We start from the raw sequence: 72,089 nt of genomic DNA, 5'->3' as shown, positions 1-72,089 counted from the left end.
TGTATTTACTTGATTAATTATTTAAGTTCCCTTTATCTCTTTTACACTTAAGCTAACGTTAGGTGCATAATAATTAATTCTTTTATTAATTATTATGTGCAAACCTAGGTTTTCCCTTTTAGGGTTTCTTGACCTATTAAAGGTTAAGTTCATTAGTTTCTTTGTAAGAAGAAGGATTATTACATTACACATTTTGTGAATATTAAACTCTCTTTTTTTGAGCATATTTTCTGTGTATTTCTTTCTTCTGTGATTTGCTTACTTGCTTTTCCTTGTAACAGAATTTTCAGCTTACTGAGATCATTTGGGCTCCTGTGGTGTTGTATTTTCTCAACTCCAACATGAAGCTCCTATCGAATATTTTTCCATTGAAGTTCTTGAGTTGGCTCTGGTGGGAGAAGAGTGTAAAGAGAGGTCAGTAGTTGAGAAAGGTAGAGTTGATGTGGCAGCGGTGATTTTGATGTAGAGCAGTTTGAGAGGGATTTTGAAGAGAAATTAAAGCTTCCTCATCTTACATATCGGAGAAGACAGATTGCTTCTAACAATAATATTTAGGCAAAAGATGTAGTTCAGGATGAGGAGAACGTGTCTGTTGTGTCGTCAGTCAGCAACCTAACATTACAATCGATAATAGTGAGGCAGTGAATCTGTTGGGGGAAATGGTTGGTTTATTGAATCTTGAAGAGGAAGACTTTCGTAGGAAGGTTGTGGATACAACACATGTCAAATTGCAGGATGCTTGGATAGATGAAAATGACAAGTCTTTTTCCCTTATTGCACGATCTGGCCCAATGTGTTCAATGTCTTTACAGCATATCCACGATTTTCCTATCAATTGACACTTGTTTGTAATTCATCAGACGTATATGCCTTCCTCTGTCAAGTTTACAATTGATCAGACAAAAATGAAATATTTTTGTGTCTTGCTCGATCAGACACAAAAATGGCTTCCTCAGAGTCTTCCAGCGCTATGAAATATTTCTTACAGTAGCAACTCAGCTCTACGTGGAGGAAATTGCTTTGATCGTCTGTCAACTCTTGAATAAGTTGAGCCGTCGATTCAGCAAGTCAAATCGTTCACATCAAATATTTGGCTTCTGCTCAGCATTTCAATAAACGGAAGTTGAAAAACAAAGGAGGAATTTTTTCAGACATTGTAGCTGCAGCTGACCTGTTAGACAGCCTAGCACAAAAGCGTAAGAATAGAGACGGTACGTAAACTGTTCGGCAGAATGCCATAATTGTAGGATATCCAAAATGTGGAAACATAGATAAGGAAAGTGAACTGTTTGACAGAATGCCTAAAAAAAGGAATGTTCTAAGTACCCTGATTGCAAAATATTAACAAAATGTATATGTTGAAGAAGTTGTAGAAACTTGCAACCAAACGCTATTGGCAGGTCTAAAACCAGACTCTTACTACCTTTGCTAGCATCCTCCCAGCCTGTTCCGAATGGTATATGGGTAGGGTGAAATAGTTATTGTTTGCATGTATATTATGCGTGTGAGACTTGTAATGTTATTAAATTGTGGTAGTTAGTAGTTTTGATTTTATTTATTCATATTCATACAAGTATTTCTACTATTTCTTGCATCATTATTTTTTATTATCTTATGACAACTATACATTTATAGTGTGATTTTTCCTTTCATTACCATTCCATTCTATTCCCTCTTACCTCTTACCTCTTACCTCTTACCTCTATAAATAAACTTCCTCTATTCTGCCCATGCTTCTTATACCACTCCTACTTGTACCTCTAATGATCCTTTAATAGACTAGTGAAATAGTTTGATCAACTTAAGAAGAAAGTGGATACTATGCATGTAGCTTTGACTCTAATACATATAATCCTTCACATTTCACACCTTTTGCATCTAAGGTTGTTACACACCCATTGCCCATTGGCTTTATTGTAGCTATATTTGTATTATATTATGGAGAACTAGGTCACAAATTTCACCTAAGTTTTCAATGATACATGCTAGATATTACAAATGAAGATAAAGTAGTACCTAAATTATTTACATGAACTCTAAGGACTACACCCTTAAATACTTCTTATCCTTAGATCATGTGTTTCTACCATTATATTGACAAGATAGCTACCTCTCTCATACAACACTTATGTATCAATATGGGTGTACAAACAACTAACTAATTTAACTAAATGTTCATAGAGACACAATGATTTTGCTAATGACTATGGAATTAACTTCCAATATTCATGTGGTAGAATTTGTGTGTACATGTAAAAAAGATTGAACTTTAACTCTTTGAATCTAATGGTTGGAATTGTGGGGCCTCATCTAATTTCGCCAAGCCTTCAAAATGTCAATAATAATATATTTCAAATAAGGAGATGACAACAAAGAAGATAAATATAGTTCCAATAAAAAATCTACAACATCTAATTTAAGATCATTCAAACATTAAGGGCCTATGAAATTTGCAAATATTAGCAAACCATTAGATAATATTCTTCAAACATTCCTTATACTTTTGGTCAACCTTAATTCCATCAATCTATTGAATTCCTCCTAAGGATTATTTAAGAGTTATAATGAATAATCCCTTTGCAAATTTCATAGAGTTAGTTTACACCATGCATACACTTGTATGGTATTGAAGCATAAAATTGTAAATCTCATTGATAAAAATATAATTCATATTGATTTCATAAATCATGGGGGAAATTGTTAGGTTGCTCCACTGAAATGAAATTGTAATCTTTTTTGCTAATAGTATTTCAGTGTATGCACAATTTGCAAATATTGAACATTAAGAGGTACCCAAGCATCGTACTAATTCTATGATGTATACACATATGGATATAGATCCTATAGATACAACTTGTGTGTTTGTTCCTTTTCCCACACTTTACAAAAAATATTTATGACTATTACTCATAAAACTTCACCTCCTCATGTACCTTCATTTATTTCATTTTATGAGGAGATCCTAAACCACAATTATTATTGTCATTATTTTTTTCATAGTTAACAATATGAAGGTATTAACATTAATCTAAGCAAATAGTATAGAATATGCTTAGAATAATTTGATATAATTGAAAATTTAACACGAAAAAAATATACTACTATTTATGTGTTGGTCTAAACATAGCCCATGGCATTATGCAGATGGTAGCAATGATTACATCAAATTAGCACATTGCATCCTCCTGGAACCTATAAGGATTGTTTGGAAATTTTCCTCCAAGTGTTGTGCGAGAAATTTAATCAAAACATGATCCAATGTTGTGTGTACTCATGAGGATTCAAAAATAATATTGAAATACCATTTTTCTATTGGTTGATAGTGTTACATATCAACTATAATTGGTCTTTAAAAATAACAATACATGTAATAGTAGCAATGTGGTGAGCGGGAGAGGGAGGAAGTCTGCGGTTAGAGTTTCTCCTGGGGAGACAAAGGAGTCTGATGAAGGAAATGGTGATGGGGAGGATTTCTTGTTCTGGATCTCCTATCTGCTTCTGCTTTCCTTGGCTACTCCTTTTGGTGGGTGTTGGATTGGAGCGGGGTTTAGAGATGTTTTCTGTTATTGGAGCTATGTGTTGGCTTCGGAGGCTTTCTTGTTGGCAAATGCCCTTCTGCGAGTTGGGGAGGCAAGATTGCCGAGCTCGGCCGCTGGAGCGGAGAGGGTCTATGTGCTGGAGGGAGAAGGCGAGCTGCTAATTCTGTTGGCCTGCCCTTTCCCTCTGCAATCTCTTATCCCGGGTTGGTGAATGTGGGCTCAGTTGTCAGTGTTGCGTTGTGGTGGACTCAACTTTCGTAGGTTGTGACTTTGCTAGGTCTATCTTGTTCTTTCTTCTTTGTTTTTCTGGCCGCCGATGGGGAATCTGGTGAGCCCACCTCCCTCTTCTTATTGTCTTGGACCGGGGGGAGATCTGGGATCCAGGTGGAGATCTCGATGGATGGCTTTTCTTCGGGCCTGCTTTGACTCTAAAGATTTGGGTGGTCTTGGAGGGCATGGGTTTGTCCTGGTCTGGTTTTTTTTTGCCCCTTTTTCCAGAGGGCTCGGTGAAAACCATTCTTGTCCGGATTGGATGGTCTTTTCTTTGATCTATTTGAGGGAATTTTCTGACAACACCGCTCCTTCCTTTTATATGCAAAGATCTCTCGGTGATTCTCCTCTCCCCTTAGGCTGTGCTATGGAGGTTCATATTCAGCCCTCGATGTGGGTTATGCTACTGCAGGGATTTTTGATTCGGGGGTCTATTTGACCATGGCTTTTAGTTTTTCTCAGGATCTCTTTGTTCTGCTACTCTCAATATGTCCTTTTGAAGTGGGTCTTCCTTCTCCCAAGGGGAAAGTTTGTTGGCTGAGATTGGGGGGGGCATCCTGTTGGGGGCTTTAGGTGCCCTGTTTTCCAAGACCGGAAGGATGAATATTGCTCTCTCCTTGCTGCTAAGTCTATCCCTTTTTTCTCCTTTATAAGTGGAGACTCTGAAGGTGCTTGGGAGCCGAGACTCTTCTTGGTTCAGGCCTCTTCTCATGTGGAAGGTTTTTGGAGACCTTTCAAAACCCAGGTGTCCAGCTAAGATTGGTAGTTTCTTCTTTCGGTTGCTGGATTTGGATTTGTGGCTGGAAGTTTTGTCCTTTATGTTGTTGATGTCTATTTTCTCAGTCACTTTTGAGGTGGGTCTCTTTCCTATAGAGGTGGGAAGGTGCTTTGTTGTTTGTGATATGGTTTTCTTATACCTTGAGGTTCTTGGGTTCTTCCAGATGGTTTTGGGAGCAATTATAAAAACCAACTTGAAGTTTTCTATTGAGGTGGAGACGACGGGTGTGATTCTTGTTGACAAATGTTTGAGGGAGACCTTGGAGATTGAGACTCTGGTTTGGCTTGGATGTGAGTATGGGCTTATTTTTTACTTTAGCATTGTGCTCCTCATTGAGGTGGTGATCATGGGGGACAATGTTTTCTCAAATCCAAGTGAGTTCTCTTCAATTTTGGAGGATCTTTCTCTTGAGGCAGGTGAATTTCTGTATGCTATCTTGATTAGGCCTCTGTTTCAGCTCAAGGTGATTGAGGGTACCACTTCAAAACCTTTTGATGTGGCTTTGGGAGCCATTTCAAATCCTAGTATTAACGTTAGGGAACCCTTTCAAAATCCCTTTATTTCTAATCAGCTTGTTTTTATCACCTTGTCTTTTATTATCTGGCTGTCTGCTGAAAATTTTAAAGAGCCCAGTTCAGATTGTACTTGTTTTTGGTTATAGGGTAGTCTTTGTTGGTCGAAGTCTTTGTCTTAGGTCAAGGGAGTCAGAAACATCCTTGTTTTCTGTGAGGATTTACCCTTTCAAAATCCCTTTATTTCTAATCAGCTTGTTTTTATCACCTTGTCTTTTATTATCTGGTTGTCTGCTGAAAATTTTAAAGAGCCCAGTTCAGATTGTACTTGTTTTTGGTTATAGGGTAGTCTTTGTTGGTCGAAGTCTTTGTCTCAGGTCAAGGGAGTCAGAAACATCCTTGTTTTCTGTGAGGATTTACCCTTGCTGGTGAGGCCAACTAGTTTTGTATCGTTTATGTCTCAACTGTCCGGTTGTTTCTTTCTGCCTGTGGCAGTGCTGGTGTTCAATTGGCTTTTGTCAGCTCCACTGTCTTTTGGCTACTCGTTTTGATGGTCTTTTCTCTTTGGCAGCGTTGTTATATGGGATCTAGATCCTAGTAAAATCTGAGGGTTTCAAGTCCCTCTAAAACCTGCTGTTAGGGGTTTCAGGTCCCCTCAAAACCTATTTTCCCATAATCGAAAACTATACTTGGTCTTTTTCTTAATACAATGCTGATTTAGTATGCATAATGGATAATGGAATTGAAAAGAAACATTACAACCTTTTCAATTTTATATGTGTTCTTAAAGCTTCCAAGATCTTATAGAGTGACCAGTACCTAGTAAAGAGATTATGTGTTTATAGAATATGGTTTGCGAGAAGTTCATGATGACTTACTAAAAATTCAATTACTATTCAATGAATCCCTACTTTCCAAGGCATAGATAAATTATTTGGTATTAAGTAAATAAACAAAATGGGTCTATTTTTATAGTATCTTGGAAGGGATATGTCTCAAGTCATAAATTTAGAAGATCGTTCTTAGGAGTCTTACCTCTATTGAGTCTTCATCAACCTTGTCCTTATGTGTAGCGTGCGCCTCATCATCCCTCTATTCTACAACATTTTCTCTTTGTTAAGTGTTCTCCATTGCCTCCAATATCTCATTGAGGTCACAATAATTTTCATTTCTTTTTTATTCTAAGTGCTTATTTCCTTCCTCATTGATAATAAATCCTCTATTTTCTTATTTTCTTCTTCTTAAACACTCTTTTTGTTAAAAAATAACACCATAGCTTCTACTCAATAAACAATAGATTGGATCATATATACATGACCTTCTACTCTTTCTCAAATTTTCTAAAGGAAAGGAAACTCTTTTCAAAGACATATAACACTCTTACCTCTCCATAAACCAAACTTTAGTCTATGAAACTGGATCTAATCCAACTGCATTGTGAGGTCCCAAGTGAAGGTATGCACAATCATATAGAAAATAAAATCACAATGTAGAACACACTGACAACAAGCAACAAAGCACAAGGAGATTGTATGAGAACAATGCTTTTCAATAAATGAAATGATATAGATAAAATATTTAAGTATTCAACCATGGATATATATATATGTTTAGGTTCAATTCCTATTGTAAGGCCAAAAACACGTCCTTGACTATTTACACAAAACTAATACTTATTAAATTTTATAATGAGATATTGTAATTTCTTATGCTTGACAAGGTACTATTAAAATATTTGGTGACCAAAACCCTTTTTTCTTTATTAGTTTAGTATGCTCCAACATTAAAAGATATAAATTTTATCTAATGCATTAAAGTCATAAAATCCACTACTAATCTAAAAAATACAATAATTAATAATTATTAGATCATCTAGTGACACTCAAAAATTAACTCTTGGTCTTGTTTGATTGTCAGCTACCACTCATGCACAACTACTGTGTGGACATTGCATTGATTATCACCCTTTGTGCTCAATATTATTGCTATTATATGCATACAATATGGTTTTATCAATTATGGAGCACTCATAGCACAATGCATGTTATTGCATGATCTTCCTTCTTCCACACACAAGCTAAAGCGTACTCATACAACTTCATAAATTCTAGAATATTACTTTCCAAATGCATGCCCTTACACCACTAGGAAAATGAATATAACTATAATAAGTGCCTAATATTGCTAATGTAAGCCAATTGATGTTTTATACTAGAATGTACCTTGAAGTAAGAGATTGTATGATTGTATTATCCCTATAAGTTTGGCAACCTTTATCTTATGGTTTCTAGAATTAACTGACATGTTAATCCTTATATAAATTATTGATTTCAAGGTTGGTCACAACTTATATGTATGGGTATTACTTATAATAATCTCCTAGAAATTGCCCCTACTCTTGATTTTCATAGGCACATAGGGTACTAAGATAATGGACTAATAGGTCTTAGAGATTGTCATATAGTCATTTGATGGAGAATTTACAAATGCATTATCTTTATAATATTGTATTAAATTTGATACTATTTGGTTTGCAAGATAACAATATTAAGTTTAATAGCTAGATAATATTAACCTTAAGTCGACTTTAAATATATTGTGCTCACATGTAATCAAGTTATATTTTACCTTCAAAGGAATTCCTAGTATTTTTTATATGCATTCATGAATGGATAATGAGCATCCTACTTCATATACAATAACTAAACATTTGTTTAGGACTGTATCATTCCTTGAAGGGATTAACAACTTTTATAAAATTATTTTATTAAAAAATATATAATGCTAGTTGTATATTGATGTTTAGGAAATCCTTATCACTAGTGTCCCAAGATTCAAATGAAATTTCATTGTGTTCAAGTATAGTATATATTGTCTCAAAGTCAAAGAATTGACTTAGATCCTTCATATTGTTTCCTAATTTAGGACTAAGACAAGATATTAATCATTAATGCATAGAAATTTAAATTTTAAGGAACATACCAAAACTTCATTGTCAACAGACAAAGCTTAATTTATGTTTAGGTTTAGAGATCTTTTTCATGAGCTTAATGTTTAGAATAAATTAGACTATTTGAATATAAATCCCCTTGATAAAATTTTGTTTGACCTCATGTTTAAAGATATTAAGCCCCTATAATGACATTTTATCTTTTATAAATTCTTTTTGTTATAGACTCTGGCTTCACACCTGCCAATTATTTTTGGTTGCAAGTTTCCAAAGCCCTTTCAATAATTCCATTTTGTTAATGCCCTGCAATCAAAGCCTTTAGAATATATTTCTTTGATGCATTGACAATAAAATGGAACGATACATTGAATACACTCTATGATGTATAAATTGATCAGCTTGCATGGAGGAAATTGCTACCTGCCCACATAGACTGTTGTAGATAACACACTTCATTATTTATAATGCATTTGGATTGTCTTATCTAGATGAGACTATCTTCCCCCTCCCTTTCAATGGGAAAACCTCAAGCTGTATAAAATGTAACTTAGAAGTTAACCCTTGGCTTATATTATATTAGTTTGCGTGTTGTCTGTTTTCCTTTTTTGTGTGCATCTTTGTCTATCATCATTTATTTTTAATGTTCTATCCTCTCCTGAGATTTTAAAAACTAGAGATTCTAAGTTTGTGGTTTCATCCTCTTTAGTCTTTGTTCCCAATCGAAGCCACTTGTTGCCTAGATTTCACTCACTCCATTTATCCTGGGTCTTACCTTGTCATTTTACAAGCTATGTGAAATTGATTTAAGTCACCTTTCTATGTTTCTTAGGTTTTTGAGTCATTTATTGAAGCCTTTCCAAAGTCTAACAAGTCATTCTAAACTATTCCAAGTCCTTTTTCCTTAATGTTCTTTTGAATCTTATCGGTCTGGACTAAGTTCCACTTCTAACATCGCTCGCTAAAATTTACTTCAACCCTTTGTAATTCTACATAATTTATTATTCCAATTCTATTAGTTTTGTTGTAGTTACAAAATTTGTGCCATTTCCGGATACCCCATCTTGCACTTAGCTCTAAATCCCATCTCTTTTGTTGAAATTTGACACATAAGTTTAAATTTAACTTTTTCTCTATTTGTGACACTTTGTTTCAAAGTATTCATGTCTTGCAATTCAAAATGAAGTGTCAGACTCTGACAATGGTTCTTGAACCATTGTTGGAGCTTGATTGTTCAAGTGGCACAAAGCACAAAGGAAAGTAAAGTTTCAACACATTGAAAGCCAAGTTCAAAAAGAAAGGTTGGAACCCAATGGCACTTTTCATGATGGTTTATAGAATATTTTAGACACAAAGAAGAATTCAAGCATCATGGTCACTAACCCATAGAATACTATGAACTACTCTGTTCTAATGCACAAAGAGATTGAAAGATAAAAGACTTGTGTGAAGCACTGCCAAAGGTGAGTTCCTAAACTCATAGCAAAGCGTAATAATACATTTGAAAACCTTATAAAGTAATATTGTGGTAGGGATTTAAAACTAGGATATTTATTCCAAGGACTGTTTAGTAGGTGTCCATTGATTATTTTTTCAAGTTAAGTTATTTATTTCCATTTATCCCTAAAGGAAATCATTCAAAAGCACAATTATGGTTAGAAGATGAATTTAAAAAGGAGATCAAGATTTGAGTGCAAATTCAGCAGCTTTGTTGATCATTCCTAAAAAAGGTGAGTAGCTCGAAACTATCAAGGTGATTGCAAATTCTATTCAAAATTGTATATCAAGATTAAAGTGAAATAAGGTAGTTACAGTTTAGAGGTTTTTTAGTAAATTTTTGTAGAAATTTTGTAAAATGAAAAACAATCTAAACACATAGGTTACAAACATTTGGATGGGTTGTCTAGCTCATTACCAACAATAGGCGACATGAAGCTTGAGCACATCAATTTAGATGAATTTTGGCAAAGAATATGAAACTTTAACAGACATGAATTCACTTAGAGGTTAACAAAAATTGGGTTACTCAAAGGACCCACTTTCCTAGTTGCTACACAATGCACTGAACTAGTATTAAAATGCATAAATAGGTATAATACAAATACTAGAGAGGTAAGAATAGAAAACAACATAGTTCTTATAACCCTATACCACTCTAACATACACAATTATTTTTTATTCCCATATAGAGAAAAATACTCTCATTGGGACTTCACGTTAGGACTATGCGAGTTTAATGAAAATAAAGGTCATTAGAGAAATATAATTTCAAAGGAATGGTTTGTCATACTTAGGAAAGGGAAATCAAAGCTACCTAAAGCCATCCATAAGTCTTACCTTAAAGGAGAAATGTAATTTCAAGTTATCTAGTGCTAGAAAAATGTACCTCGATTGGGGAGGATTAATTAGCAATCATTCTTATACTATGTTCACCTAATTTAGGTTGAATAGGTCCTTTTACATATCACCATATTTGTTCTATGTCCTAGGATGCACTAGATATTGCCTAAAATTGGGTTAAATGGAGGAGTATGATGATAACATTCAAATATATGATTTTTACACTGATTTATAGCTAGAAAAGAGCTATGCCAACTTTAGAGAGGTCAATGATACTTTCACAATGGGTTTGGTGAGAGAGGTTAAAGGACATCTATAGTAAATAATCTCACCAAAATTTGTAAATATAATCAACACATATGGGAGCTTCGTCATATGATTTTGTACCATTACTTCCATCGAGCTAGGAGGGTTTTATGTTTGTCATCCGAAACTACTAAGGTGTGTGAGAAATAAATGGGTTCTTATTGAGCTTTGTAGACAAATTTCTAAAATAAAAAATAGTGTAGTGAAAATAGGAATATTGGGATTCAGTTCCCTATCACCCTAAGTTTATAATCCTATAAGACACAATCAGATGCACTTAACTATGTAAAAGGCCTAGATAAATATACTATGTATAATTATCATGTTATAAGGCTACATTGTAATAGTAAGAATTTTGTTAAGGAAAATTTCTATCTAGGCCCCATATATAACCATATAGCTCATCTTGGGGATTATAGTGAAGATTGTGCTAACAACTTAGAAGTGAGAAGAAGAGTGGTCAAGGATGACCTTAAAATAAATAACAAATAACCAATTAGGCTAGGATATTATAATAGGCATCATAGATGATGGGTCCAATCTCATTGACTTAAATATTTCTTTAATCTACAGACTCAACCATTGGACCCTATCAATTGGGATCATCCAAAGGAAGAAAATATTGATGGAAGGAGACTAGCTATCCTAAGGAGGACAATGATGTGGGTGCAAAAGAAGAAAGTAGAGACTACCAAGGCCACCCCATCTAAAAGCAAGAAGACATCAACATCAAGTGGTTGTGGTAGTGTCACAACTCCAACCTTGATCGATGTAGCCCAAACAACACCCTTACTTATACCAAGGGGTGATTCAGGTGGTGAATAACCTCCTAAAAAGAAAAAATATTCAAAGAAGACATACAGGAGAGGCTCTTACCCTAATATAGATGGGGAAAAGAAGAAAGAAACTAAAGGAAATATAGAGAAAGAATCTAGGATAAGGGAGGAGAAAAAGGCAAAGTTGTGGTGGGATATGCAGAGCAATGCGCCATCATAATAGAATTCAATCGTGTAGAAAGCCTTAACCAAGACAAACCTAGAATTCCCTTTCCTTTTAAATTATACAATATAGATACAATCCATTTTTTCAAAAGAACTATTTTCATGTCTTGAAGCTATGTAGGGTGTTGCCAAGGCCTTGTCATCCCTTCATGTTTGGAAGTGTCTTTCTCCGAAGAAAACATGAATCCCTTAGAAAATAATCAAGAGACACTATGTCTCAAATATTACAATCTACCCTTGCTCTTAAAAATAAGAAGCTCAAAATGTCCTCTTGTGTGATCAAGGATGAAATCTTTTATCACCTTTTTATTGATATTACTCACCCTTCTCCCCTGAAATATTTAATTTAGGCTACTATAGCTGACTTTAACCTTATCCACATAGTCTACATGGAATCCCCAAGAATGGATACAGACCTACACAATTTCTAGGTCACGACCACAAGGGTAATGAAAAGAGTTGAAAAGTATAAATTAGATAAAGAAGACCTAAAGGCATTGGTGGATACTTTATCCGAATGTCTAAATGGATTGTTGAGTTCATCACCTAAAGATTCAAGCCTTATAGAAGGGATACATAATCTTGAATGAAATTTCAACAAAGAGTTAGTTACAAACTACGGTCAAATAGTTATTTTGACATCTTTACTAAAGATTGGAGGAACATTCACACAGGCATGCTAGAAAAGAATTGTACGAAATCATAAATATGGGTATTGATGAGGCCATCACCAAAGGCATAATTCCTTATGATGACACCATATTCCACACATGGATCTAGAGTTTGGATTGGAAGTGTGAGTTCCTACTTTATAATATTAGAGAACATAACAAGTTGTTAAAGGAAGATAATAAGATGGTTACATAATTAATTCAAGAATTTGCTGACATAGGTTGCTAGTTGAGGAGGAAAGATAATCTAGGGTATGCCATGAATAATGAGTTAAAATTAGAATTTAATAATAACATTGACATGTTGACGATCCTGAAGACATTCAATAAAGAGAAAAATAAAAATTTGGTAAGGATTGGCACATCCTTAATTTGGTTGATTAATAATTATAAGGCATTCATTTTAAGGGTTAATGAAATTAGGGAAGAGAAATAATTGTGAGTCTTATGACTAAAAATATCATTATTCCAAATGAAGATGGAATTCTAGATGTCCTCAAGGCTCTGTAAGATTTCAAAAATCAGAAGGCAAATCAACAACCTACTTAGTCAGCAGATACAACTTCCATGAAGGAACACAAATGGACCACTAAAATAGGGGTGAATAAGTGGTAACATAAAAATCCTTGAACTTCCTAAAAAATTAAAGCTCAAATAATAGAGGTCTAGCAACTATGCGCGAAGATATTAAACTAATCTAAACACATACACATAGAAGGCAAACTCATAACACAAGATATACAAGGAAAATCCATGATGGGAAAAACCTTAGTGATAAATGCTACTAAAGTCTACTGCTCTAAGTCAACCTGACAATGGAAATAGTTTGATTACTCACTTATGGGCACCAGCCAAAAGGATCACCCACTTAGACAACATATAATGTGAAAATATTCAATTACAGTTATGCACATTGTTACAAATGAAATTATATAACTCTCAACTTGTACTCTACACTTGAGATTGACTTGACTCTTCTCTACTCTAAATATCTATTCTTTTCTCTCTGATCTCTTCTAATGGTTTTGCATGCAATTATTTTTGTGATGGTATGCCTGCACTAGCATCATGTTATACACACCTACAAAATTTGCTTCTCTGTGACCCCTCTTTCTTTCACCTCCATTTCCTTCATATTTGACACTTCTCCACTATTTAGCATGCCCATAACTCACACACATTCAATAACAATAATTAAATTTTTCTGATTCACCTTCTCTTCATATATTCTACATTCACCTCCATAAGGTTGGCCAAAACATAGTTCATCATAGACCAAACCAAAATAGTTTGCATCATTATCATGTACAACATGATCTATACAATTCTCTATGCTGCATTAGAAATCTCCATTGAGTCGGCTTGCACTTTGATCTTATCATCTTAGCATAGGGAATCTAACCCATTCTGTAACTGTCAAATTGTATTCAACAGTTAGAAATCCAAGTCGATTCGTGCAAGTTCTCAAAATACTCTGTTAGCACACCAAAACGTGTTCTTAAATGTCTTAGAATCTAAACTATCAATCTGCTAGATATGATAAAAAAGACTAGGTGAAAGTTGGCAGTGTGGCGATGTATTGAACTGGCATTTTCTACAATCTAATTAACATTGTGTGTTATATGTTTTCTATTGGAACACAGTGAATCCAAGAACACTTAGAGGGGGGGGGTGAACCAGTGTTTTGCCAGTAATATAAAATTTTACCTTATTACCACATACACATATAAACCGGTAAATGAAGAAATATATAACATGAAGTAAATAAACTAGCCACATGAATGAACACCATAACACACAAAATTTATATGTGGAAAACCTCAAAGAGGAAAACCAACGGTGGGATTTGTGACCCACAATATCAATTCACTAGCCATATGAAAGATATTACATAGTATGGGGGCCTACACATGCAAGAAGACACACTACCTAGAGGACACTGTTGAATACAAAAGAGTCTCACTGACTACAAGCTTCTGCTGAGATAAAACAATAATGGTGAACTCACAAAATGCATCTGCAATGCCAAAAGGAGTTTCGGTTATGTCTCTGTTCTGTATCAGTTCATAAACCCTAAACCCTTTTACTGGTATCCCCTTTCCTCCAAGAATGATTTACAAACCATCTACTAATCATAGCATGATATAACTTTTGCATACAAATGATCTACATGCATATCCTTCACATCACACTATTCTACTATCTTGTCATATACACACGCCTATATCACAATGGCCTAATAGTCTGACTTATATACCCTATTAGGTCCTACTTGGAAAGCTAATGTATTGAGAGGGGAGGGGTGAATCAGTACTTCAAAACTTTTCTTGGTAAATAGTTTTATTGATAAACACAAACTATGTATTGCTGATCTCAAAGATATAAAATACTAAAACATAATCATAAAGATAACATGCATCAAAATATCACTCCATAACACAATGATTTTTGGTCACGCAGAAAATCTTGGTTAGAGAGAAAAACTGTGGTGGGGATGGCACCCACAACTTCACTACTACAGTAATCAAGATTGTCTGGTTAGAGCTACATGTTTAGCCATTTATGATAGCTTACCCTATTAGGAGTATAAAGATCTTTAGATCTACCTTGCTAAAGGATTTTACAAACACTTCTACAAAATGTTGTACCTAGTTAAAGGATTTACAATTTATAGACTTTATTAGAGTCTTTTACCCTGTTAAAGGTTTCTATTACAACTTAATATTTCAATCAAAATCTTTACAAAATATCTGCAACTTCAGATCTGAAATGTTATAGCAGACTCTATGTGCTTAATATGAAATTACCTTGCTCATAGCATTCCTCGGTACCTGATAAATCAACTCAGTAACCACTTCTGTATCCTCTATTCCTTAAACTATTTTCTGAAACCTTCTCGGTAACCTGTGATTATCTTTGTCAATCTTCTTCCTTCATGCTTGAGTTAATCATTCCTTCATCTCTCTGCTCTTGATTGACCTTACATGTCACCTCTTCTTCAAATACTCAAATCATTTTGTTTATATAGATCTCTAAGATGGTGATCTAATCATGCTTCGATCATACAAACATGTTGTATTGAATGAATAAACATAGAAATTATTTCATTGGATATTCTCCCTCAAAATCATACAAAATCTTTAAATGCAATTTTCAATTTAGTAATGCTTTCATCTTCTTGAATTATGTAACACATTTCTCATGTGTGTCCAGGTTCATTGACTCTAGTAACACGTTTTCACTCGGTTCAGATTAACTCGGTATACCTTGTTTATTGCTCGGTAAACACATAAACTTTACTTGGTAGACATTCTGCATATGTCTCGGTTCACAGCTCGATGTGTATCCTCTCGGTGACTTGTCTCTCTTCTATAACTGACACTGGTGGCCTTGGTGATTACCAACTGAACTTTTCTGTAGTATTAACCGACTAGTGTATATAGAATGACTTTGGGCATAAAACTAGTGACAACTTAGTAAATAGTAACATACCCTTCACAAAAAATATGCCTTATGTCTTCTTACAATGCATTAGAAAAGATATTCAATGTTTTACTGATGATGTAATTGATGATCATCATCATTGTTAACCTTTTTTACATATTTTATGCCTCATGAAGGTCATCAAGGCATTAATGACCACCTTCCAAAGGGACTAAAGAGTTATCCTAGACAATTTAGTAGATTTCCCTACTACAAGCAACTGAAAATTGTGCATTTGTTTGATACTATGCATATTAGAAAGAATATAACAGAGACATTATGAAAAATATTGGATGTAAGGTGTGACAAAGAAAAAATTATCAAAATTGGTAGTGACATTCAGGAATTCAATCATGCAATGAATAATATCATTCAATCAAATAGAAATGGAGACCAAATTAATATAAGTGCCCTTCCTTGGTTATTAACAGAGCAACAAAGCAATGCCATAAAATAAGTCATACGAAAAAATTTGATTTCCCACAGGATTTTCTGCAAACATAAACAATCTCATAATAAATAAAAGTGAATTTGGGCCAAGGATGAAAAATGCATGATTGGTATACCTTCATTAAGGTAATTCATGATCTTGTGTATTTACTATATATTTGTATACTACATGTACTTTTCAATGTATTATGTTATAAAACAATGAAAAAGATTATTTTATAATTGTTGCAGTACATTCTACCTCTATCTCTCCCAGACCACTTCGACAATAATGTCAAGAAAGTTATATATTATCTTGGAAAATACATGAGGTAAGTAGTGATATTTGTTCAATTTGTAGTGATATTACATGTTATGTAATATATTGTATATTATTTTGTAAAGTCTTGTTAATATATTTGCGTCTTGAATCTCTTGTAGGTTGTTGTCATCTAAAGAAATCCATAAAGAAGATATTAAATATTGAAAGAGAAAAATTCCTCACCTAGTGTGTGAAATGCAAAAGTGTCTACCTTCAACTTTTTTCAATGCATAAGAACACTACCTCATACACCAAGTTGAGGAGATTGAATTCTATTGACCTGTATACAGAAGGTCAATGTGGATGGTTGAGAGGCACTTCAAATTTTTGAAGTATTTGGTTTGACAAATAGAAAATCCTGAGGGTTCTATGGTGGAGGGATATATGGTATACTAGACTATGGTGTACATTACTGAATACCTTTCTAAGTTCGCGGCAAAGATCTATGTAGATCGTATTTCAGATCCCAACTCCATTAACAAATTTGAAGGGGAGACCCTGATGGGGAAAGGTACAATAAGAAAAGTGAGAGGTAATTATTAGATATTGCAATTAATTTATTCGTAATCTTCAATATACTTTAGTTGTAAATTTCTAGTTATTTTTTTTACAGTTGGTCGAGAGTGGGATGCAGTATATTTGTATGTTGCAAACAATCTTGATTGGATGATAGTATGGATTCAACGATTTCAATAATTTGGTCGCGCATTAACATGGGAATGTGTGGCTTCATTGGTTAAAGAAGCTCACCATAATGGATATTCCAGTATTACACAAAGAGAAATTGATTTAGCATATGGTTTAAGAGATTAAAATGTACGTATAAATATATTAATAACCCATATTATTTAATTTTCTTCCAATTGTAATAATGTACATGTTATAAAAATTTGACATTTTGCAAGTGAAACACCACAAGGCTATGTGGTGCAATGGCCATAAATTTCGCATCAAAGTTGGATGACATGAAGAAAACTTGTGATTCTAGAATAAGTGCAGTATTTCAGGTGACTAATGTTTCGTTTGGAAGCGACATACATCCTTGAGTCTTGCAAAATTGATACTATGGGATTTTGGATGATATACTTGAGTGTGACTTTAGGTCCTTCCAATTAGTTCTTTTTGTCATCCAATGGTACATGCTATGATTGAATGAAAATGATCCTGATAGAACTGTTATTGAACATGATAATGGATTTACAATGGCTAACACAAGGTCATTTGAGCGAGCTAGAAATGAGCCATATGTTCTTCCAAGCCAATGTGAGCAAGTATTTTACTTAGAGGTTCCTCATAAACTGGGTTGGTCATTTGTTGTTAGACATGATCCAAGAGGAAGGCCGATAAAGTATAATGTGATGGAAGAACAAGATACCAAAGATGTAGAAGATGATGTAGATGATGATCATGATCGACAGTTATTTGATGATGTTCCTGATAGAAATATTCATGAAGAAGAACAATATGATGATGATGATGATGATGATGATGATGATGATGAGTTGGATGAAGACAAAGATCAATGACATGAATGAAATGTATTGGTATGCGATTAGAATATTATCTATTTGATATTGATTTCTTGATAGAAATTTATTTCAATTATATATATGGTCACATAATTAATTCATTATGTTTTAAATTCTAATGTAATTAACTAATTTATTCATGATGTCCTAATAGTAGAACCATGCTACCCATAGGAGATGGAGACAAATAGAGTGTCGGCTAGCCCTCTTTTTATTTTAGAGCATGTAGAGCGTGGTGAGAAAGTTGAGCATGATCCAGGTAGACAACATCAGGAAAGTGATGGGGCCCCACCAGGTTAAGATGACCATTGTTTTTTATTATGAGAAAACAAGTTTTGATGGGCCCCTAAAACCCAATACCGATAGAAGATCAAAAGATAAACATTACAATGCAGGAAAACAAAAAGACAACAAACAAAGGAAAGAAAGCTGGCAAACAAAATGCCAGCAAACAAGAGAACGTAGACTATAGACCAAAAAAGACCTACAGAAGCCTAGGCTTAGGTTAATTTTTGAAGCATTTCTACCGCTTCTAGCTCCATATGTTCCATATTGTCTGTTGCTTACTTAATATCCTCGACTTCCTTGTTGTGGCTTTGCATCCTTTTAGTGCTTGCTCTCGTTCTTCTCCCAAGCCTCATGTCCTTATCCTCTAGGGTGTCATCCTTGACATCAATAATGCCCTCTATGATGTTATCCCCTTGGTAGCTCTCCATCTTGTGGATAAGGGGTTTCATGTTGGCCAAGGCAGGCTTCAGAATCTTGTGGCTTTGCTCCCCTACTTTTTGAGTGTATTCTCAACTCCATCTAGTCTCTTTTCAATGGAATCTACTCTATTTTCCAAGCTAATAAATCTATTACAGTTAGCATTGATTATATCCTTAGCATTACCAATCACTTTGGTGAGCTCATTGAGACAATCAGGGAAGGAATTGAACTTTCCCAAACCTAAGGCCTGTAATGTCTCGATTTTCCCTGCTTCCTAGGCTTGCTTGAATTTAATGCCTTCAATTTCCTTATGCATCTAGCTGAGCACCTGTTTGAAGTTTTCCATACCATTATTGATGCAGAGATCAATATCCAAGTGATTCTCTTCCTGGTTCTTATCACCCATAGTATTAAGATTAACCTCTAGGCCAACCTCTCTATCCTTAGAGCTCTGAGCTTCTTTCATTGTTGTATCTTCTACCATCAAGCCCTTCTCCTTTAAATCAAACCTGAGAGGCGAACGGTACTTGGTTCCCACCTCCTTACTTTTAGAAGTCTTGTTTTTCTGCTTCCGGCTCACAAGGGTTTGGACCTCCTCACTTCTGGTGTCCATATCATTGCCAATCCCATACTCCTCCTCATTCTAGCTATCGTCCTCCCCTCTCTGCTTCTTTTTGGCAAACCATTTGTTTTGTTTCCCCTACTTTGTTTTTGTGTTACTTCTGCTTGACCCAACAATTTGGGGGTCATCCTCTATCTTCACTTCCATATCATAGCCTTTGCCTTCCTCCTCATTAGAGTCATCGAAATCCTCATCCGATTTGGAAATATCAGCTATATTCAATTGGAGAGTCGTGTTCTTGACCATTGTTATTCCTTTAAACAAATTTAATTGCAATTGGTGTATTGATTAATGTAACCTTTCAGGTTTCAACTCCAGAGGATTTAGAGGGTGTTCAGGATCTTGAGGACGAGGCTAGACAAAATGACCAGGAAGATGATGTGGCCCCATCAAGTGAAGAGCACCCCTGTAATTTTATTTTAATTAATGAAATACTTGTAACAATAATAACTAAACCTGTGAATTTAACCCATTTCTTTGTTATTGCAGTGGACCCCCCTTTGCATATGCATCCTCATCATGAGTACAAGACTAGGCATACATTAATAGATCACAAGCACAAGGCAAAATAACTGAAGAGGGGACAAATGATGATGAAAATGATGGTCCAATTAGTCTTTACCTCCAAGCTTCAAAATGAAAGAAAAAAAAATCATTGTAATGTTATTATATGTTAACAACTAGATTTTATGTGTTAATGAATTTAATTATGTGTTAATGAATGTTAATGAATGTTGATGAATATTACTTATTAATGAATGTTAATGTTACATGATAATTAATGAATATTATGTTTCATTAATGGATGAAAGAATGTTAGACATTAACAAGGAATTTAGAGTGATATTAGGGGGGGGAGGGGTCAAATGAGATTCCACCTTCGCATGGTTGGCCTTGTTAAGTAGAGAATATTAAACTATTCTTGAAACAAAGAGAAGCTCAATAAAGTAACACACTTTTCAATATTTTATCATGCTCCACTATTAATCTTATTGATTCTAAGCATCTTGTTTGCAGGTTATATATTCAATGTTACAGGTTGTAAACATGCTTCTATGAGACAATTTCCCATTACAAGTGAATGAATGCCTCATTGGTTTTGTGAGTTTATTTTGTTCTAGAATAGACGTACTTTCTCTGTTTAATCCTTAACATTTGTTTTTTTTGTTTTAGAATAGACACACTGCCTCATTTTGTTCATTCATTGTTCATTTTGAGTTTATTTTGGGTCGAATTTGAAGAAAGCGCATGAATAAAAGGAGGTGGAACTACTGGAAAGTGACTGTTAAACTAAGTTACTGATTCTTCACTAAAACCCCTGGATCCTAATTCTAATTTTGTCTGGGTCTTGCTCCGAACCTGACTCCCCTTGGATTCCTCCACGGTCCTTCTTAGGTGGCTGGGTCCTCAGTCATTATTCATCATCTGCTATGCCTAATTTTGGGCAGATTAATAAAGTAGTCTTGGCTGCAAATTTTATGCATTTATGCAATTCATTGTATGAGTGTTTACTTTCATTTCATTTCAGTTTGTCATAAACTAAATAAACTCAAGATTACATTTTCTCTTAGCTTATTTTATAACATTGGAGTAGATTTTATGTCATATATATATATATATATATATATATATATATATATATATATATATATATATATATATATTTGTGTGTGTGTGTGTGTGTGTACGAACATACCCGTACCCATACCGAAGAATTTTTTTATTGCCGATTATGTAAATCTGTACCTAATTCCCTATCTGTATGCATACCCAAATCTATAAATTAGTTGTTAAATTATCTAAAAGCCATCTTGTCTCATGTATGACCTATGAGGGGCTTCTAACTCATGAAATTATCCTCAAAACTCTACCTTTTCAGGCCTCAAACTGACGATGAACTTAGAAATGCACATTTTCTCTAAAAACTAATGTATGAAGGGATGAATGATACTAAGAACTTGCATTGTAATTTGAAGTTCACTTAACTGAAACTCCCACCCTTTAGTCATTTTCATGTGCATGTTTATGGTAGTCCAATCTACTAAAAATTACTATCACGACTGCACTTTCATTTCTCATAGAAGGTGATCTCATCTCCATGTTGCATTGTCTAATCTCAAACTTACTATCATGTGCCTCTGTATTTAGAACCTGATTTCTATCATAATCCTTATTCTTCAGTCCTCATTACTAGTCTGTAATACTTGTCACCATTGTACTAAGCCTCTGTGCATGCCTTATGACTATTTCATCTTTGAATGCCTTTGAGTTCCTTTTTTTCTTTGATAGACTTGATCTTCTTATCTCTCTATGACAGTACTTTGTCTATGATTTTCTTTGTGAAAAGGCTTTTATGGACTACCATTGGCATTTATGGAATCTCCTTGCATTGCCCTTAAGTTTGGGGCTTTGAAATGGAGTGTATGCCTTATGATGGAACTGTCTACTTTGTGTTCTACAATATTCTCATGTCTCCAACACAGATGATTATCTTTTATGACTAGATATATCTTTGTAAGTTCTTTCTTTGTTAGTCATTATCTCCTTGAACTGTGTATGCCTAAGACAAAAATATTGTTCTTGATAGTCTTGTTGCTCACTATTTTGTATATTTTTCCATAGGCACATGCACTATCACTTGTTTCCCTTTAAACAAGGTCTAGGACTATACCTAACCCTACACTGTTATCCAAGACTGCATACTGAGTTCTAGGTCTCTATCTTTATAATATCCTCCTTTTATAGTTTTTTAAAACAACAATATGACTATCTATATGACTATTTATGAATGCTTTATGTGCTGGCTGCAAGACATTTTTGGCATTTACTATTATGATTCCTTATGATAAGTCTTCTTGCATGCATTCTTGTAGCTATTTCATCTTTATCTTCTTGATAATGAAGTACCTAGTGCACTTAATCATTTGTAAGCTCATTGATATTAATGCTACTGATATTAATCCTTTGTAATCGGCACGAGTCAACTTGATTATAACACCGACAAGTAGAAGCATGTGATCGGGACAACATACATTGTTTAACTCCATCGACAGAACACACACTAGCAGCAATGGAGAAATCTTGTCTTGCCGATAGCCAATGAGGCTATCGATATGACTTATCCCAATGGACACTGGCAAAATGTAAAATGCATCAGCAAAGGTTATAGCGATAAAGGATCATTGGTGTAGACAAAAGAAGTCAGGATTTTAAAAAAAAATCTTGGGGAAGGTCGGAATTCTGACAAACACCACAAGACAACCGACGATGTTGCCATACCTGCGATAACAAAAACATCACAGGATGTAGCCTTGTTCCTCATCTTAATCATCGAAATTGTGACATATCCTTGAAGATAGTCCATTGACAGAACACACACTAGTAGCAATGGAGAAATCATGTCTTTCCGATAGTCGATGAGGCTATCGGTAAGACTTATCTCGATGGAAACTGGCAAAAGTAAAATGCATCGACAAAGGTTATGACATTAGAGGGTCATCACCAAAGGTTACAATGATAAAGGATGCAATCAAGTCAGAATTTTGATGTGTCCTCGTCAAACAAGCATACCGCCTAGCGGCAATGGAGAAATCTTGTCTTGTCGATAGCCGATGACGCTATCAGTAAGACTTATCCCGATGGACGCTGCCAACATAAAAATGCATCGGCAAAGGTTAGGACGATAAATAAAGGGTCATCAGCAAAGGTTACGATGATAAATGATGCAACGAGGTCAGACGTTCGACACCTCCTTGTCAAATAAACATACTGCGAGTGCATAGAAATTTCCGACGTGGTGTCGTCTGATTTTTTATGTGAAACCCATCATTGGAATCACCAACGAAAAAAGAGTGACAAACAAATATGTCAAAATTTTGACATTTAGTTGTCTAAATTTTGACGAACGGTCATCAGAAAACTGCTCCAAATGTACTAGTGGTATAAGTCATTTGTAAAAAAATAAAAGATTGTGTGAAATTCATCCAAAAAAAATGAGACTAAACATTCAACAAAATTTTATACTAAAAATAAATACATATATATTCTATCAAAAAATATTACTCTTTAGTATAACATCATTATGTTAGTGTTATCCAAGACTATAAAATATTTGATTATATAAAATTTGACTATAATATAAAATGGCCCTATCAATTACAAGCTGTTGTATTTTCAATCCTTAACACATTTTTTCTTTTTTAATCGATAATTGACCGAAGCCTGAATAGCTTTTGACTGTAGCTATGAACTAGTGGGGACACAGTAGGGGCCCCCATCCCCATTACATATCTTTGAATTATTATTATTATTCTTATTATTATTATTATTATTATTATTATTATTATTATTATGTTTGATTAGATTGACCCCAAGACCTTCCCCATCCTATGGAAGGCCAAGAGTCACAACTTAGAATTTTACTTCAAATGTCCCTATTGGGAATTGAACTTGGGTCTCCACAGTGAGAACACAGTATTTTAACCAGTTAAACTCAACCCCTTGGACAATCCTTAACACATATTGGATGAAATGGATAATCTTAATTTTCAAGAAACATCTTTTGTTATTTATTGAGAACTATAAAAATGAAAGTAGAAAATAATTTACATACTCTATATATATTTATCACTTTTATTACAATATTAAATGACAAGTAGGTGGCACTTGTTTATTATGTCCTATTGTCTAGTCATCAAATCACCCATATGATTTAAATTTTTGTTGTGTGTTAGTGAAAAGGAATTAGCTAGGAATAGTTGGACTTCAAATTTGTGAAAGATGATGTCCTTTTGTGCATATAGCTTACCAAAATGTAGGGAGGAACCCTAATCCTTTAATTTTTGTGATTTACTTACATTAAATAGAGATGAATGAGCAAAACACATGTAATATTTTAAACATAACATCTTACTATTAGTTAATATTATAAAACGTATAAAATATTAAATTAATTTTAATTGCTTTGAAAAATTATTTTAATTAAATAATTATCTATAAATTAGACAAAACATGCCCACCACATTTAAAACACAATATCTTACTATATACCAAAATAAAATTAAAATATATTATATATTAAATATTAATTCAAACATTGTAAACATTTAAAACAAAAATTACGTTGAAAACTACAACCATAATCAACTCAAAGAATACAATGATTTAACAATTACTATGGTTTACTACGCATGCAAATTACGTGCAACGTGTGATAAAATCTTAGCCAAGTCACAAGGCGGTGCAATTTTTTTTATTATGAAGAAAACTAACTGGCGAAATCCATAAGTGCAACGAACGAGAAACTGATGGGAAGAGTGAATGTTGTATTATATATATAGACAACATGAATGAGAAGACAATAGGTGGAAATGATAATGAGAAAACCCTATCATCATGTGAGTTATCTATGGTATCATTAAGTTCCAAAAAATAAATTATGTTTTGATAATCTTGCATGCCCCTCTATTGTTATGAACATAGATATGTAAAAATTAGCTCATTCAGTTCAAATAAAGAAAGACCTTTGATGTAATAACAATAATACTAGCAAAGAAACTTTAGTTCTTGGGGATGCATCACAATTTATACACAATGTTTAATGGTCTAAAAGGATTTCTTCTTTGTTGATTGTTGGAATTTTTTTAATCAAAATAATTATAAGTGTTAAATATGAAACCTAACAGTCATATAATCTTTGGTTGTTCATATTCTGGATTATGTTGTCTATAGAGAGCTTGGTGCTACTTTATGAAATGTATTTCTGAGAAATAGTTTATGAATAAGATATTTCCCTAGTTGAAGAGTGGATGTAGTCAGTTTTGGTGAACCACTATAAATTTGCGTTTGTGTCTAATTTCTGAATCTCTAATTTCTATTTTAGTTTTGTTTTATGCTCTTATTTATTTAACAATTTGTATTAGAGTTGGTTGTGTTCATTAGGAGAGGTTCAAGTTTGAGTAGGAGCAATGGCGACTAATGAAGGAAGGTTTGAAAATTTTGATAGTTAGAATTATCCATTATAGAAAATATAGATGGAGGATTTCTTGCACCAGAAAGATTTATGTCGACCATTACAAGGTAAAGCCAAGAAACCAACATCTATGTTAGATGAAGATTGGGATATTCGGGACACCAAAGCACTAGGATCAATTTGGTTGTCCTTATCTCCTTATGTGGCATTTAACATATCTAAAGCAACAACAATTGCTGAATTGATGAGTCTTTTGGATAAGCTATATGAAAAATTGTTAGCATCGAATAAGTTATTTTTAACTAAACAATTGTTTAATTTATGAAAATGGTCCAAGGAGATTATGTTGCAGAACATTTAAATAATTGTAATACTATTACTAGTCAGTTAGTTTTTGTTAGAATAAATTTTGATGAATAAGTTTGGACTCTATCAATTTTTTCCTCTTTGCTTGAAAATTATGATAGCTTTGTTATTGCAGTTAGTAACTCTTTGGTTAAAATACTTTGAAAGTTGATGATGTTGTTGTTACAACTTTAAGTGAGAAAATGATAAGGAAGAGGACATGTGAGACTCCGAGATCAAATGATGCTTTGCTTGCAGATGATGGGGCAAATAAAAAGAGAGAGGAAAGAGTCCAAGAGATCGTGACAAATCACAAGAGATGGTGGTTGTTAGTATTGTGGCAAGCAAGGCCACATCAAAAAGAATTGTTGGAACTATAAGAAAATAGTAGATCAGTCAAAAGAAGAGGAAGCCAATGTAGCATATCAAGAAGATGTAGGTTTTCTTATCTTAATCAAAGAAGAAATTGCAACTGATGTGTAGGTGCTTGATTTGGGAGCATCGTTTTATGTCACTCCATAAAAGGAGTATTTCAAAAATCTACAATAAAGTAACTTCGGTAAGGTATTTCTTGCTAACAATAGATCTTATGATACTATTGACAAAAGGGATATTTCATTAAAGTTAAAAAATGGAAATAGTTGGCTGTTGAGAGAGGTTAGATATGCTCCCTAGCTCAAATAAAATTTAATCTCTGTTGGTCAATTGTGTTCTCAAGGTTGTGAAATCAGTTTTGAATCTAATAGGTGGAAAGTAAAAAAAGGTCTTGATCATTGCTTGGGGCAACAAATTAGGTACCTTGTACCTTGTATGTAGCAGAGTGTCATATTGAAGTAAAAAAGGACCAGAGGAAATGTAAGCTGACAAATGAAGAAGTAGATATTAGAAATTATGATCCCACATATAAAGAATTAAAAGGAAAAATAGTCTTTGATGATGAAAAAAGTGAAATTTCAACTACATAAATAGATGAAGCTCCTGTTGATGTAGAGCAGTTTGAGAGGGATTTTGAAGAGATATTAAAGCCTCCTCATCTTACCTATCAGAGAAGAGAGATTGCTTCTAACGAGAATAGTGAGGCAAACGAGCCTGTTGTGCAGAATGAGCCTGTTGTGCAGTCTGCAACCTAACATTACAATCAACTTACTACTTGCTGAGGTAGTGAATCTGTTGGTTTATTGCACGATCTGGCCCAGTTTGTTCAAAATCTTTACGGCATATCCACGATTTTTCTATAAATTGACACTTGTTTGTAATTGATCAGACATGTATGCCTTCCTCTGTCAAGTTTACAATTGATCAGACAAAAATGGTAGCATATCTCCAGCTGTATGAAATATTTATTACAGTAGCTGTCTTGCTTAACATTCCTGAAATTACACTTGTTTGTAACTGTTCAGACACAAAAATGGCTTCCACAGACTCTTGATCGTACAGCAGCAACTCAGCTCTGCGTGGAGAAAATTGCTTTGATCGTCTGTGAATTCTTGAATAAGTTGAGCCGTCGATTCAGCAAGTCAAATCGTTCACATCAAATATTTGGCTGCTCCTCAGTATAAATGAAAGGAAGTTGAAGAAAAACTTTCCATGCCAATAAATGAATGTTAATCTTCATTGTGTTCGGGGTAATTGTCTATGAAATCTTCAGCTCTATGAAATATTTCTTACAACAGCAACTCAGGTCTTCAGCTCTATGAAATCTTCAGCACTAAGTCATATGGTCATATTTTGCCATTTAGGTCATATTTTGCCATCTAAGTCATATTTTCATGTTAGATTTAGTGGATGGTTATTATCAAGGTAATATTATAATACAAATTGTTAGAGGAATAATTATATATTTATTGTAGGAATGAAATAATATTAATGTTTTCAATTAATGCAATAAATTAGATGAGATTATTACTAGTGATATTTCATTGATGACTAGATGTGAAAATTGTATCATTCGAATATATTAAAATGCATGCAACGTTAAAATTCTCTTTTGATGATTTAAATAATTACTTTGATTATTTTATATTTATGAATATGTATGAGTAGGTACACTTGATGTGTGAATGTTTTAGTTGCTATAGGTATAGGGCATTGGCTCCACCTAGCTCCACAGATCTAAGCGTCCCCATATCCCCAATGGTGGTTATAGGAGATAGAACACTCACCATTAATGTTACCCAGCCATAGCCATTTTTCGTACTTTGGATTATTTTTCTTTACTTTCAACTATATACAACTCTCATTAACAATTAGGTAATGCTCAATTACCCTAATGCATATTGTGAAAGATGAGTAAATATTGTTTGTAGATATTATAAGATCTATATTCTATCTTATTGTAAAAGACCAGAACATGGTCGCATGTAAAATTTATGTAAAAGACCTATAAGGTCCATGCTGTCATGCGATAAGAAGTCGCCATGCAATGTAACTAACGAAAGAAAATAAAAGAAAAAACTAATAACATACTAACCCACTAACATGCATAATTTACTTTCTATAGATTAGATTTGTTTTTCGCATGCATGCATGTTCGCATTTAATTTTTGATTAGTTGATTTAATTATGTATTTTACATGTTAATCTTACTCATAATGACTCATGCACACAATTTACTTCTACGCATGTGCACCCTTAACTCGATATCAGAAACAATTATGGTTTATGCATGTTATTTAATCTTCAAGCACACTTTACTTTTGTTACTTTTACAACATGCACATTTAGTTTCACATGTTTGACATGAGATGCATGGATGTTCAGTTCACTTTTCTATTACTTGCATCTCAGTTGTCATAAACATCACATGTGCATTAATGATAATTTAAATTTAAGAGTAACTGTGAGTTATTAAGATGGTTAACTAGGGTTAGGACAAGCAGGTCCTTACAGGTTACAACTTATATGTATGTGTATTATTTATAGTAGTCTCCTAGAAATTGACCCTACTCTTGATTTTCATAGGCATGTAGGGTATTAAAAAAATGGACTAATACTAATAGGTCCTAGAGATTGTCATATACTAATTATGATGGAGAATTTGCAAATGCATTATCTTTATAATCTTGTATAAAATTTGATACTATTTGGTTTGCAAGGTAAAAATATTAAGTTTAATAGCTAGATAATATAGACCTTAATTCGCGTTTGGATCTATCGTGCCCACATGTAATTAAGTTTATATTTTACCTTGAACAGAATTCCTATTATTTTATATTCATTCATGAATGGATAATGAGCATGATACTTTAGATACAAGACCTAAACATTTGTTTAGAAATTTTTCATCCCTTGAAGAGATTAACAATTTTTATTAAATTATTTTATTAAAATATATATAATTCTAGTTGCATATCGATGTTTAGAAAATTCTTATCACTAGTGTCCCAAGATTCCAATGTAATTTTATTGTGTTCAAGTGGAAATTGATAGACATATTTTTTTTCTTTGTTTGGCAAGTGGCCCTTCTTGCATTGTATCTCTTTCTTCAATTGAATAAATTTTTACCACTCTTTTATTTTAAAAGTACCAAGAGAAGTGGCTACTTGTAAACGCCATCACAAACAACATTCTATTGAACACACTTGCAATTGATCAGTTGTGTGTGGAGGAAATTGCTACCTACCCGCATAGACCTCAGTAGATAACAAACTTCATTATCTATAAATTAACACTTCATTTGTAGGATTGATTGAGATATATATTTCTCCTCCACTGAGCATGTGGCCCTTCTTGCTTTCTATCTCTTTCTTTGATTGAATAAAATTTTATCTCTCTTTTAGTTTAAAAGGACCAAGAGAACCACACATCGTCATATTGAATTAAATTGCTAGCTTTCACAACACATGCAAAAGACATACACAATTCAAAACAAGTGGGTACTCGTAAAGGTCATCACAAAAAGCATTGTGTTGAACACAATTGTAATTGATCAGCTCCGCATGGAGGAAAATGGTACCTTCTTGCATAGACCATAGTAGATAATACACTTCATTCTCTATAAATTGACACCTTCATTTGTAAGATCACTTAGTGGAAATTGATAGAGATATATATATTTTTTCTCTTCTAAATGTGTGGCCCTTCTTACTTTGTATCTTATTCTTTGATTGAATAAATTTCCCCCCTCTTTTAATTTAAAAAGACCAAAAGATGATGATTTGTACCACCAACTTTACCTCTAGTAGTTATAATTTTTGGACTTTAATTTTATGAGTTGTTGAAATTTATTGGTACCCATAGTGCATGACTATTGGGTCTTTTGTCGATAAGTATTGGTCACTTTTGAGGTGGTTGTAGTGCATAGCTATTGGGACATCTGTAAGTAGGTATGAATTGATGCTTTGAAATGACCACTTTTTTACTAACGTGTGCATACCAGATCCCATAGCATTTGTCGTTACTACCCAAAAGTGAAATCAATATCTATAAGTAGTTGAGATGTATACATAGACAATAAAAAAATTGTTGAAATCTAATGTACCATTTAGAATCTACAAGTGTGCAAAATTAGCTTTAATGACTACTAGTACACTTCCCCTACATAAGATGTAAAATTATTAATACTTTTGATTATAATTTAAAATAGATCACTTTATTTATTCAATAAATAGATTAGTGTTACCATTTTAATAGACCTAAAAATATAATAGCACATTATTCAAAAAACTATCGATATAGGGGAAGAACGCCACTAGCTATTATATTTGCAATAACTAAACACTCCTTGCACAACTAACCCCCCAATTACTAACTTTAAAGAAACCAAAAGAGAAAAACTAAAATCTCATTAATAAATTTCTCTTGTACCAACAGTCAACCATTTTTTAGCATTTTTGGATGACCATAATTATCCCATTTGTGCACCTTTATAGGTACCCATAGTGCATGACTATTGAGGTATTTGTACATAATTATTAACAATTTTAAGTTTATGGTTACTGGGGAGATATCGGGTATACTTTGAAATGTGTACTTTTTTACCCTTATGCACATAAAGGATCCCATAGAATGCATCTTTACAACTGAAAAGCAAAAAAATTATCTATAAGTAGTTGAGTTGCATACATAGATAGCATAAAAAACCATTGAAATCTAATGTACCATTTAAAATTGCAAGTGTGCAAAATCTTCTTTAACGACTACTAGTATGCTTCCCCTAGATAAGGTGTGAAATTATTAATAATTTTGATTATAATTTAAAATAGATAACTTTATTTTTTCAATAACTAAATTTTAGTTACCTTTCTAAAAGACGTAAAAATAATATCACATAATTAAGAAAAACATTGATATAGGAGAAGAGCACTAGTAGTTATTGTAGTTCTAATAGAGAATCACTCCTTGCACATCCAACCTCCCAATTACTAACCTTAATGAAATCAAAATAAAATAGTTAAAATTCCATTAATAAATTTCACATGTACCGATAGTCGATCATTTTTTAGCATTTTGGATCATGGTTTGCCCATTTGTGCACCTTTATTGGTACCCATAACACACAACTATTGGGGCATTTGTGCATAAGTATTTGAAATTTTAAGTGAACGGTTACTAGGGAGATATTGAGTGACACTTTGGAATGTTTAATTTTTGACCCTTGTGTGCATAACGGATCCCATAGCATGTGTTGTTACTACCCAATAGCCAAAAAAATTATCAAAGAAAGATTAAGTCACATACAAAGAAACAAATAAAAATTATCAAAATTTGATATACCATTAAGAATTGTGAGTGTGCAAAATCATGTTTAACGATTACTAGTACGCTTCCCCTAGATAAGATGTAAAATTATTAACAATTTTGATTATAACTTAAAATAGATAAATTTATTTTTTTAATAAATAAATTTTAGTTACCTTTTTAATAGACCTCAAAATATAATAGAACATAATTCAAAAAAATATTGCTATAGAGGAAGAGCACCAATAGCTATTATAGTTCCAATAATTGAACACTCCTTACACACCCAACCCCCCAATTACTAACTTTAAAGAAACTAAAACAAATTTATTAAAATCCTATTAATAAATTTCTTATGTACCAATAGCTAACCATTTTTTATCATTTTTGGACCATGATTCATCCATTTTTGCGCCTTTCTTGGTACCCATAGTGCACAACTATTGGTGCATTTTAGTATTGACAATTTCAAGTGCATGTAATTGGTGCATCTTTAAGTGGGTATCAGGCGACAGTTTGAAATATATAATTTTTGACCCTTGCATGCACAACAAATCCAAGGACACGAGCTGTTACTACTGAGAAGCCAAAACAATAACTATAAGTAGCTAAGTCACATATGAAGACAATTAAAAAAAATCCAAATGCAAAATTGGTCAAATTTCCTCCAAATTTGGTCCCTCTTTAACAATAGAAGAGTTGAAAGCAACAAAAAGTAGGAGTATGTGTGTAATTTATGTCTATTCATTGATTAGCAAAGGATGCTAGTACATTAATGGCTACTTTGAATGTATCACACAAAGGAAAAGTGAAGCATACCACTTTCATGCATGAAAAAATTAATGGCTAGATACATTAATGACTAGTTTGAATGTCACAAGGAAAAGAGAACCATATTGAGTTCAATGGCTAGTTTTTACAATGCATGCATAAAATACTTTTGACAATTGGGTACTCGTAAACGTCATTGCAAACAGACGCGGCTAAGATGGCTCCAAAATGGGGTTATAAAATTTGTGTTGTTGATTTTTTTGAAAATTTTTGAAAAATCAAAAGCATAGCTGATTCTATTAGTTACAATCAAGTATGTGTAATTTTTGAAAAACTTTATGCTATTGACTTTTGGTGTTATTGACGTGCGGTTTTCGAACCAGTTTATCAAACAGATTTTACAACTCCCTTCATCTATGGAATATACATGATTTTCTATAAATTGTCACTTGCTTGTAATTGATCAGAAATATATGCCTTCCTCTGTCAAATTAAAATCCAATGTACCTTTTAAAATCTGTGAAAGCATGAAATGAGCTATAAATTTATAGATATGCCTTACTACTGATATGGTTTCCCTAAAGACACCCATCGAAATCTAAATAGAATCTTAAAAAAAAAAACTTAAAAACTTCATTTAAATTTTACATCACAAGACAGTAAAACCTAACAATACGCTCAATCAATCAAATTTCCTTATTTTGTCCGTCTTCAACATTAGAAGAGTTGACAGCAGCAAAAGATGGGAGTATATGTGTAATTTATGTCTATTCTTTAATTACCGAAGGATGAGAATACACGCAAGCTGTATAATCTTCTTTGGAATCGAAGTCTAGGATTGTGATGGCTACTTTGAATATATCACGCAGAGGACAAGCTGTATAAAAAACTTAATGGCGAGTTTAAATATATGACTACATCGATGGCTACTTTTAATATATGACTACATCAATGGCTAGTTTAAAGAATAGACATTACTTGAGATACGATGCATTTATATTCTGGAAACTAAAAATTTAAGGCTTATAATTATATTTGACGTGCACAAAATGTCATATTTTACTCATCTAGAGTTGGCTAAAATATTACATAGTTTGAAATAACATTTTTTTTTTTTTTTTGGCTTGAAATGAAGGCTATTATGACTTAATTTGGGGTTTGATATTTGGAATGCTAAAAGTAAAAGAAAAGCATGAGCAGTATAGTCTTATATTGTATCCACATGACATTATAGAACACAAATGGTTGGCGGTTAGCATGGATTTTAGTTTAGGTTTTCCTAGAAATTGTCATAAACACAACATTATCCTAGTTTTAGTAGACAGGCTAACTAAAGTTGTCCATTTCATTGTTAGGAATGTTAATGAGTAAGATATTATTGTAGAATCTCAATTGGTCGAAGAAGTTGTAAGGTTTTGCGATATTATAGATATGATTACCTATGATTGGGATAAATTATTTACATCATGATTTTAGACCATATTAATGGTCACCTTTGTAACCAAATTAAATTTAGTTATGCTTACAATCTAGATAATTATGTATAAATGAAAAGGTCAACTAGGTGTTTGAGGATATGTTATGAATATATGGCATAGATCAATCATCAAGGTGAAAATATTATCTCCATTTAGTTGAATTTGTATAAAATTTATCTAGATTTGAAGTTTTATATGACAAAAAATATAAAATACCATTTGGCTAGAATAGTTTGTAAAATTGTGCTTCTATTTGGCTTGAAGCAATTTAAAAATACCATAAAAAATTAGGGTAATAAGATAAGGATGAAAGAGGCTTCAAAGATGCAAAAGAACCAAGAAAATTTGAAAAGATTGCCTAAAAGCCACTCATAGGAGGAAACTGAACAAACATGATGATTTGTATCATCTTCAACATTTAAGGATTAGTTTCAATTGTTGACCATCTAAAGAATTTTGTCCATATCAAATAAACTTAAAAAAAAAAATTTTAAATAAAAAATTATTTTTTTAAATATATAATTAACTAGCTAGACATTAAACTTATTATTAGATATGTTATAAAAAATTAAATAACAAATATATTTCAATCTATAATTTTGATATCTTATATTAAAATATATTTAACACTTATAATATATTAAAAATTAACAAAATATAGCGTATAATAATAAATTAAAAACGTGATATTACTTATCTATATATTTTTTAAAAGTTAAATAACAAGTGTTAGGTATACTTGTAGTAGAAGTAATAAATATACTAAAATAAGTATTGAATTCCATAATTTATTGAATTAGTCTAATAAGAGTTGCAAACTTCAATTTCACGTGCATATCAAATTTGTAGTCATCAAAATTAGTTATATTATAAAAAATATTTTTTAGTTCAAAAGTATTTGATTCATAGATAGTTTTTAATAATATCAAATCTAAAACTAAACACTGTTTCTAAATATTAATTCATTACTCTAAATTAAATTTATAATAGTTATAATTTAATTGATTTCTCTATAATTTATATGTAAGTTTTTTTTATTTCTGTAAAATTCTTAAAAATGAAAAATAAAATAAAAATCATTAAATTTTACATCCATTAATTCAATTTAAATGATATTATGAATTTCACAAATTATAATTTAATATAAGGCTTAAATTAAATAGAAAATAAAACTACTTTAAAAATTAGTTTATGGTTTTTAAAAATAATATAAAATTTATTATAATAAAATAATTCTAATTGATTTTAAAACTTTCTAATATATTACAATTAATTTGTAACGTAAAGATAACAATCTAAAAATAAAAAAATATATTATTTTTTCGAAAATCAAACCTAGTGGCCAAAAAGGCAATAAAAAGTTGTTTTATTTCTTATAATTTTACCTAAAAATGCAATAAAAAGTTGTTTTATTTTTTAAACAATATTTTTTGTGTTTACAAGGATTTTGCATGATTAAGATGACGAACATTGTTTGAAAGTTTTAAAGAATAGCTATGATGCTATACCATAAGATGGGAAGGTATTAATTGTGGATGCGGACATTGATAAGGAAAAAGGAACCAAAAGACAAGTGGGACTAATGTCTAATTTATTAATGATGGCTCTTTACATCATCCTATATGAGAACAAGTTTTGTTTCCAGTTGGTCTGATGGGAAAGGGGGTAAGAAAATGCATGTTGTTAGATGGAAATGGTGCCACATTGAGAAATAACTTGGTGGGCTTGGTCTCAAGGATCTTAGATGTCAGGGTATAGCTCTGGTGGCCAAGTGGATTTTGTATTCACTTGAAGGACATGAGCCCTAGAAAGTCTTGATTAGATACAACATTGAAAGAGTTGTTCCAAAAAAAGCCAAACCTTGGAAGTACCTCCCCCTCTTTGATATTATTGCTGGTAAGTTCCCCATTGCTGTACAAGGTACCTCTATCTTCAAATCTATCTAGAAGGCTTGGGAGGTTGTTAGAAAATTCATGATTGACGCCAATTTTCATACCAACGATTCTATCCATGGTGAGAGATCTATATGGTGGAATCTTCTTCATGCTTCTAAGCCTCTCACCCTCACCCGAGGCTGTTCTGCCAAGTCTTGGGCCCAAAAGGGCATCACTTGATTTATGGACATCCTGGAGGATGACAGTCTCATTTCCTGTCTCATTTTCTAGGATGAGCTCAGAGCCCGATATGACCTCCCCCAGTCTTGAAAAACACACATATAGGCTTATTCAAGATGCCTATATTAATCTTGGTCTCCCAAAAAACTACCATGTGGACTCTGATAGGTTTACTTCCTTTAAGTGGTTTGGGGGCACTATATTTCATAAAATTAAGGCTAGGAATATTTACCCTATTCTCACCTTTGATGAGTCTATTATTCATCACCTTAATAACCTTTGGTATGTGAATCTCAACACCTCGGAGTGGCACAAAATCTTTACCAAATTTTGGAGGAAGCCCATTACCCTGAAAATCAAGTGCTTCACTTGGCTTTTGCTTATAGATAGACTACCCCTCAGAAGGGACTCCTTCTCCTCTGATCCCTGCTCCATATGCCAGAGTACCTGAAACTAGCTAACACATCATTTTTTATTGTATTATTGTGAAGGAGGTTTGGCTTCTGTTTGGGATCCGGATTCCCCACTTTGTGAACACTATGGAAGTTGTTGTTGGATCTATGCAGGGACTTAAAAAGGATTCTAATATGTTTTGATCTATCCTTTTTGCTAATATCATTTGGTATATTTGGAAAATTAGGAATGAGGAATGTTTTCAAGGACAGGTTAGATCCCTTACTGAGTCTTTTAGAAGATGCACATTTTATAATGTTGCTATGTAGATCTCCATCATCCTGGATCTGGAAAGGAACAAATTGTTGCATTTCCTAGAAGATGGATCGGATACCATGTTTGTTGATGAGATGAGATGTGGATATGATTGGATGCACTGCGCCCAAAACTTGGCTGCCTTTGACCGAGTGCTGAAGAAACTAACATGGGACATTAGTGATAGCAGGGAACCCTCTTTTGAGTAGGTTGAGATGTTGTTCCAGCTCCATGTTGATAGAGATGTTGTATGGATGGAAGGGCCAAGGGGGTTGACCACTTGGATGGAAAATTTGAACCATGTTTTTTCTTAGCTTGGCCAACTAGTGAGGCCCTACTTATCTCTTTCTGTTTCATATCTAAACTGTACTTTTTTGCTATCATCCGATCTATGTGATGTAACTTGAATGCTATAGCTGAGGCATTGTCCCCAAGAACTCTGATTTAAACTCTCTCTTTTATCACTAATTTTCAATATAATTTTTTTTTTAAGAAATGTATTTGCATCATTTAATTTATTTACATAATTTTAAAACTTGTACCTCTATGATTTTCCTTTATGTTTTGATATATTCTTAAATGAATGTTGTTATTATTGTTGTTGTTGTTGTTGTTAATTGCTTCATTTATTAATTTGAACCATATAGATGTGATGTGATTTGTTTGTATAGATGTAGATGTAATGATTAATCTTTAAAAAAATAAATTCAAAATCATACCTTATCAACATTTTTACTAGTCATTATGAATTATTATTATTATTATTATTATTATTATTATTATTAACTACTCCATCTATGAGTTTGAACCATGTAGACATGATGTGATTCGTTTCTATAGATGTAGATGTAAAGTTTAATCTTTAAAAACATAAATTTAAAATCATATCTTATCAACATGTTTACTAGTCATTATGAGTCGAATTGACATGTTTTTTATTCATTTATTATATTTAAATATATTTATTTATTCATTTCAAAATGATGTACTTAGGAAACATAAAAGCTATTGAAGAGTAATAAATAATATTGATCACAAAACATTATTATATAATCACATCACCACATAGAAAAATTAAATCAATTCAACTACTTGTCTAAGGAAAACATGATTCTCACCTTTTCGTTTATAAACATAATTACTCCTTACCATCATTTAGACACCATAATGTAAGGTGGGAAATTCATCTAGTTTACACTCTACAAGATCAATTCCTTGAGTTATAGATCATTTATAAGCATCCATTCAAATCAAATCTACACTCATAAAGATTAGGTTTATTCTTATGTTGGTGAACTAAGAACAAATGCATGTTAATTGTGTAGGTTTTTAAATATTGATCCATATCACTCCAAAAATTTCAACACTTTGAAAAATAAATTTGCAATGTCCATAATAATATATTGTCAATATCAAATTTCAAACTATGTAAAACACACTTTTTTTTTTTAAGCATTTTTAATCCCAACTCATAAATCTATATTATTTCCTAATTAATTTGTCTAGTCAAGCTTGAGTAGCCTACATGATTTGTGTGGAGTGCAATTTCTTCCTCTACATTTCAATACATCCAACTTATCTTATATACATAGGTTTGTAATTTGAATTTTTAAATGTTATTTATATCAATAATCTTCTATATAATAAGCGAATTATTATTTTTATTGAAATAACCACCATATTTTAGATGAATCTATGGAATCTATTATCACAAAACTTTGCAACCTTGTTGAACACTAATGCTCAACAAACTTACTCAACAAGGAAATAACCTCCAAACGTGGTACCTTGTGCATGTGATGTTGAATCTCAGAAGAAGGTCCAATTCCTTTCTTATCAGGGTGCAGTGTTGGACCAACCCAACACTTGTAAAACCTACTCCTAAACCTATCCTACAACTTGCAGAGGAAAATGAAAGAAAGAATGTTGAAAGGAAAAATTAAGGTGATACACAAAGATTGAATTGATCATTCCCATACCTATGATTGCATAAGTCATCAATGAAGCAACCCAAAGCATACATAGGTTCCTGTCCTTAATCAATCCCTAAGACATATATGAGATCAAAACTTGATAGGGAACTGAGAGCGACTGAAATGTCCACAAACAACCCTTATAAGTAGAGTTTATACAACATATAAATCAAGTAAACAATGACCTGAAACCCCTAACAACAGGTTTTAGAGGGACTTGAAACCCTCAGATTTTACCAGGATCTAGAACCCAAAGAGCAACGCTCCCAAAGAGAAAAGACCATTAAAACCAACAGCCAAAAGACAGTGGAGCTGACAAAAGCCACTCGAACACCAGCACTGCCACAGGCAAAAAGAAACAACCAAACACTTGAGACATAAACAATAAAAAACTAGCTGGCTTCACCAGCAAGGCTAAAGCCTCACAAAAATTAGGGATATTTACGGCTCCCTTGACCTGAGACAAAGAATTCAAACAACAAAGACTACCCCATAACCAAAAAGAACTACAATCTAGACTGGGCCCTTTAAAATTTTCAGCAGATAGCCAGATAATAATAGACAAGGTGATAAAAACAAGCTGATTAGAAACAGAAGGATATTGAAAGGCTTCCCTAACCTTAATACTGGGATTTGAAATCGCCCCCAAAGCCACATCAAAGGGTTTTGAAGTGGTACCCTCAACCATCTTGAGCTGAAACAGAGGCCTAATCAAGATAGCATATAGAATATCACCTGCCTCAAGAGAAAGATCCTCCAAAACTGAAGAGAACTTACCTGGATTTGAGAAAACACTATCCCCCAAGCATCACCACCTCAATGAGAAGCACAGTGGTAAAGTAAAAAAAAGAGCCCATACCCAGATCAGAGCCAAACTAGAGTTTGAATCTCCAAGGTCTCCCTCAAATGTCTGTCAACAAGATCACACCTGCCATCTCCACCTTAATAGGAAACTTCAAGTTGGTTTTTATAATGGCTCCCAAAACCATCTGGAAGAAGCCAAGAACCTCAAGGTATCATAAAACCATATCACAAACAACAAAGCACCTTCCCACCTTAAAAGGGACTGAGAAGATGGACATCATCAGCATAAAGGACAAAACTTCCGGCCACAAATGGAAATCCAGTAACCGAAAGAAGAAGCTACCAATCTTAGCTGGACACCTGGGTTTTGAAAGTGCTCCAAAAACCTTCCACATGAGAAGATGCCGGAACCAAGAAGAGTCTCGGCTTCCAAGAACCTCCAGACTCTCCACTTATAAAGGAGAAAAGAGGGATAGATTTAGCAGCAAGGAGAGAACAATATTCGTCCTTCCGACCTTGGAAAACAGGGCAGCTAAAGCCCCCAATAAGAACCCCTCTCCCAATCTCAGCCAACAAACTTTACCCTCAGGAGAAGGAAGCTCCACCTCAAAAGGACAGATTGAGAGTAGCAGAACAAAAAGATCCTGAACAAAATAAAGCCAGGGCCAAATAGACCCCCCAATCAAAAAACCCCTGCAGCAGCATAACTCACATGGAGAGCTGAATATGAACCTCCATAGCATAGCCTAAGGGGAGAGGAGAATCACCGAGAGATATTTGCATAGAAAAGGAAGGAGAGGGGTTGTCAGAAAATTCCATCAAATAGATCAAAGAAAATACCATCCAATTCGGGCAAAAGTGGCTTTCACCGAGCCCTCTGGAAAAAGGAGAAAGGAAAAAACCAGACCAGGACAAACCCATGCCCTCCGAGACCACCCAAATATTCAGAGTCAAAACAGGCCCGAAGCAAAGCCATCCATCGAGATCTCCACCTAGATCCCAGATCTCCCCCTGTTCCAAGACAACAAAAAGAGGGAGGAGGGCTCACCAGAGTAACCATCGACGGCCAGAAAAACAGTGAAGAAAGGCCAAGGAGGACCTAGCAAAGTCGCAACCTGCGAAAGTAGAGTCCACCAAAACGTAACACTGACAACTGAGCCCGCAATCACCAACCCGAGATAAGAGATCGCAGAGGGAAAGGGCAGGCCAACAGAATCAAGTTTCTACAACCTCTTCAACATATAGATTTTGTTAATATTTTGCAATCAGGGTGCTTAGAACATTCTTTTTTTTAGGCATTCTGTCAAACAGTTCACTTTCCTTATCTATGTTTCCACATTTTGGATATCCTACAATTATGGCGTTCTGCTGAACAGTTTAAGTACCTTCTCTATTCTTACGCTTTTGTGCCAGGCCGTCTACCAGGTCAGTTGCAGCTACAATGTCTGACAAAATTCCTCAGTTGTTTTTCAACTTTCGTTTATTTAAATACTGAGCAGCAACCAAATATTTGATGTGAACGATTTGACTTGCTGAATCGACGGTTCAACTTATTCAGGAGTTGACAGATGATCAAAGCAATTTCCTCCACGCAGAGATGAGTTGCTACTGTAAGAAATATTTCATAGCGCTAGAAGACTCTGAGGGAAGGCATTTTTGTGTTTGATCGAGCAAGGCACAAAAATATTTCATACAGCTAGAGATGTGCTTCCATTTTGTCTGATCAATTGTAAACATGACAGAGGAAGGCATATATGTCCGATCAATTACAAACAAGTGTCAATTGATAGAAAAATCGTGGATATGCCGTAAAGACATTGAACAAATTGGGCTAAATCGTGAAATAAGGGAAAAACGCTTGTCATTTTCATGTATCCAAGCATCCTGCAATTTGACATGTGTTGTATCCACAAGCTTCCTACCAAACTCTTCCTCTTCAAGATTAAACAAGGGCTGCAATGCAGCGTAGTTCCTGCCAAATGTTGCCAGGATAGGTATGGCATGATGCTGTCTATGTGTCTGAGACTGTATGTGGTTTGAAATGTTTGATGGCTTTCAACCATGCATGTGAAATGAAATTTTCAAAGTGCAGTTTATAATCTTTTTGCATGCTGATGTCATTCAACTGATCATCTATTGATATAAGATGATACATGATATAGAAGACAAAAGACTACGACAGTCATTATAAAGGAGTATAAAGACAACATCATAGATGTCTTCACCAAGTCAAGGCCACCATGCATGACAATTAAGATGGGATAACAAGTTGGAAGTAGTAGTAGAGTTAAAAAGATCAAAGACTTGAAAAGTAGCATGACAAGAGAAGTCATAAGAGTACATAGTATTGGAAAATAAATGTTTTTAAAGGAAGTGGAGAGTCTTGATGAAGTGACAGTGCCTACAACTCATGCATTCAATAAAGACAAAATATAGTCTCTGTCACGAACTCTCTAAGGATAGTCATCACAAGGTATAATATAGTGGCCTTTTCTAATAAAAAACTGAACAGAGGTAATAGAGATGAAAGATGGCAGTCAAAGGTCTGAAAGGAAAAAATCATTGTGAGCATGCTTAGTACAATATTTGCAATCACTATGATGCATACATAGCTTTTGATCTAATAACTAGAGATATGGCACTAACTGAAGAGAATGTTGAAAGGGTGCTGGATAATGTGCGACCATATCTTATGGCAGATGGAGGTAATGTAGAATTATATGAAATTGATGGTCTAGTTGTCACATTGAAACTAGCTTGTGGCTCATGCCCAAGTTCAATGCAAACTATGAAGATGGGAAAAGAAGCACGTGAACGAGAAGATCCCAAAATTTGTTACAGTGAAACAAGTAATGGATACAAAAATGGGACTTGAATTGACTGAAGAAAATGTTGAAAAGGCGATTATTTTTATTTTCTTGATAAAAATAGAGTTTCAAGTTTTCCCCTTGTAAGAGTTGAACATTGGTATATAATTAATTTACTTCTTTTCTTTTAAATAAAATGTACATGATTCATGCATTTCTCTTCTTTATTCCTTCATAGGAGCTTTCCAGAATATAATCTAAAAATAGCTATTCGACCCACAGTTTTTAACAGAAACCATTGTAGATGGTAAAGTCACTGTACAAGGGAAAGTCACTGTACAAGGGTTGTTGGGTACTGAAATCATTGTTTCTTTGAAGATTCAAAGAATAATATGAATTTTTTGTGAACGACAAAGCTCAAACCACAAATTTCCTTTCGTTTTCAGTGTTAAGATTATGTTTAACGCACACTTAGCTATTATGCAGTTTAACATTATATTTCTTTTTGTGTATTTCAACTTTGAAGTTGATTTATCGAGGAGTAAAAATCATCCCGAAGCTGCATGAGTCAAGGTGGTTATCACCATCCTATTGCATGCTCAACTCAACATCTTCATGAAATCATTAATTTCAATTGATCATATCCTTATAACAATGAGATTTCTTATTGTAGATGTTTGTCCAACCGTGTAAAAATAGTGCAAGTACCTTGTATATCTATGATTGAATTGTACACCTTCAACTTCAGCACATGGTTTCTCTCCGTATCTAAAAATAAATAATTATAAATGTATAAAAAAGCATTGATAGTTAAACATGATAAAGAGAATTCATCACACACAACTATGCTAGACATCAAATTAAACATTTTGAATACTGAAGCCAAAATTTAATAGGTGTTCAACTAGAACAAGTGACTAATCATATTTTTCACTTGGTCGGATGTTGAATGAGAGTCTTGTCAGAGATTTTTGTGTTATCTTCTTAGTATTCTTAGCAATCCCTAAGAAGCTACCTGAAGAATTTACCTGTCACCTCTGGAGATTGTTAGTCAAAATCTGGGCAATATAAAGAGAAGAATACATAGTATAATTCATTAGGACAAATCAGAATCTAAAACATTTCTTGCGACAAAAGAATACATAGTATAATATTTGATTGTAGACTACTTAAATGGCAATTAGAAAAAAACAAATGTATGTCTAATGAGAAAAATTCCTAAAATTACCAACGAAATAAACAAGGCAATATAAATAAGGTGTGGAGAAATCCATCCTGTCAAGTTATTACTATAGAGTTCTAGTGTCTTAACCTGCACCCAACATCATCAATGACCCAGTACAAAAGAGAGAGATTTGAAAACACTGAGGGTACAAAACAGATCTAAATTATGCAAACCTTGTTGCTTGAATAAATTAATCTGTTTAGAGTTTGAAAAGTTGAAAACAATGCAAACCATTTTTTTTTCCATGTACATCTACTCAAATATCTTAGATTTGGATACTGAAGCTACTATGGTAAAGAAATCTAGCCATGCAAGCCTAGACATTCTCAAAGCAATGTGCAAGTGCCTCTATAAAGTTGACATACCTTCATAAACAAAATGACAAATAGAATAATTATTCATCATAGAAGTGAGAAAGTAACCAGTAGAAAAGTTGAGGCACTGACTAGGAGTAGGCTAGGGTTTGAAAATCCTATTTCTGCATTTACATCTCCAAACCTCTGGATAATAATCCATGGGAGTCATAGTCCTGGTTGGATTGATGGGAATGGTTACACTGAAGCAGGGAGTACATCCATTTCATCTTGATCTGCAGTCTGGTGGTGAAGATCCTATACCCAACCTTCTCTTGATGATGCCCATAAATGTTATATCTGTCCTATAATATTCCTCATTGAGAACACCAAACAGCAAAAACAGCCCATAAATATCAAAAACTGCAGAGCTCTTTTCTGTACTGATTCCATAAACTCCAGATGTCCTCCTCCCTGCAACCTTCTGCATTGAATTGAGCAGATAATAAAAGCTCACTGCACATTTAAAACAAAAGAACACTGCAAACTTTTCCAAAATAAGACCCTCTGTTCTGGCATTCTGATAAGATCATTTGGGTATTGTTTGGTTTTTTGTTTTGACTTCAAAAAGCCTGCGAGACTGCAATTTGTTCTTTGTTGTACTTCACGGACTGAGGATGGGTTCTGATATAGTTGTTGTAACTTGCATAAAAATGGGCATTGAGTAAATGAATGTGATGCCTTCACTACTATGCTCTTTTTAGGAATCCACACCCACAACAAACTTCCAAAGAGATGACAGAAATCTTGCAATGGACTGATAGATAGTGATTGCTTAATGTCTATAAAGACCTAATGCCTGTAATGTAGGTGGTGTGTCTTATCGTCGTGGAATGCTCTCTATGATTTGGGGAAAATACAAACACTTGAGTTGATAGATTTCAGAGGACTAATGAAGAGGAGATCAATTTTTGGATCCGGGCAGGTCCCACTTCTATTGAATGACTGTCCTTCATCCAAAGAATCTTGGCCCCTATGCTTTAGACCTTCTGAATCATTGCTGCATAACCTATTCCCCACCTAGAGCATTTCCTAAATGAAACTACATTTAATAGAGCATTCTTATGAAAGAAGGGCATCCATTACACACACAGGAGATTCGGAGACAAAGCTGACCCCAGAGGACCCACAAGGGTTACCTATTGACTTATTTGCACTGTCATCAAGTTAAAATACAAGTTATTCCTTTCTACATTCCACTGCATATGATGATATCAAGTTGGTCATGTTCAGGATGAAGGCCTATAAAAGGACCTAAAAATCATTGTGGTCTTCACAGCTTCATCTTCTTCTTGTGTTGATCTCAATTTGCATAATATATTTTCTTTCTGAGAACTGCAAAGACAGTTTCTTCTTGGGTATGCGATCCAGACCACTACTCTGAAATATAAATATAACTTTTCCTGTCTATGAATAGTTGCATCATAATAGTTGGATTTATGAAATTGTAAAATTTTCATGAATAGTTGCATCATAAAAGCATAACCTCTTCTTAACCCCCAAGGGATTATTTTGCTTGCTTTGCATTCCAACAACTTGTATATGGGTTGACATTTAGGTGACTAGATGTTGGATTTGTTGTGTATCTGATCCTCGTTTTGATTTGCATGTACAAATTTCGCTATAACTTTATTTCTGATTTGTATGCAAAAGATTTTCTGTAGAATTGTTGCTCAATTCATGTGCAGATTTTAAAGTGTACTAGTTCATTTCTCTTAATTTGGATTTATATGATAGTGCAAACTGATGGTTCATGATGGTCTGCGGTGCAGGAAATATAACTTCACTTGCACTTTTGCTGTCACCTATGTGAGTATTGTATACACTAGATTTCTCTGAGTCAAAAACTTGTCTAATGTAAATGAGCATGACTAACATGTGAGACTCCACTATTGATCAAGATAACGACCTTATATATAAATATTCTTGTATTTGGAAATTGCAGGACAACATTCTGGGAGATATACAAGCTTAAGTCTACCCAAGAGTATTCTGGACTTATATATGTGTGTACCTTGTTTAACTGTTGTCTTTGGGTACTTTATGGAGCCCCATTTGTTAAACCCCACAGCACTTTGCTCCTCACGATCAACGGTGCAGGCTTATTTTTGGAGATATTTTATCTTCTGTCCTCTCTAACATTTGCCCCCAAGCAGAAGAAGGTAACTCGTTATGCTAGCTTAAGTTTGTAATTCAACGCCATTTGGTGGCTACTAAATTACATGCAAGAAGCTATTTATATATTTTTCATTACTCTGATATGGATTCCTTGATTTTATCTCTCAGATGAAAACAGTGCGGTTAGCCGTTGCAATGATGGTTGCTTTTGTCATGGTGGTTGCGGTTACAATTTATGCACTGCACACATATAATGTCAGGCAGTTACTGGTTGGCACTTTAGGTGTGATCCTTTCCATTGTTATGTATGCCTCTCCATTATCTGTCGTGGTGAGTTTTGAATCTTATGTTCCTCTTAACTTAGATTGCTATGAAAAGTTTTCGAAGGAAAACAATAGAATCTTTACCCAGAAATAATTGAAAATATTTAAAATTTAATCTCTGCCCAAATTTAAAAAAACAGAGAAAAAATCTGGTTTCTACCCTAAAACTAGAAGTGCCTAAGTAGCAGATGAATTCATAATTTCAAGAATTTTGATGATATTCTGTTATGTTTGCAGGGAGATGTTATGAGAACCAAAAGTGTTAAGTACATGCCATTTTTGGTCTCTCTCTTCAGTACTCTAAATGCACTTGTCTGGTCTGTATACTCTGTAATAGCCAAGGATATCTTTATAGCTGTAAGCTTCTCTCTATTCCTAGTGTCATTTTATAGTTTTCATGTAATTTTCGGCGAGAACTAAGCACCTCTTTTCTGATTGAATTATTCTTTTCTTGGCAAGTGCCCAATGGCATTGGCTTCCTTTTAGGAGTAACTCAGCTCGTTGTTTACCTCATTTACAGAAGCTCGGAGCCTATTTTACCTATATCTACTGAACTTCATAAACTTCTAGAAACCAAAAAGATAGATGATGTATTTGATCTGGCTATCGATATAGTGGAGGTTGAAGCCACAAGTGTTCTCAATGTGGATGCAGTGAATTTTATTATTGCTGATCAAATTTGATTTCATTCTCATTGATCAATGATTAACAGGATTAGCAGAAAAAGAGGATGAATCCTATTAAAGAGAGAGTGAAGTTTTCTAGATATAATATTCTCAACTTCTCTTGGCATCGGTTAGAGTATATGAATTTTCATTTTCGTTAGACAAAAGGCATGTTCTTCCACCCAAGACATGATAATAAGGTGGCAATTGAAGACAAATAAATAAAAGTAAGGCATCAAAGACTTTGTTTTCTTTACCTGTCGATTGCACGTAGAGTCCCATATCTGTACAGCAGAACTAGTCAATCCAATGGCAATGTGTTTTCCATCAGGTGCCCAATTGACACTGCCTATTGGACCAACATCATTATCTACTGTCAATAGCTCAGAAGTAGTTCTTGTGTTTGCTTCCCATAAGTAAACTGCATTGCCAAGTGCTATAGACAAAATATTGCTGTCACTCCAATCCAGCAGATTCAAATGATTATCATCAACAAGATCTGGGGCATTCACAGTCCTCCCTGCATGCTGCACACAACCGCATTTCCAAGACAAAAATTGCAATAAAGATAAAGATCCGCATATCAAAGACAAAAATTGCAATTAAGTGAATTCTTCCAAACTCTAATCCACTATATCAATGTTGATCATTTTTCATAGTTATCAGGAAACTTGATTTTTTAGGACAGGCCTAGTCCCCCGCTCAAATCTCCTTGCTACTATGCCCAAATCTTACATAGTCATAGTTTTATTCATATGATCCTATTCCATATTTCGAAAGGACATCTCCATCCTTAACCTTTTATTCAAATTCTCTACCAAACTCAAATTCTTTTGGTGAATACTTTAGTAAAAACACTAAAGTATTCACCAAAAGAATCATTATTTGAAAAAAAAAAGAACAGGAATAACCCTTACTTGAGGTATGTAGCGGCTCTGTGATCTGCTAGTTCTGACTCTAGTATCAACAGAAGGAGCTTCGGAGTAGATGGATTGCAAGCCCTGTCCAGAGGGCTTTCTACTAAAGCTCAAAATTCTTGACATCTTACTAGAATCCATCACCAAACTAGCTGTTGGCTCCCTGTCATATTCTTCCATGGAGGCTTTATTTCCAATGATATTGCTTTTATTTACCAGATACCGAGCCCAATCAAAATCTATGGAACTTCTGTTAGCAATAAACCTGTCCCCCTGCAATGACAACCCAATGATTATCTCAACACCCACAAAAAAACCTAAAATGTGCTGTATTTCTATAAGAAATAAAAGGGAAGCGTAATACACACATTTTGTATTGGAGTTGCCAATTGCTTTCGCAGAGGGCGTGTGATCTTAGGCCTTCTGGAAAGAGTACTGATGCTTGGTGTTTGAGGTGACCCAAAAGCCTTCTTCATTCTTTACAATTGAAATAAAACCTGTAATTCACAACAACATAAAACACAAAACCACAAAAAGAAAACAAAAACCAAAGAAATGCAAAGAAAAAATAAACATAAATTACAATACACAGGTTCTCAATATTTTTTTAGGGTGGTTTTCAATGTCATGGTTTTCCAGGTATGCGGCTAAGCTTGGAGGGCTGTTTTTGGAGTTTTTTTCGATGGTTTTTGCTTGGTTTGTGGTGACGGCTGCAGAGTTTGTTACCTTCTGCATAGGCGATTCCTCGTGCCTGTTTGTGGCTGTGAGCTCTTCCATTGGGGGTGCGTGCTTACTCAGGGGTGCCATGAGAGCACTTGTCGATGCATGTGTAGTCTAGTGAGGGTTTGTGTTTTCTTTTTTTTTTCTTTCCAGGGCTTTGCATGGAGTTTCTCTGCTAAAGAAGAAGCAAAGCGAAAAAAAGGCATCAAGAAAGTTTTCCTTCTCCCCATAGAAAAACAATACTTAGAATGCAGACCTGCATGTACACAAAATGTTTTAGCAGAGACAACACACGTGAACTGCTTTGCAAATGCCACCTACAACCTGCAGCCTTCTGCAATATAGCCTTGTTCAGGGTGTCACTACCAGAGACCCTGGGAGGCGTCGTTCTCTCTAGTTGGGAATAGAGAAGGACTCTGCAAGCCGCCTGCAACTCCAATAAGCAACGCAAAAAATTTTGATATGCAACATTTGCGGTAAAATATATGCAAGTTTCCGGGGTTGCATATAAGATAAAAGAAGAATATTGGAAAAAACGTGATTTGTGATTGGCTCCTTGTGATCAGTTTAATCACACGTTAATGTTTGAGGCCTCGGCTATAGTTTCCTGCAGGCAGGAACTAATAAACTAACCATTTACCCCAACAGATTCACTACCTCAACAGATAGCAAGTTGATTGTAATGTTAGGTTGCTGACTGACGACACAACAGACATGTTCTCCTCTTCCTGAACTACATCAAAATAACCGCTGCCACATCAACTCTACCTTTCTCAACTACTGACCCCTCTTTACACTCGTCTCCCACCAGAGCCAACTCCGGAACTTCAATGGAAAAAAATTCGATAGGAGCTTCATCTATTTCTGTTGGTGAAATTTTGCATTCTTCATCATCAAAAACAATTTGTCCTTTTAACTTTTTTATATGTGGGATCATAATTTCTAATGTCTGCTTCTTCATTTCTCAGCTTACATTTCCTCTGCTCCTTTTTAACTTCAATATGACACTCTGCTACATACAAGGTATCTAATTTGCCGCCCTAAGAAATGACTAAGACCCCCTATTTTACTTTCTATCTATTGGATTCAAAACTGAGTTCACAACCTTGAGAACACAATTGATCAACAGAGATTAAATTTTGTTTTAGCTAGGGAGCATATCTAACATCTCTCAACAGTCAACTATTTCCATTTTTCAAATTTAATGAAATATCCCCTTTGTCAATAGTATTATAAGATCTATTGTTAGCAAGAGAAATCTTACGGAACTCACCCTATTATATATTTTTTAAATACTCCTTGTACAAAGTGACATGAAATGATGCTCCCGAATTAAGCTCCCACACATCAGTTGCAATTTCTTCTTCGAAGAACACCTGCATCTTCTTGATATGCTACATTGGCTTCCTCTTCTTTTGCTCGGGCTATTGTTTTCTTATAGTTCCAACAATTCTTTTTGATGTGGCCTTGCTTGTCACAATACCACCATCTCTTCCTTTGGATTTTGACCTTCCTCGTGATTTGTCACGATCTCTTGGACTCTTTCCTCTCTCTTTTGATTTTACCCCGCCATCTACAATCGAAGCATCACCTGATCTTAAAGTTTCCTCACTTAAAACTTTAACAAAAACATCATCAAATTTCAAAGTATTTTAACCAAAGAGTTACTAACTTCCATAACGAAGTTATCACAATTTTCAAGCAAAAAGGACAAAATTGATAGAGCCCAAACTTCTTCATCACAATTTATTTTAACAGAATCTAACTAACTAGTTATTGTATTAAAATTATTTAAACGTTCTGCAACATAATCTTGGTTAACCATTTTCATATTAAACAACCACTTCGCTAAAAATACCTTATTCGATACTAAAGGTTTTTCATATAGTTTATCCAAAAGACTCATCAATTTAGCACTTGTTGTTGCTTTAGATATGTTAAATACCACATAAGGAGACAAGGACAACCAAATTGATCCTAGTGCTTTCGTGTCTTGAATATCCCAATCTTTATCTAACATACATGACGGTTTCTTGGCTTTACTTTGGAATGGTCACCATAAATCTTTCTGGTAGAGGAAATCGAAACTCACTACATCTACTCTTCAAACACAGAAATATTTTATTCGTAAACTATTTCTCAGAAATACATTTCATAGAATAGCACCAATCTCTTTATGAACAATATAATCCAGAATATGAACAACCAAAGGTTACATGACTGTTAGATTTCACATTCAGCACTTATAATCATTTTGATTAAAAACTTTCCAGCAACTAACAAAGAAGAAATCCTTTTAGACCATTAAAGATTATGTATAAATTATGATGGATCTCAGGAACTAAGGTTTCTTCGCTAGTATTATTGTTATTATATAGATGGTCTTTCTTTATTTGAATTAAATGAGCTGATTTTTACATATCTATGTTTATAACAGTAGAGGAGCATGCAATATTAGCAAAACATTTTCCACCATTCCAGTTTTTACTCTGTCGTTAACTTAATTTATTGCTTCAACTTTACAATACCATAAAAAACTCACACGATGACAAGGTGTATCATTTCTACACGGTGTCTTCTCATTCATGTTGTCTATATAATGTACACTCTTCCCCTCAGTTTTCGTTCGTTGCACTTATAGATTTCGACAGCTAGTTTTCTTCACAATAAATTTTTTTGCATCACCTTATGACTTGGGTAGATTTTATTACACATTGCACATTTTTTGGCCATGCCTAGTAAAATACACAACAATAAAAATTCCTCTTTATTATCGAGCACAACAAAAAAAAAATCATTTTGGTGATTTGATGAATAGACAATAGGACACAGTAAGCAAGTGTCACTTATTTGTCATTTTAATATTGTGAAAGAAGTAATAAATATATAAAGAATGTGTAAATTATTTTCTACTTTTATGTTTAGAGTTGTCAATAAATAACAAAAGATGTTTCTTAAAAATTAAGATTATCCATTTTATAAGGATTGAAAATACAACAACTTGTAATTGATTAGACCATTTTATATTACAGTCAAATTTCATATAATTAAACATTTTATAGTTTTGGATAACACTAACATAATGATGTTATACTTAAGAGTAATATTGTTTTTTAGAGAATATATATGTATTTATTTTTAGTATAGAATTTTGTTGAATTTTTAGTCTGTTTTTTCTTGGATGAATTCAACATATTCTTTAATTTTTTTACAAATACCTAATAATTTTTTGCAAATACCTAATGTGTGTGTGTGTGTCTGTTTGGGCACATCGGGTCTTGAAGGTCAAAAAATGACATAATTTGGGCTTTTGATAAATTAATTAATCGAAAGAATAAAATAAAAAGGGGCACACTTAGATTAAGGGCCCAATTTTAAGATGTGCAGAGTGATGAAAGAAGACTTTAGATTTAATTTAAGTAACTAATTAAATTCTTCAAAAGAATTAATAATGTAAAATGCAACACACTAAGGCGAGTGCTAACCTAAGCGTGAAATTATATCACTCAATTAAGGGTGTACAATTTACGATGCTACAAGTTTTGATATTTTATAATTTATTTTTTTTGGAAATAGGTCATAAACAAAAAAATATAAGGTTGATTATATTGTAAAGGAAAAATGATAAAATTTATTTAAAAATTTTGGAAAAAAAAATGCACTAGAGAAAAGAGTCTATTTCAAGATAGTATAATTATTTTTTAATTTGGATAAATAATTAAGAAAAATGGTGACACCAAATGAAAAGAGTTATATTTCAGTATACACAACTTCTCAAATTTATAAAAAATATATATAAATAAAAAAATGTTAAACATATAGTTTTGCCTATTCAAGAAGGCCCTAAATTCACGATCTCAAGCTTTAGTGGTCGTCGGCCCAATATTCAGATTCCTCAGTGTCAAGAAAAAAATTTGCACCACCTAGGCCTTTTCATGATGATATATCTCATTTCAAGGGTGGACCTATTGTTTGGAGGGCAGATGGTTATCATCCTCATCATGAGGAGGGTGTTTAGTGTTCCATTGGCGACCCTTCACATGCTCCAAAGGAAGAGGAGACAAATTTTCCCTAGAAGGATATTCAAAATGACCAGTTGCAGCAACAAACCATCAAACAAGAGAAAACTAATAGTGAAGAAGAGGACTTGGTTCTCTCATTTGATCATCTTCCTTCTTTCATTGAACATAAACAAAGGGACGTTTCCTCACCCACATCAATGGTAGTCTTGGAGAAATAGGGTGATATTGGTGATCATAGGGAGCATGTGCATGAGCTTGATATAGAGCTGGAAGAGGATCATAAATATGGTGGTGTCAGGGAGGATCCCAGGTCTACCCCTGTTTCAAATTTAACAAATCTTTAGGGGAGCTGCAATAGGGCCGAGGTTAGTTCTTTTTTGTAGAAGAGTGAAGAGGAGCTGGAGGAGGCATCTTTTTTAGAGGACTTGGAGGGCTTTAGTTTAATTTTGAACACTAAGATGACATCCTCCATTGAATTATCTACTAAGAACCATGAGTTCAAGGTAGAAGAAATAAATCATAAGCAACTGAGGCATATCTCAAATGTGCCTATTTTGTCTTCATATCAACATCAAAGGGTGGACATTTCTAATTAGCAAAACATTAAGAAAGTAATCCACAAAAGAGAGGTCAACAGTGATGGCATGAATCTATTTCCTTCAAGAGGATTCCCTATCAGGCATCTATCTCAGACCTCCAAGTCACCCCTAGTCATGCTTTCCTCTCAGCGTGAAGTTGAGCATCAGGGAGAACAAGTTAAATTCACCCATCTATTTGAGGAGAAAAATATCCAAACATGGATGAACATCTTTGTTATCAAGATTTTGGAGGCATCCCAATAATTTGTTGGATGCCTGTCGATTTTCTTTTCCTATCTTATTGGCCTAAAGCATGAGAAGAATCAAAGGTTGCTCAGGAAGGGAAGCTATTTTGATAAGCTAGTCAATGTCTTTGTTTATTTTTTTTCTACAAGAGGATTTATAGATTACTAGTTTAGGTTTCTTGTTTTAAAAGAAGCACATGAGCCTAATCTATTATCCCCTAGAATAGAAAGTTTTAATTTTTGCAGGTTGCGGAGGAGGGTTCATCTTGTTATAGACCTATTTTTGACTCTGTGCCCAATGTACTTCCCTAGGATACTTATCTTTATGCCAGGCAAGCTTGCCACCCCTATGATTCACCGGAAATATTGACATTTTATGTGTTAACCTTAGCCATACAAATAATCGATCTGAGAAATCATTAATGGATAAACCCTTCATATATCCCTTAGGCCTAAAACCCTAAATCCTTAAGGCTTCTTACCTTAGTTTTTCTTTTAGCCTTGTTCTTTTCGTCCTTTGATGGGTGCAGGTGGTCATTTCACATAAACTCACTAGCTAGAGTGTTGCTTATTGAATCTGAACTGGCCCCATTTTACTTGTTACTAGCAGGTGAGAGGTTATTTGTTACCATGATCGCTTGATCGTAGGATTGCAACTGTTTGCAGTCACCACTGCTTGACCTTGCGATGTTGTGATGGACATGTTGCAGTTAGTGTTGGTTGCTAGCCCTATTATCGCAACGGTTAAGGAATTGTGCTATTTCATATTGTGATTCTACAATGAACCATTGGTAGTTACTGTTTGAGGTTGACTGCAGGTTTGTAGTGGTCAAGAACTAAACTCTTTTAGGTTGCAATACTACAACAAGGTTAGTGGTTATCATTAGTTATTGGTTGCAGGATTCATAATGATCAAGAATAAAAGCTATTTCAAGTTGTGATGTTGAGATGGGGTTTGTGGTGGCTCCTAGCAGTTAGGTCGCACCATTGTGGCTATTAGGGACATGTGCTTTTCTAGGCTACAATCTTACAATTGGAAGCTAACGATTAGGTGGATACTTGATCATAGGTTCGTAGCAGTCAATGACATGGACTATTTTGGGTTGCGGTCCTATTATGATGTTTTCGACTTAATTGGTGGGGCTTGTAGAATTTTACATGCAATGATAATCGTATGATTTTATTTAATGGAAAGATCAACAACTATGTTTTAATCTCTTGTTGAGGGCTATTATGGGGTCTTCTTGATAGTTTTCTTGATGCATCTCAACCGTTCATCCATGGGCGAAGGGAATATCTAGCGGCCAAGATTCAAATTTTGGCAATGAATGTTAAAATTCATAGTGCCATGGTGGTTGCTGACCTATCAATTTAAAATTTAATGTAGGTCCTCGTCGACATGCTATATCTAATCAGATTGAATTCCAATCAATTTATCTCAACATAGGATGACATCCATGAATCTATGGTGCCTCTATAGACATTTCCCAGGGCCACCCATGTGCATTTATGACACATAGAATACTTTTGGTTTTACAAAGGAGATCAGATGCCATCCAAATGCAGGGGCCTTCTTAATTTTTGAGGATTGTTGTTCTTTCCTAGTTTTGTGGGACACTTTTAGACACGCAATAATCAAACCCAATCTGATTTTCATTCCTCTATAACCTAACCCTAGTGGGTTAGGGTTTTGAATCCAATGTTCTATCTTAGTTATGCCTGATCTATAAAAGCAATTTTGTAACATATTCTAACGGTCCTTTTCCCTTTTCTCTTATGGAACTCTTTTCTGTAACTTTAATATACCATGCCTTTGCATCAATTAAGTTAACAATTTTACCTCTTTCTAAGTTCATTTACCTTGTGAAAATTATATTAGCCTTTGTTATGAATATGTTATTCATTGTTTTACTTGATTGATATGTTGTATAAACTCTACTTATGAGGGTTGTTTGTGGACATTTTAGTCATTCTCAGTACCCTATCAAGTTTTGATCTCATATATGTATTAGGGATTGATTAAGCATAGGAACCTATGTATGCTTTGGGTTTCTTCATTGATGTCTTATGCAATCATAGGTATGGGAAAGATCAATTCAATCTTGGTGTATCACCTTTCTTTTTCCTTTCAACATTCTTTCTTTCATTTTCCTCTATAAGTTGTAGAATAGGCTTAGGAGCAGGTTTTACAAGTGTTGGGTTGGTCGAACATTGCACCTTGATAAGAAAGGAATTGGACCTTCTTCTAAGATTCAACAAGGTTGCAAAGTTTTGTGATAATAGATTCCATAGATTCATCTAAAATATGGTGGTTATTTCAATAAAAATAATAATTCGCTTATTATATATAAGATTAATGACAGAAATAACATTTAAAAATCCAAATTATAAACCTATGTATATAAGATAAGTTGGATGTATTGAAATGTAGATGAAGAAATTGCATTCCACACAAATCATGTAGGCTACTCAAGCTTGAGTAGACAAATTAATTAGGAAATAATATAGATTTATGAGTTCGGATTAAAAATGCTTGAATAAAAAAAAAGTGTGTTTTACATAGTTTGAAATTTGATATTGACAATATATTATAATAGACATTGCAAATTTATTTTTCAAAGTGTTGAAGTTTTAGGAGTGATATGGATCAATATTTAAAAACCTACACAATTAACATGCATTTGTTCTTAGTTCACCAACATAAGAATAAACCTAATCTCTATGAGTGTAGATTTGATTTGAATTAATGCTTATAAATGATCTATAACTCAAGGAATTGATCTTGTAGAGTGTAAACTAGATGAATTTCCCATCTTAGATTATGGTGTCTAAATGATTTTAAGAAGTAATTATGTTTATAAATGAAAAGGTGAGAATCATGTTTTCCTTAGACAAGTAGCTGAATTGATTTATTTTTTCTATGTGGTGATGTGATTATATAATAATGTTCTATGATCAATATTATTTAAGACTCTTCAATAGCTTTTGTGGTTCCTAAGTACACCATTTTCAAATGAATAAATAAATATATTTAAATATAATAAAATATCATAAAAAGCATCACAAACATGTCAATTCGACTCACAGTGACTAGTAAAAATGTTGATAAGATATGATTTTGAATTTATATTTTTAAAGATTAATCTTGACATCTACATCTATAGAAATGAATAAGATCACATCTACATGGTTCAAAATCATAGATGGAGAAATTAATAATAATAATAATAATTCATAATGACTAGTAAAAATGTTGATAAGGTATGATTTTGAATTTAGTTTTTTAAATATTAATCATTACATCTACATCTATACAAACAAATCTCATCACATCTACATGGTTCAAACTCATAAATGAAGCAATTAATAACAACAACAACAACAACAACCACATTCGTTTAAGAATATATCAAAACATAAAGGAAAATCATAGAGGTACAAGTTTAAAAATTATGTAAATAGATTAAATGATGCAAATACATTTCTTAAAAAAAAATTATATTGAAAATCAGTGATAAAAGAGAGAGTTTACATCAGATTTCCTAGGGAGTTTTTTTTCAAGCGCGCATGATGATTAAATAACATGCATAAACCATAATTGTTTTCGATATCGAGTTAAGTGTGCACATGCATAGAAGTAAACCGTGTGCATGAGTCATTACGAATTAGATTAACATACAAAATACATACTTAAATCAATTAACCAAAAATATATGTGAACATGCATGCATGTGAAAAAGAAATCTAATCTACAGAAAGTAAATTATGCATGTTAGTGGGTTAGTATGTTATTATTTTTTAATTGTTTTCTTTCGTTAATTACATTGCATGGCAACTTCCTATTGCATGACAACATGGACCTTATAGGTCTTTTACATAAATTTTACATGTGGCCATGTTTTGGTCTTTTACAATAAGATAAAATATAGATCTTATAATATTTACATAAAATTTATATGGAATCTCTAATTCTCTGTCTCTAGATGTGACGTCTCTATTATCCCAGACAAACTTCCTCTCACAAGCCAGATGATGGACATTTAACCCAAAAAATTTATCCGCCCAACCAAACAAAGCATAAGCTTCCAAATTTGCTCTTGATAAGCTCTCATCCCTCATGACAGAGTATCCTAGCAAGATAGTACCAACTGGTTGGAAAGGAACCTATGCATTCATGTAGAACTAACAACCCACCCTGGTTGAACTAGCTGCATTCATTATGGCAAGTAGAAAAATAAATAATTTTGATGGCTATCATTTCCCTATTGGGGAGGTGAAGAAAAATCACCCTTCCCTAGTTAGCCCATAAACAAGCACCCCGTTCCATAAGCATCGCTCATAGACAAAAAAATTAACCCTACCAGGATTAATATTAGAAATAATATTTATTATATTTCAAATTGTTTTAATTTTTCTTTTCCCATATTAAAAATCAATTTCCTTATTTCTCATTTACAGAAATAATTCATTAATAGAGTTATAAGTTAATTATTTCCATACAATTTCTAAATTTAATAATAAATAGTGAATTTCAAGGTTAGATGTGAGCCAAACAATCATTTAACTTATTAGCAAAAGAATCAACAGTCACTAATAAAACTGTTTATACCAACCAACCGTTTTCTTGAAGATGTCTGGCTATGAGGGAAGAAATTCAATCCTCAATCACTGAAGATAGGAGAATATTATGCCCAACCTCTCCTTTGCTAGCCAAAATATCTCTACCAGTTAATATGACTCAACCTAAGGAATACAAATGAAGAATCAAGAAGAAAAATGGAATGCCAAATCCAAATATTTGACCTATATTAGGCTCAGTTTGACTACATTCATGAAGGATGCATATCTCATGCATTGATTTTTTTCGAAAATAGATTAATTTCGCATGATTATATTTTTAATTTCAAAATAATTGATTTATTTAATTGTTACTTTGCATGTTTATATTAAAATTTATTCAAACTCATTAAAAATTATTATATTTTCTTACTCATGCACATAATATTATAATTTACAATCTAAATTTGATTTTATTTATTGTTATTATTTAATAACTCAGCCTTCGAGTTAATATATTTTATTTATTTATACTATGCATGCAATTTATAATTTTTTTAAAATTTGTAAGTTACAAATCTTGAAATTGATTTTATATTTTAACCATTTAATTCTTGAAATAATTTATTTTATCTATTTGTTTAATTATTGTGCATATCAATTTTATAATTTTATAATTTAATCCTCAAATAATTAAATATTTTAATTATTCAAAAAAAATTCTAATATAGATTTATTTATTTTAATTTCAAGGTTTAATTTATTAATTTTTATCTAACTGTGTCTTTGCACGGGGTTCCACTCCTTAGGTCACTACCGACAAGCTAGAAAAATTCTCCTCGATTATATGTCTGCCTTCAACGATTAACCTGCAACTACCTCATGCTCGGCGAAAAGTCATCAAATCATGATATCAAAAAAGTATTACATCATTATCACATAAAAAAAATTAATAACATTTAACAACATAAATCATCATCATTAAATAACGACATTATAGTATTATGTGTCATCATAAAAGTAACTAATCATAATTAACAATAGTAATACCATCTAACATCATTAATAATCTAAATAACTCATCACGTGCAAAATGCCAATCGAGTCGTGACATAACCAACCTTGAAATCAATAATTTATATAAGGTATAACATTTCACTTAATTCGAGCAACCATAAGATGTTGCCAAACTTATAGGGATAATACAATAATATAGTCTATTATTTCACTTGGCCAAATTTGCAACAAAGCATTTAGTTTCATGGGGTGATGAGAAGGTGCATAGATTTGTCCAACCATTCTACTCTCTAGATCAAATTCTTATCAACTATTGAATGGGTTCTATGCCTTATGTATTTCATACATTATAGAGAGTTGGCTATTCTAAATAGGATGTACTATACATACTAGTCAAATTCATTCTACAAGACTATCACTATAAAAAGAATGTTTTGACAAAACATTGAAAATTTATTATTCTCGTTATTTGCAATGCATCATTCAATCACATCATAAATCAATGAAAAGTTAACTTTCTTATATCAATTGTTGTTCATTATCAAGCTAACACTTCAAGGTACATTCTAGTATAAAACATCAATTGGCTTACATTAGCAATATTAGGCACTTGTTATAGTTATATTCATTTTCCTACTAGTGTAAGGGCATGCATTTGGAAAGTAATATTCTAGATTTTATGAAGTTTTATGAGTAAGCTTTAGCTTGTGTGTGGAAGAAGGAAGATCATGCAATAACATGCATGGTGCTATGAGTGTTTCATGATTCATTAAACCACATTGCATGCACATAATATCAATAATATTGAGCACAAATGGTGATAGTCAATGCAATGTCCATGCAGTAGTTGTGCATGAGTGATAGATGACGAGCAAACAAGACCAATAGTTAAATTTTGAATTTCATTGGATGATGATCAAACAAGACCAATAGTTAATTTTTGAATTTCATTTGATGATCATACTACATTAATAAAAAAATTGGGTTTTGATCACCAAATGTTTTAATAGTACCTTGTCAAGCCTAAGAAACTACAATATCTCATTATAAAATTTAATAAGTGTTATTTTTGTGTAAATATTCAAGGACATGTTGTTCGCCTTACAATAGGGGTTGAACCTAAACATATATATAGTCTTGGTTGAATACTTAAATATTTTATCTATAAAGTTGTATTCATTATCATTTGAGTTATTAAAAAGCATTGTTCTTATACAATCTCATTGTGTTTTCTTCCTTGTTGTCACTGTGTTCTATATTGTGATTGCATTTTCCATATAATTGTGCATACCTTCACTTGGGACCTCACAATGCGGTTGGATTAGATCCAGTTTCATAGACTAAAGTTTGGTTTATGGAGAGGTAAGAGTGTTATATGGCTTTGAAAAGAGTTCCTTTTCCTCCATAAAATTTGAGAAAGAATAGGAGGTAGTTTATATATGATCCAATGTATTATTTATTTTGTAGAAGTTGTGGTGTAATTTTTTAATAAGAAGACTATTTAAGAAGAAGAAAATAAAAAATATAGGAGTTATTATCAATGAGGAAGGAACTAAGCACCTAGAATAAAAAATATTAATAAAAATTATTGTGACCTAAGTGAAATACTGGAGGCAATGGAGAACACTCAACCAAGAGATATTATTGTAGAATAGAGTGATGATGAGGAACATGCTACACACAAGGAAAAGGTTGATGAGGATGCAATAGAGGTAAGACTCCTAAGAACCATCTTCTAAATTTATGAGTTGAGACATATCCCTTTAGAGATACTAGAAAAATCGACCCATTTTGTTTATTTACTTAATCCCAAATAATTTATCTATGCCTCAAAAAGTGGGGATTCATTGCATAGTAATTGAACTTTTAGCATGTCATCATGAACTTCTCACAATTCATATTCCATAAACTCATAATCGCCATACTAGGTACGGGTCCCTCTATAAGATCTTGGAAGCTTTAACAACACATATAGAATACAAAAGTTTGTAATGTTTCTTCTCAATTTCATCATCCATTATGCATACTAAATCAGAAAGGCATACAAAAAAAGGCTAATTATAGTTGATATGTAACACTATCAACCAATAGAAAAATGGTATTTCAATATTATTTTAGAATCCTCACGAGTACACACAACATTGGATCATGTTTTGAGTAAATTTATGGCACATCACTTGGAGGAAAGTTTCCAAACAATCCTTATAGGTACCAAGACGATGTAGTGTGGTAATTTGATGTAATCATTGCTACCATCTGCATTAGACACATACACCTGCAGATATCGGCATTGGAGTATTTAGGGTCATAACTGGTGTCAGTGTCGGCTCTAACATCCAACACTTCAGTGAAGCCGACATTAGTTTGGGATATAAAAGGTTTTATTTGTAAAATCATTTTGTAATTATTGTATAGAGCCAACATTGAATATCTTTTGTAATGCATTGTAAGTCGACATAAGGCATATTGTTTGTAAAGGGTATATAAGTCAGTCTATTAGGTCATTGTCACATAAGCGTGTGTATATGACAAGATAGTAGAATAATGTGATGTGAAGGATGTGTATGTAGATCATTTGTATGCAAAATTGATATCATGCTATGATCAGTAGATGATTTGTAAAGAATTCTTGGAGGAAAGGAGATACCGACAAATGGGTTTAGGGTTTATGAACTGGTACAAGAAAAAGCTATAACCGAAACTCCTTTTGGCATTGCAGATGCATTTTGTGAGTTCACCATTATTGTTTTATCTTAGCAGAAGCTTGCAGTTAGGTGAGACTCTTTTGTGTTGAGTATTGTGATCTAGGCAGTGTGCCTTCCTGCATGTGCAGGCCCCCATACTTTGTAATATCTTTCATATGGCAAGTGAATTGATATCGTGGGTCGCAAATCCCACCATTGTTTTTCCTCTTTGAGGTTTTCAATGTATAAATTTTGTGTGTTATGATGTTCATTCATGTGGCTGGTTTATTTACTTCGTGTTATATGTTTCTTTATTTATCGGTTTATATTTGTATGTTGTACTAAGGTAAAATCTTATATTACCCGCATAACACTAATTCACCCCCCCCCCCCCCCCCCCCCCCCTTCTTAGTGTTCTTGGATTCATTGAATTCCAACAGAAAACACATAACACACAGTGTTAATTAGATTGTAGAAAATGTCAGTTCAGTACATTAGCACGGTGCCAACTTTGACCAACTTTTTTTTATCATATCTAGTAGATCGGTGGTTTAGATTCTAAGATATTGAAGAACACATTTTGGTGCGCTAATAGAGTATTTTGATAAGCTCCATGGATTGACTTGGATAGCTAATTGTTGAATACAATTTGATAGTTACCGAATGGGTTAGATTCCCTATGCTAAGATGATCAGATCAAAGTACAAGCTAACTCAATGGAGATTTCTAATGTAGCATAGATAATTATATAGATCATGTTCTATTATAATGATGCAAACTATTTTGGTTTGGTCTATGATGAACTATGTTTTGGCCAACCTTATGGAGGTGAAAGTAGAATATATGAAGAGAAGGTGAATCAGAAAAATTGAATTATTGTTATTGATTGTGTGTGAGTTGTGTGCATGCTAAATAGTGGAGAAGTGTGGAATACGAATGAAACAAAGGTAAAGAAAAACAGGGGTCGCAGAGAAGCAATATTTGTAGGTGCATATAACATGATGCTAGTGTAGGCATACCATCAAAAAAAAATTGCATGCAGGACCATAAGAAGAGATCAGAGAGAAAATATTAGAGAGAAGAGAATAGATATTGAGAGTAGAGAGGAGTCAAGTCAATCTCAAGTGTAGACTACCAATTGTGAGGTATAGAATTTCATTTGTAAAAATGTGCATAACTGTAATTGAATATTTTCACATTATATGTTGTCTGAGTGGTTGCTCCTTTGGGTTGGTGCCCATAAGTGAGTAATCAAACTGTTTCCATTATGAAGATGGATTAGAGAAGTAGACTCTAGTAGAATTTCTCACTAAGGTTTTCCCCATCGTGGATTTTCCTCGTATATCTTGTGTTATGAGTTTTCCTTCTATGTGTATGTGTGTAGATTAGTTTAATATCTTCACTCATAGTTGTTTGACCTCTATTATTTGAGATTTAATCTTTTAAGAAGTTGAAGTTTTTTTATGTTACCACTTATTCACCCCTATCTTAGTGGTCCATTTATGTTCCTTCATGGAAGTTGTATCTCCTGACTAAGTAGGTTGTTGATCTGCTTGCTGATTTTTGTGATCTTATAGAGCCTTGAGGACATCTGGAATTCCATCTTTATTTGGAATAATGATATTTTTTGTTTGTAAGAATCACAATGATTTCTCTTCCCTAATTTCCTTAGCCCTTAAAATGAATGCCTTATAATGATTAATTACCAAATCAAGGATGTGCCAATCTGTACCAATTTTTTATTTTTCTCTTCATTGAATGTCTTTGGGATCACCAAGCTGTCAATGTTATTATTTAAGTCTAATTTTAACTCATTATTAATTGCATACCCTAGATTATATTTCCTCCTCAACTAGCAATCTATGTCATAAAATTCTTGAATTAATTAGGTAACCATATTATTAGCTTCCTTTAACAACTTTCAGTTATGTTCTCTAATATTATAAAGTAGGAACTCACACTTCCAATCCAAACTCTAGATCCATGTGTGGCATTTGGTGTGATTAGAAGGAATTATTCCTTTGTTGGGCCTCATCAATATCCATATTTATGATTTCCTACATTTCTATTCTAGCATGCCTGTTTGAACGTTCCTCCAATCTTTAGTAAAGATGTCAAAATGACTATTTGACCGTAGTGTGTAACTAACTCTTTCTTGACATTTCATTCAAGATTATTTATCCCTTCTACAAGGCTTGAATCTTAAGGTGATGAAATCAACAATCCCTTTAGACATTTAGATAAAGTATCCACCAATGCCTTGAGGCCCTCTTTATCTAATTTAAACTTTTCAACTCTTTTCATTACCCTTGTGGTCATGACCTAGAAATTGTGTAGGTCTGTATCCATTCTTGGGGATTCCATGTAGACTATGTGGGTAAGGTTAAAGTCAGCTATAGTATCCTGACTTAGATATTTCAAAGGAGTAGGGTGAGTAATTTCAATAAAAAAGATGATAAAAAATATCATCCTTGATCACACAAGAGGACATTTTGAGCTTCTTATTTTTAAGAGCAAGGGTGGATTGTAATATTTGAGACATAGTGTCTCTTGATTATTTTATAAGGGATTCATGTTTTCTTTGAAGACAGACACTTCAAAACATGAAGGGGATGATAGAGCCTTGGCAACACCCTACATACCTTCAAGACATGAAAATAATTCTTATAACAAAAGGGATTGTATTTGTATTGTATAATTTAAAAGAAAAGGAAATTCTAGGTTTGTCTTGGTTAAGGATTTCCACATCATTGAATTCTATTATAATGGTGTGTTGCTCTTCATATCCCACCACAACTTTGCCTTTGTCTCCTCCCTTATCCTAGATTCTTTATCTATATTTTCTTTAGCTTCTTTCTTCTTTTCCCTATCTATATTTGGGTAAGAGCCTCTCCCGCAGGTCTTCTTTGAAGATTTTTTCTTTTTAGGAGGTTATTCACCACATGAATCACCGCTTGGTATAACTAAGGGTGTTGTTTGAGCCGCATTTATCAAGGTAGGAGTTGTGGTACTACCAGAGCAACTTGATGCTGATGTCTTATTTTTTTTAAGATGGGGTGGCCTTCATAGTCTCTACTTTCTTCTTTTCCACCCACATCCTCCTTAGGATAGCTACTCTCCTTCCTTCAATATTTTCTCCCTCTGGTTGATCCCAATTGATAGGGTCCAAGGGTTGAGTCTGTACATTAGAGAAATATTTGGGTCAATGAGATTGGATCTATCATCTATGATACCTATTATATCCTAGCCTAATTGGTTATTTTTTATCTATTTTAAGGTCATCCTTGACCTCTCTTCTTCTCACTTCTAAGTTGTTAGCATAATCTTCCCTATAATCCCCAAGATGAGGTATACAGTTATATTTGGGGACTAGATAAGGATTTCCTAAACATCAATATACAAATAGCATTATATATTTTTTAATAATATTTAAAAAAAAAATGTTAATCCCTTCAAGGGATGATACAATCCTGAACAAATGTTTAGGTATTGCACATAAAGTAGCATGCCCATTATCCATTCATGAATGCATATAAAAACTACTAGGAATTCCTTTGAAGGTAAAATATAACTTAATTATATGTGAGCATGATAGATTTAAAGTAGACTTAAGGTCAATATTATCTAGCTATTAAACTTAATATTGTTAGCTTGCAAACAAAAAAGTATCAAATTTAATACAATATTATAAAGATAATGCAATTGTAATTTCTCCCTCAAATGACTATATGACAATCTCTAGGACCTATTAGTATTAGTCCATTTTCTTAGTACCCTATGTGCCTATGAAAATCAAGAGTAGGGTCAATTTCTAGGAGATTATTATAAATAATGCCCATACATATAAGTTTTAACCAACCTTGAAATCAATAATTTATATAAGGGATAACGTGTCACTTAATTCTAGAAATCATAAGATCAAGGTTGCCAAACTTATAGGGATAATACACTCATACCATCTATTATTTTACTTTGTCAAACCTACAACAAAGCATTTAGTTTCGTGGGGTGATGAGAAGGTGCATAAATTTGGCCAACCATTCTACTATAGATCAAATTCTTATAAACTATTGAATGGGTTCTATGCCTTATGTATTTGATACATTGTAAAGAGTTGGATATTATAAATAGGATGTACTACACATACTAGTCAAAATCAGTCTACAAGACTATTGCTATAAAAAGGTTTTTTGACAAAACATTGAAAAAACATTATTCTTGTTATTTGCAATGCATCATTCAATCAAATCGTAAATCAATGAAAAGTTAAATTTATTCTATTAATTGTTTTTTGTTATGAAGCTAACACTTCAAGGTACATTCTAGTATAAAACATCAATTGTCTTACTTTAGCAATATTAGGCACTTATTAAATTTATATTCATTTTCCTACTAGTGTAAGCGCATGCATTCGAAAAGTAATATTCTAGAATTTATGAAGTTTTATGAGTAAGCTTTAGCTTTTGTGTGGAAGAAGGAAGATCATGCAATAGCATGCATTGTGCTATGAGTGCTCCATGATTGATAAAACCACATTGTATGCACATAATAGCAAGAATATTGAGCACAAAGGGTGATAATCAATTCAATGTCCACACAGTAGTTGTGCATGAGTGGTAGATGACAATCAAACAAGACCAACAATTAATTTTTGACTGTCACTAGATGATCTAATAATTATTAACTATTGCATTTTTTAGATTAGTATGGATTTTATGACTTTAATACATTAGATAAAATTTATATCTTTTAATGTTGGAGCATACTAAATTAATAAAAAAAATGGGTTTTGGTCACCAAATATTTTAATAGTACCTTTTCAAGCATAAGAAACTACAGTATCTCATTATAAAATTTAATAAGTATTAGTTTTGTGTAAATAGCCAAGGACATGTTGTTGGCCTTACAATAGGAATTGAACCTAAACATATATATATCCATGGTTGAATACTTAAATATTTTATCTATAAAGTTGTATTCATTATCATTTGAGTTATTGAAAAGCATTGCTCTCGTACAATCTCCTTGTGTTTTCTTCCTTGTTGTCAGTGTATTCTACATTGTGATTTTATTTTCCATATGATTGTGCATACCTTCACTCGGGACATCACAATGCAGTTGGATTAGATCCAGTTTCATAGACTAAAGTTTGGTTTATGGAGAGGTAAGAGTGTTATATGTCTTTGAAAAGAGTTTCCTTTCCTTCAGAAAATTTGAGAAAGAGTAGAAGGTAGGGTATATATGATCCAATCTATTGTTTATTGAGTAGAAGTTGTGGTGTTGAAGACGAAGAAAATAAAAAAAATAGAGGAGTTATTATCAATGAGGAAAGAAATAAGCACTTAGAATAAAAAAGAGCAATGAAAATTATTGAGACCTCAGTGAGATATTGGAGGCAATGGAGAACACTTCACAAAGAGAAATTGTTGTATAATAGAGGGATGATGAGGCACACGCTACACACAAGCACACAGTTGATGAAGACCCAATAGAGGTAAGACTCCTAAGAACCATCTTCTAAATTTATGACTTGAGACATATCCCTTCCAAGATACTATAAAAAATAGACCCATTTTTTTTATTTACTTAATCCCAAATAATTTATCTATGCCTTGGAAAGTAGGGATTCATTGAATAGTAATTGAACTTTTAGTAAGTCATCAGGAACTTCTCACAAGCCATATTCTATAAACTCATAAGTTCCATACTAGGTACTGGTCCCTCTATAAGATCTTGGAAGCTTTAAGAACACATATAAAATTGAAAAGGTTGTAATGTTTCTTTTCAATTCCATTATCCATTATGCGTACTAAATCAGCATGGTATTAAGAAAAAGACCAAGTATAGTTTTTGATTATGGGAAAACAGGTTTAGAGGGGACTCGAAACCCCTAACATCAGGTTTTAGAGGGACTTGAAACCCTCAGGTTTTACCAAGATATACAACCCACAAAACAACGTTGCCAAAGAGAAAAAACCATTAAAACTAGCAGCCAAAAGATAGTGGAGCTGACAAAAGGAAGTCGAACACCAGCACTACCACATGCAGAAAGAAACTACCAGACACTTGAGACATAAACGATACAAAACAAGCTGGCCTCACCAACAAGGCTAAAGCCTCACAAAAAATAGGGATGTGTTTCGGCTCCCTTGACCTAAGACAAAGACTTCAAACAACAAAGACTACCACATAACCAAAAACAACTACAATTTGAACTAGGCCCTTTAAAATTTTCAATAGACAACCAGATAATAAAAGACAAGGAAATAAAATCAAGGTGATTAGAAACAAAGGGATTTTGAAAGGCTTCCCTAACCTTAATATTGGGATTCAAAATGGCTCCCAAAGCCACATCAAAGGGTTTTGAATTGGTACCCTCAACCACTTTGAGCTGAAACAGAGGCCTAATCAAGATAGCATACAAAAAATTGTCTCCCTCAAGAGAAAGATCCTCCAAAACTGAAGAGAACTTACTTGGATTTGAGAAAACACCATCCCCGCAACATCACCACCTCAATGATGAGCATAGTGGTAAAGTAAAAAAAGAGCCCATACTCAGATCCAAGCCAAACCAGAGTCTGAATCTCCGAGGTCTCCCTCAAACGTTTGTCAACAAGAATCACACCCGTCGTCTCCACCTCAACAGGAAACTTCAAGTTGGTTTTTATAATGGCTCCCAAAACCATCTGGAAGAAGCCAAGAACCTCAATGTATCATAAAATCATATCACGAACAACAAAGCACCTTCCCACCTCTATAGGAAAGAGACCCACCTCAAAAGGGACTGAGAAGATGGACATCATCAGCATAAAGGACAAAACTTCCAGCCACAAATCGAAATCCAGTAACCGAAAGAAGAAGCTACCAATCTTAGTTGGACCCCTGGGTTTTGAAAACGCTCCCAAAACCTTCCACATGAGAAGATGATTGAACCAAGAAGAGTCACGGATTCCAAGAACCTCAAGAGTCTCCACTTATAAAGGAGAAAAAAGAGGGATAGATTTAGCAGCAAGGAGAGAGCAATATTCGTCCTCCAGGACTTGGAAAATAGGGCAGCTAAAGCCCCCAACAGGATCCCCTCCCCAAATCTCAGCCAACAACCTTTCCCCTCGGGAGAAGGAAGATCCACCTCAAAAGGACAGATTGAGAGTAGAAGAGCAAAGAGATCCTGAGAAAAACTAAAAGCCAAAGTCAAATAGACCTCCCAATTAAAAAACCCTTACAGCAGCATAACCCACATGGAGGGCTGAATATGAACCTCCATAGCACAACCTAAAGGGAGAGGAGAATCACCGAGAGATCTTTCATAGAAAAGGAAGCAGCGGGGTTGTCAGAAAATTCCCTCAAATAGATCAAAGAAAAGACCATCCAATCCAGGCAAGAGTGGCTTTCACCGAGCCCTCTGAAAAAAGAAGCAAGGAAAAAACCAGACCAGGACAAACCCATGCCCTCCAAGACCACCCAAATCTTCAAAGTCAAAGCAGGCCCAAAGAAAAGCCATCCATTGAGATCTCCACCTGGATCCCAGATCTTCAAAGTCAAAGCAGGCCCAAAGAAAATAAAAAGAGAGAGGAGGGCTCACCAGAGTCACCATCAACGGCCAGAAAAACAGCGAAGAAAGGCCAAGGAGGACCTAGCAAAGTCGCAACTTGCGAAAGCGGAGTCCACCACAACGCAACACTGACAACTGAGCCCGCATTCACCAACCCGGGATAAGAGATCGCAGAGGGAAAGGGCAGGCCAACAGAATCAAGTTTCTACAACTTCTTCAACATATAAATTTTGTTAATATTTTGCAATCAGGGTGCTTATAACATTCTTTTTTTTAGGCATTCTGTCAAACAATTCACTTTCCTTATCTGTGTTTCCACATTTTGGATATCCTACAATTATGGCGTTCTCCCAAACAATTTACGTACCTTCTCTATTCTTACGCTTTTGTGCCAGGCCGTCTTGCAGGTTAGTTGCAGCTACAATGTCTGACAAAATTCCTTCGTTGTTTTTCAACTTCCGTTTATTTAAATACTGAGCAACAACCAAATATTTGATGTGAACGATTTGACTTGCTAAATCGACAGTTCAACTTATTCAAGAGTTGACAGATGATCAAAGCAATTTCCTCCAGGCAGACCTGAGTTGGTACTGTAAGAAAAATTTCATAGCGCTGGAAGACTCTGAGGAAGCCATTTTTGTGTCTGATCGAGCAAGAGACAAAAATATTTCATACAGCTAGAGATGTGCTTCCATTTTTATCTCATCAATTGTAAACTTGATAGAGGAAGGCATACATGTCTGATCAATTACAAACAAGTGTCAATTGATAGAAAAATCGTGGATATGTCGTAAAGACATTGAGCATATTGGGCCAGACATTGGGCCAGATCGTGCAATTTGACATGTGTTGTATCCAAAACCTTCCTACCAAAGTCTTCCTCTTCAAGATTCAATAAACCAACCATTTACCCCAACAGATTCACTACCTCAGCAGATAGTAGGTTGATTGTAATGTTAGGTTGCTGACTGACGACACAATAGACACATTCTCCTCATCCTGGAATACATCTTTTGCCTCACTATTATTGTTAGAAGCAATCCGTCTTCTCCGATATGTAAGATGAGGAAGCTTTAATCTCTCTTCAGAATCCCTCTCAAACTGCTCTACATCAAAATCACCGCTGCCACATCAACTTTACCTTTCTCAACTACTAACCCCTCTTTACACTCTTCTCCCACCAGAGCCAACTCAGGAACTTCAATGAAAAAATATTCGATAGGAATTTCTGTTGGTGAAATTTTGCATTCTTCATCATCCAAGATTATTTGTCCTTTTAATTTTTTTATATGTGGGATCATAATTTCTAATGTCTACTTCTTCTTTTCTCAGCTTACATGTCCTCTGCTCCTTTTTTACTTCAATATGATACTCTTCTACATACAAGGTATCTAATTTTCCGCCCCAAGCAATGAATAAGACCTCCTATTTTACTTTCTTTCTATTGGATTCAAAACTGATTTCACAACCTTGAGAACACAATTGATCAACATAGATTAAATTTTCTTTTAGCTAGGGAGCATATCTAACATCTCTCAACAGTAAACTATTTCCATTTTTCTCTTTTAATGAAATATCCCCTTTGTCAATAGTATTATAAGATCTATTGTTAGCAAGAAAAATCTTACCGAAGTCATCTTATTGTAGATTTTTTAAATACTCCTTGGACAAAGTGATATGAAATGATGCTCCCAAATTAAGCTCCCACACATCAGTTGCAATTTATTCTTCGAAGAACACCTGCATCTTCTTGATATGCTACATTGGCTTCCTCTTCTTTTGCTCGGTCTATCATTTTCTTATAGTTCCAACAATTATTTTTGATGTCGCCTTGCTTGCCACAATACCACCATCTCTTCCTTTGGATTTTGACCTTCCTCGTGATTTGTCACGATCTCTTGGACTCTTTCCTCTCTCTTTTGATTTTACCCCGTCATCTAAAATCGAAGCATCACCTGATCTTGGAGTCTCACATGTACTCTTCCTTCTCATTTCCTCACTTAAAACTGTAACAAAAACATCATCAAATTTCAAAGTATTTTAACCAAAGAGTTACTAACTTCCATAATAAAGCTATTACAATTTTCAATCAAAAGGGACAAAATTGATAGAGCCCAAACTTCTTCATAAAAATTTATTTTAACAGAATCTAACTAACTAGTAATAGTATTAAAATTATTTAAATGTTCTGCAACATAATCTTGTTGAACCATTTTCATATTAAACAACCGCTTCGCTAAAAATACCTTATTCGATACTAAAGGTTTTTCATATAGCTTATCCAAAAGACTCATCAATTCATCACTTGTTGTTTCTTTAGATATGTTATATACCACATAAGGAGATAAGGACAACCAAATTGATCCTAGTGCTTTCGTGTCTTGAATATCCCAATCTTTATCTAACATAGATGACGATTTCTTAGCTTTACATTGCAATGGTCACCATAAATCTTTCTAGTAGGGCAAATCCTCCATCTATATTTTCCATAATGGATAATTCTAATTATTAAAATTTTCAGCCTTTCCTTCATCGGTTGCCATTGCTCCCACTCAAACTTTAACCTCTCCTGTTGAACACAATCAACTTTGATACCAACTATTAAATAAATAAGGGTGGAAAACAAAACTAAAGTAGAAATTAGAGATTCAGAAATTAGACAAAAACACTATTTTATAGTGGTTCATCCAAACTCACTACATCTACTCTTCAAACATGGAAATATTTTATTCGTAAACTATTTCTCATAAATACATTTCATAAAATAGCACCAATCTCTTTATGAACAAAATAATCCAAAATATGAACAACCAAAGGTTATATGACTATAAGATTTCACATTCAGCAATTATAATCATTTTGATTAAAAAATTTCCAGCAACTAACAAAGAAGAAATCATTTTAGACCATTAAAGATTGTGTATAAATTATGATGGAAGTCAGGAACTAAGGTTTCTTCACTAGTATTATTGTTATTACTTAGATGGTCTTTCTTTATTTGAATTA

General features: G+C 33.6%; 2 protein-coding genes across 6 annotated transcripts; one reads left to right on the top strand and one right to left on the bottom strand.

Moving 5' to 3' along the window:
* Positions 1-42,936: 42,936 nt before the first annotated feature.
* On the bottom strand, positions 42,937-49,210 carry LOC131079266 (cell division cycle 20.2, cofactor of APC complex). 5 transcript variants are annotated; one of them, XM_058017173.2, is made up of 5 exons: positions 48,435-48,663; positions 48,077-48,205; positions 47,709-47,981; positions 47,049-47,318; positions 42,937-43,144 (listed from the first exon to the last, which is right to left on the bottom strand). In XM_058017173.2, the coding sequence occupies exons 2-5, from the start codon at positions 48,182-48,184 to the stop codon at positions 43,139-43,141; spliced, it is 657 nt and encodes a 218-aa protein (XP_057873156.1). In that variant the 5' UTR covers positions 48,185-48,205; positions 48,435-48,663; the 3' UTR covers positions 42,937-43,138. The 5 variants fall into 5 exon arrangements, with proteins under 5 accessions (XP_057873156.1, XP_057873155.2, XP_057873153.2 ...); XM_058017172.2 differs by having other exon boundaries at positions 42,938-43,135; positions 48,435-48,664; XM_058017170.2 differs by lacking the exons at positions 42,937-43,144; positions 48,435-48,663 and adding exons at positions 43,684-44,109; positions 48,685-49,210.
* On the top strand, positions 45,374-46,792 carry LOC131079267 (bidirectional sugar transporter SWEET5-like). The gene is made up of 5 exons (XM_059219539.1): positions 45,374-45,494; positions 45,631-45,847; positions 45,972-46,133; positions 46,364-46,483; positions 46,647-46,792. The coding sequence occupies exons 1-5, from the start codon at positions 45,439-45,441 to the stop codon at positions 46,677-46,679; spliced, it is 588 nt and encodes a 195-aa protein (XP_059075522.1). The 5' UTR covers positions 45,374-45,438; the 3' UTR covers positions 46,680-46,792.
* Positions 49,211-72,089: the final 22,879 nt, after the last annotated feature.

Source organism: Cryptomeria japonica, chromosome 4 (genome assembly GCF_030272615.1).
Source record: "Cryptomeria japonica chromosome 4, Sugi_1.0, whole genome shotgun sequence".
Classification (NCBI taxonomy): Eukaryota; Viridiplantae; Streptophyta; class Pinopsida; order Cupressales; family Cupressaceae; genus Cryptomeria; species Cryptomeria japonica.
Note: the sequence above shows the minus strand (reverse complement) of the source record. Positions and strands in the feature narration are given on the sequence as shown.

Coding starts and splice junctions, on each gene's coding strand:
- LOC131079267 (XM_059219539.1), top strand. CDS start 45,439: ATGATGGTCTGCGGTGCAGGAAATATAACTTCACTTGCACTTTTGCTG. Junction 45,495..45,630: donor GCACTTTTGCTGTCACCTAT/GTGAGTATTGTA, acceptor TGGAAATTGCAG/GACAACATTCTGGGAGATAT. Junction 45,848..45,971: donor TTGCCCCCAAGCAGAAGAAG/GTAACTCGTTAT, acceptor TTTATCTCTCAG/ATGAAAACAGTGCGGTTAGC.
- LOC131079266 (XM_058017170.2), bottom strand. CDS start 48,184: ATGAAGAAGGCTTTTGGGTCACCTCAAACACCAAGCATCAGTACTCTT. Junction 47,982..48,076: donor TGGCAACTCCAATACAAAAT/GTGTGTATTACG, acceptor TTGTCATTGCAG/GGGGACAGGTTTATTGCTAA. Junction 44,110..47,048: donor ACTCTACGTGCAATCGACAG/GTAAAGAAAACA, acceptor AATTCAATGCAG/AAGGTTGCAGGGAGGAGGAC.